At 41.8% G+C, this 72,089-nt stretch overlaps 2 protein-coding genes and 1 pseudogene across 6 annotated transcripts; 2 read left to right on the top strand and 1 right to left on the bottom strand.

Annotated features, from left to right (window-relative positions):
• Window positions 1-16,488: 16,488 nt before the first annotated feature.
• On the bottom strand, window positions 16,489-34,432 carry LOC147425284 (TatD related DNase). 4 transcript variants are annotated; one of them, XM_086500853.1, is made up of 12 exons: window positions 34,297-34,432; window positions 34,181-34,201; window positions 34,005-34,105; window positions 33,553-33,610; window positions 33,419-33,474; window positions 33,265-33,345; window positions 30,578-30,648; window positions 18,152-18,262; window positions 17,993-18,075; window positions 17,224-17,440; window positions 17,065-17,148; window positions 16,489-16,921 (listed from the first exon to the last, which is right to left on the bottom strand). In XM_086500853.1, exons 1-12 carry the CDS (start codon window positions 34,316-34,318, stop codon window positions 16,846-16,848), a joined length of 981 nt encoding a protein of 326 aa, XP_086356979.1. In that variant the 5' UTR covers window positions 34,319-34,432; the 3' UTR covers window positions 16,489-16,845. The 4 variants fall into 4 exon arrangements, with proteins under 4 accessions (XP_086356979.1, XP_086356980.1, XP_086356981.1 ...); XM_086500854.1 differs by having other exon boundaries at window positions 33,419-33,462; XM_086500855.1 differs by having other exon boundaries at window positions 33,419-33,444.
• A 193-nt stretch (window positions 34,433-34,625) lies between these two features.
• LOC147425283 (uncharacterized) lies at window positions 34,626-59,790 on the top strand. The gene is made up of 7 exons (XM_086500040.1): window positions 34,626-34,770; window positions 58,678-58,744; window positions 58,820-58,847; window positions 58,975-59,013; window positions 59,111-59,160; window positions 59,447-59,562; window positions 59,648-59,790. The coding sequence occupies exons 1-7, from the start codon at window positions 34,626-34,628 to the stop codon at window positions 59,788-59,790; spliced, it is 588 nt and encodes a 195-aa protein (XP_086356166.1).
• Window positions 59,791-60,165: 375 nt separating this feature from the next.
• On the top strand, window positions 60,166-61,747 carry LOC147425282 (uncharacterized; annotated as a pseudogene). The gene is made up of 4 exons (XR_015186447.1): window positions 60,166-60,754; window positions 60,843-60,887; window positions 60,989-61,070; window positions 61,496-61,747. The product of XR_015186447.1 is annotated as an uncharacterized LOC147425282 (transcript).
• Window positions 61,748-72,089: the final 10,342 nt, after the last annotated feature.

Raw genomic sequence — 72,089 nt, 5'->3', positions numbered from 1 at the left:
AATCTATTTTTGATAGTGATATGGTTTAGTGCTCGATAGTCCACACACATACAGTATATACCATCTTTCTTTTGCACTAAAAGGACTGGAGAAAAAAAGGGAGAGGAACTAGACCTCGCCATCCCTTTGTCTACCAATTCATGTACTTGCCTCATGATCTCCTCTAGTTGAGCTTGAGAGACTCGATAAGGAGGCTTGTTAGGCGGTGAGCTTCCTGGAACGAGCTAAATAGGATGGTCATCATCCCCTCATTTTGGAGGTAAGTCCATAGGGATATCATCGATGAACAAATCTTAGAATCCTTTTAGAAAATTAGACAAGTCTAACTCTTCTTGATCCCGACCATTCACATTTGATGAAACATTAGGATTTTTTTGAGACTCTTTGACAAAAATCATGTACGCAAAAACTGAGCTCTTCAATGATTTATCAAAAGCAGGAGAATTTACAAGTGGAATGGTGCAACCACGCTCACTAGCATCTTATATACACATATTATTTCCCCTGTAGGTGAAGTAGATTCTCCTTTTAGGGAACTTCATATTGGCAGTCATGCGATCAAACCATGGCGCCCCTAGGATAGCATCCTCATGCTGGAGAAGAGAGATGAAAAAGTCTTCTTTGTCGACATAGTTTTGGACATGAAGCCTCAACTTCCCAATCAAGGGAGTAATACAGTCTTGATGTACCTTGAAATCTGTGTCAGCCATTACCATATCTCCCATCTCGAAAGCTTGAATTCTAAACTTGGTGGACAACTCCATTGATATGAAGTTGTGAGTAGAGCCAGGGTCAAACAAGATGAATACATCATGCTCTCTTACCTTTCCCCAAGCATAGGAAAGTGATGTTCCTTGCAATGAGCATCCTCTTTTGGAGATTCAATGGTGGAAGCCCTAGGAGTCTCATTGCGAGCATTCTTTTTGGGGCAAGAATGATAGCTATGTCCTTGCTCCCCACACTTGAAACACTTATGGTCCTTGCAAAAAGCTTCAAGCTCTTCAGGAGAGATTTTGTTTTTACCTTTGTAAACTCCCTTCTCCTTGGACCGATTGTTGTTGTTGTTGTTGTTGTTGTTGTTGTTGTTGTTGTTGTTGTTGTTGTTGTTGTTGTTGTTGTTGTTGTTGTTGTTGTTGTTGGAAATACCTTGGAAAGAATTTTGAGCATTGGTCTTCCCCTTTGCATCATTTTTTTCTTTGTTTTCCATGGGCTTGCCATTCCGTCGAGCCACTTGATGAAAATTGATGCGTGAAACAACCATGGTGTGATGGATTACTTTGCTAATAGAATCAGGCCATTGAGAGTTGATGTATTCGGCCATCTCTTCAGATAATCCCGCACAAAATTACTATCTTTGCTCGGCAAAGTCTATCTTTTGAAAGACATTGGCATTGAGATGTAAATCCCAAAACTTGTCTACATACTTGTGGATAGACTCATGAGAGAGAAGCTTCAAGATGCGCCATTCGGTAAGCACTTTGTCCTTTGCATCGCTTGCAAGGAATTGCTTCATGATGGAAACTTGTAGAGTTCTCCATGTCTTTGGGGCTTCGTCATTGCCATGAAGGCTAGCCCACCATTGACGAGCTGATTTTTGAAAGTGCATAGCTACATGGTGTAGCTTGGAGGACTCTGTGAAGCCCTCATCTCCAAAGGCCGCATCAAATTGTTGGATGAAGGCCAACACTTTGTCAGTAGCACCAAAGATGCCATCATAGGTGAGAAAAGAGATACTCTTTCCTCCCTCCTTGAACTTTAGCTTTTGTGACCTTAGCCATGCAGGGTATGATTTGTGATGTCCTCCCCTCTTGTATTCTCTAGAAGAATAGCCATAGCTTTCGTCGAAAGAGGAGGAAGGTGAAGAAGAAGGAGAAGAGGGTGACCTCTTTCTAGCCCTTTTCTTCTTTTGTTTCCTCTCTTCCTTTTTGGAATGACGAGGAGAAGGACTGTGTGTTGATCTTTTCCTCTGAAGAGGAGTGGGTGATCGTCTAGACCGCCATCTTCGTGGAGCCACATCTTCAGAGGAACTTATAGTTTCACTGCTTTCTTGCTCTTTGGATTCCTCCTCTCGAATGGGAGAGAGTCTTCTTTTGGGGGTCTCTTCAAGAGGCCTCCTAAGCTCTCTCTCCTCTCAGAGAGGAAGGGAAATCCCATAAGCATGAAGTTGTTGTGTAACTTTGGCTTGCAAGGCAAGGTTTTACTACAACCTAGTAACGAGATAATTTACAAACATGCGAACATCATCAGTAGCACCTTCATGTGCAAAATCAAATCTATCAATGTTCTCTTGGTTATTATCAGCCATGTTAACAAAATTTTATGTGTATACTGAGTGTATGATTTGGAAATTCAATTTTAGTTGTCACTCCTCTTAGCCTTTGAAAATTGTCTCTTAAGTATCTACACCCATGGCTCGAAGTGGTTAATTATAGAGAGTAGTGGAGTAAGTCTAACATAGCAGAGTTGTCGAGGGCTAGCTCCTTTTGGACTTCTAATGGCTCAATAATGGTAAAGCCATAGGCAAGTCTAAAAAGACTCCATTATATCCCACATAGTGGGCTCGACAAAACCGATAATAGATCCCAGTTCCACTTACCCTAATATAATTAACAACATCAACCATTTATAGACTACTTGAGGACCTCTCTCCTTAAGCAAGAAAAGAGAAACCAAATGCTCTGATACCAATGTAATGGAATTAGCCTTTTAACTTGAGTTGGAGCGGAAAGTGAATAACATATTGAGCATTTCCTTAAGCATTCCTTTGTGTGTAGATGTAGAGTGAGAAAGAAAGTGATTGGATGGAGAGATCAACACTAACACATTACTTCATTAACATGGCATGAACAATACTTGTGAAAGAGAGTGAGAGTTTAGAGAGATTGACACCAATAGAGGACTGGATTAGTTGGATCCGGTTCCCCCTCCAATAGGCATTTGTATTATAGATTCTTCCATGACGGAAGACTTGTTTACAATACAACTAATTGTGTTCCTTGAGACCTTCTTGATTAGGTGAATATGGCAAGCTTCACTCACCAAGCATTAACATAACAACAATAATAAACATGATTAGCATGAACTTGAAAAATGCCCAGCCTCAATCCCAAGACCTCAGACACCATGAAAGGTGAGGAGAGCTGGCAGGGAGTGAGGAAGAAGAGAGAAGTAGAAGTATCTCTACGAGAAAGCAATACCCCCTTGCAACATAATCACTTTCCCTCTTGTGAGGTTAAGTTAGCACCCCCCTTGCTTAAGCACAACCCTTGCCAGCTTGAGCAATGTGCCTCTACACTTGACATGTGGTCCCTTTCCTCTCATGAGAGTATGGGCCCTTGGTGAGGTGCACACACACTACTCACTTTCCTCCTTTGTAGGGCTCGCCCCCTTCTAATTGGGTAAACTAATTATTTGAGGCTAATATAATTATCACAAGTTTTCTAAGATGTAATTAATCTTTGATAAATAACTCAAAGCATTTAGAGTCAATTTGCTATTTTTTCGCTTTTAATTTATCCTAAAAACAATGTAATTGTGCTGATATAATTAGTTAAACTAATTATTTGAGGATAACATAATTATCATACGTTTCCTAAGATATGATTAACCTCTGATAAATAACTCAAAGCATTTTGAATCAATTTTCTATTTTCCCTCTTTTAATTTGTCTTAAAAACAGTGTAAGTTCTTTGAACTTGGTAAGCAGGCAGGCCCCCAGCTTAAGCACAGCCCTTGCTTAAGCAAGCTGCCCCCTTGCCTGCTTGGACCTTAATTGACTAAAGTTAAAAAATTAAAGACTATGTCTTAAGGCTTTTAACACTTCCCTTTGGAGGCTTTAAGGAAGCCAACCCTAAGGTCTTTTTCTCCATTGATTGGCCTTGCTCTTTGATAAACCATTTCTCATTTGGGCCTCTTTACCATTGGCTGCCTGTTGAAAAAGATCTATAAGCACATCTATATTAACACTTGTTCTTGTTTATTCTCCCACATTAAGTGATCAGTTTAATATGAGAAAATCATTTGGGCTGGTTAGATATTAGATTTTATGACAGCAAAAATACGGGAATCATCCAAGGGACATCGTCAACCAAACCACCAAATAGAAGCAATCAAAGCAATCACAAGCTGCACGAAAGTAAGTTTGGGTCAAGAAACTAGAGGTCGAACAAATTACAAGTACAAAACCTCAAACTACCTTGACACAGCCAAAAGACAAATCCAAAAAACAAACCCAAAGGTATCAACAAGTATGGGTGCCGACACAAAGTAATCAACAACAAATTTGGATTTCCAAGAGGAACAGTGTGCCAATCCATACAAAAAAATTCATCAAACGCAACTGAAATCTCGGCAATATGATTCAAAAACAAGAGGTAAAGAAGATTTGGGTACCGCCTAGAGCAGCATGCGGATCTTTTAGGTTTCATACAACGCACATAGGACATCAGTTAGTGCCAGACATGAGAGGTAGGCTCCTCAGCATAAGCTCTACTTACTCTACGATAATTTTTATCGCAAAAAAAACAACGAAAAGGGTAATGGGGTAATGGGGCATTACTGGGAAGAAGTTGAAATGGTACTGCCATGCAATAACCGCTAACCCGATTGCTACAAAACTTGACGGGGGGCTAACCCTAGGCTAGAGAAACAAGTCTATGACCTCCTATGCTGATTTAGGTCAGCCAAAAAAACCCTAACTCTCGCGAGCTTGTAGAAGGTGGAATGCCGCCAAACTTCATGAATAAGTACTCCTCAAGGTTCTTTATAAGCCTATGAAAATGCCTGCATGAACAAACTACTAGAAGATGGTCCAAACACCAAATTAGTCTTCAGACATGCAAAGCGTCATATTTGGTTGTCACGGCCAATTGGTGCCTCCATTTGCTACCAAGCTTCACGAGCATCATCGACATATCATCTCATCAACAACCAACATGTATGGTCAAACATCAACAAAAATTTTTGTCGACCATCTCCTCACAAAAAGATGCTATTTGAGTGATAAATCACCAAAAAGGTCAGTTGTAACACCAAATGCTACCCCAAAGCCATGGGAAGGTGCTCTGTTGCATCTACAAGCTCAGAAGGTGAATCTCAAGAAGAATTACCGCGGAAAGTCATCTCCAAGTGAAGAGATTCCTTTTGGAGACTGAAATGCCAAACAGGGAGTTTCTATGCTAATCCAATAACTTTTTAATTTGAAAACTAGCAATTAGGGCTTAGAGAACAAGCACAAAGCATTGCAAAGCACCAAAAGATGATTTTGATCAAATAGACATCATACGCGTCTGATGTCTCACAGCCAGAATTTGCACAGAACTCACTCGTATGAATACACAGATACATTATTCATACCCTAAACATGAAGTACACAAAATTTCATGAGATTTGGAGACAAGCCTGGACGGCTAATACCCAAAACTGCAATGTCTAGGCTAAATCTCAAAAATTGGGTTTAGACCTATCAAAAGTGCTCCAAATCAAGTCAAAACAAGCAGTAAGCATGCACTTAGCACATACATTATGCCCCTATGCTCAAATGTCTTATTTACAAGTGTAGACATCATATGCGTATAATGTCTATCTCTCTCATAGAAGAGTTCTGTCAGCATTTTGACCACCCAGAATTGTACTTCATGGTATATACATCAATACACCAAGTTTAAGCACATTTGGGCATGAGTTGACCATCATACAACTCATTTTGCAAATCAAGGATCCAAAAACACATTCTGTGGTCTTGGGCACATGAACCCTTATCCTAATTCCATTTCAGGCACATTGGAGCAATGCACACATCTTGAGCTAACTTCACAATTAGTCTCAACCAAAAAAGATGAAATAGACATCATACATGTATGATGTCTGACCCCTACAAAATGACAAGCTGCAGGGCTTATGAGGCTACCAGCTATTCCATCACAACCTTATGAGCTTGCCAATCAAATTTCACCATGAATGGACATCATTTATCCATGATATATCCACATGGTGGAAATATGAACGCACAAACTTATTTTATGGTCTCCCACCTACAAATCCATTTCCAAATTCAATTCTGAAGCCACATACATCATGCACAGGTTATGGGCATCCTATCCCATGATTTTCAAGCAAAATTGTATCAAGAGACATCATACGCGTTTAAGGTCTTAAGGTATTCAAATGCCATTCTGAGAGGAGTTTTGCCAAGCTAATGTTCATACCACCTGCTATGAGTCTTCCCATCAAGTTTTAACCTATTTGAACATCATTTTCTCAAGCCATGGCCAACCTACACATCCAAGGTCAGAAAAAAGCTAAAGTGGTCACATCTTGCCCAAATGACACCCAAACTCAATTCCAAGCATATATCCCTGATGCATGTGCTATGAGCTATGCACATATGAAAAATCACTTCATTCTAAGCACTTAGACATCATATGTGTATGATGTCTCACAACATGAATCTGCACCCAAAATACACTTTTTGCCACATGCATAGCACCCTTAGTCCCTAATGTTATTGTGTTTCAATTTTGAAGTTATTTGGAAAGCTAAAATCTATAATAACACCAGATTTGGAGAACTACGCTAATTTTTACACTTGGAGAATCCATAAGATCAATGGAAGCCCGCCAATCACCAACAAAGAAGAAGAGGTTCTCCTTGAAGGACATTACTATATCTAGTGAGCCTTACACACTACCAGAAGAGACGCTCAAGCCAGCCAAAGATTGGGTAGGTGAGATAACAATAGAAAGAGAAGGACTGGTGGTGTATCAAGGAATCTTCAGAGACCTTCAAGGAAATACAATGGATATTCCAATGAATCCACAAGATATTTTGGAGTATACAAACAAAGGAGAAACACTCACCCAGCTAGAAAGAGCAAATTTGTACAACTTCTTCACAACACCACCAGCGGGTGTAGATGTGCAAAGAGTCTACGAGCTAGTCAGCTCAACCCGGAAAGATAGCAAGGTAGTGATTACAACTTTGGATGGACGGAAGACAAAGGTGGTGATTACACCTCAAATCATAGCAGATGCAATAGGGCTCCATAATAAGGGTAGCTCTGTTAGAGAAATAAGAGATGAAGTAAAGGTCTACTCTCACAAGAAACACAATCAGACATTTCAAGACCTAGTAGACCCAAGGGCTGCAAAGGTTTGCAAGATTTACAACCAATTTTCCATGTTTGCAGCAAGTGGCCACAAAATTACACAACGTCTCCACATGCAGCGGCCACTACAATCACTTGGGCATTGAGAAGCAGTGTGCTCAAAGAGATGAATTACGCCCAATATCTGCATGATCAAGTGGTAGGCATGGGTACAAAAAATCCCAAGTACATTGGAGGTAGAGAAACATTGACAAAGATAGTATATGAGCTATCGGTGCAAGAGGACAATGGCCTACCCAACCTAGAATGAGTGGTTGAAGTTAAAGCAAGACACAGAAGATGAACCACAAATAGCAGTGGCACCACCAGCCTCCACACGGCTCCGGAGGAGGCTAGAGACTGTACAAGAAGAAGAGTTTGAGGAGCAGGGATTTCAAAATGGCGTGATCACACTATAATTTCAGGTTAATAACAATAGAAATGCAAAATAACAAATATTATGCTAATTGACATTCATCTTTTTTGACCTGCAAGGAGACTTGGAGACCGGCTTGAGGCCCGGGCTAAGCAATTTCCCCGCCGGGCCCGCCGTGGCTATATAAAGGCGACGCAGGTGCTTGTCTTTTTCACAAGAGAGGTACATTGAAAATTCTTCTTCACCAAACTTTCTGGCAGCTTTCCACATTCTCAAAGCAGTGTAGCAGTGATTTTTTAATCTCTTCCTTATTTTATTGATGTTTTTTTGAGTTTTTTGCGTTAAAACTTAAAGGTATAAAATTTCTTTTATCAAATCATCGTACGTGGATGCACTGACATATGGTTGCAATTGCGGCTAGGTGTGTCATTGCAAAAGCGTACGACGATTATGTTTTATATTGCTCCCAGTCATTCATGCTTCGGCACATGGTTGCAATTGCGACTAGGTGTGTTGCTGCTAGAATGACAGGAGCATCTGTTTGAAAGAAGTCACCGTGCGTGGATGCACTGGCACATAGTTGCAATTGCGGCTAGGTGTGTCATTGCAAAAGCGTAGGGTGACTATGTTTTATGTTGCTCCCAGTCATTCATGCTTCGGCACATGGTTGCAAATGCAACTAGGTGTGTTGCTGCTAGAATGACAGGAGCATCTGTTTGAAAGAAGTCACCGTGCGTGGATGCACTGGCACATGGTTGCAATTGCGGCTAGGTGTGTCATTGCAAAAATGCAAGATGACTATGTTTTATGTTGCTTCCCGTCATTCATGCTTCGGCACATGGTTGCAATTGCGACTAGGTGTGTTGCTGCTAGATTGACGGTAGCATCTAATGCATGAATGTGTGCTCAAATAATTTCATAATGTTTCATATGCTTGAATCTTGAAAGACGACATCGTACGTGGATGCACTGGCACATGGTTGCAATTGCGACTAGGTGTGTCATTGCAAAAGCGTAGGATGAGCGAAAGGCAGGTGGAAAAAGTCCAGGACCCGAGTGGAATTTTGCCACAAATTTAAATAAGTATCAAGATTGGAAATGTAACTTTTGTGGCGAAGAGAAATCTGGAGGAGCACCAAGAATAAGGGATCATTTGCTAGGTGGAAATACCAGAATCCAAGGAGGAAAGTGCAAGGGCTTAGGTGCAGAAGAAGCAGTTATGCGCTTAAAAGCTTTAATTGGTAAGCTAATTTCCACGAGCAAAAGATCAAAACTCTCTACTTTCGACCATCACACCCCGGTATCGATAAGATCAAACCAGTATGAGGGGTCATTGGGTGTAACGCCCACCAATGGAAGCACTCAAAGCAGGGAACCAACTTCTCATATCGATGGAACTACACCTCCAAACCATGGATCTCCTGACTTTCAGGTAGGATCGTCAAAAAGTAGACAGGTTAGCTTACAGACGAGCTTCAAAACACTTGCCTTAGAAGAAGCACAACTTGCACTAGCTAAAGCCGTCTATTTCACTGGGGGATCATTGGCCATTGTCACCCGTGATGCATGGAAGTCAGCTTGGAAACGCATTGGGGAGTATGGTGCTGGATTTATCCCTCCAACATATCACCATATGAGAAACCAATTGTTGGATAAATGTTACACAAGCACACAACAGGATATTCAAAGGGTAATATTAAATGCAATAGAACAATCTGGATACACCATAGTTAGTGATGGTTGGTCCAACGTTCAAAGGTGGCCATTGATCAACATCATGCTTGTATGTCCTCGTGGTGAATGTTATATCAAAGCTGTGGATAACTCTGGTTAAATAAAGTCTGGCAGTTTTATAGCTGACATCATTGGCGACACAGTTGAGGAACTCGGAAAAGAAAATGTTGTCCAAATAATCATGGACAATGCCAAAAATTGCAGGGCTGCAGGTAGGATACTTGAAAGTCGCTTCTCTCCCCTATATAGTGTTGGTTGCAGTACACAGCTTGAACTTGGTATTGCAAGATTGGTACAAGAGGGAGGACACAAAGTGGTTCAAATGGATAGTAGACAATGCTCACTTAATAGTCAAGTTTGTTTTGAAGCGTCAGAGAGTTCTTGACATGTACCGTCAGAGGATGTCTACTATGTTAAAACTGCCGTGCGAAATTAGATTTTGCACCAACTACTATACGGTAGAATCGCTAATAAAAAATAAGAATGCTGTGATGGAGACATTTGTTTGTGCCACTTTTTCAGAATGGGAGGCCAGTCAAAGGGAGAAGATAAAAAGAAAAATAGGGGTGATCAGAGATCTACTAGCTGATCGCCACTTCTGGGATGATGTGGTGGATGTGCACAATGTCATGATGCCAATTATGCTCGCATTACGCCAACTGGATTCTGTCTTGCCTAACATAGGTAAGGTGTGGATGGCTTGGTGGACTGTTCAAGAAAGCCTTGCAAATCCAGAGGAGCCCCAGGAGCCAATTGCGAATCCTTGGAAGACACCATTCACTCAAAAGAGGAGAGAAATTTTGAGAAAGTATGTGCATGGTCGATGGGTTGGAGCACATAGTCCACTACACAGCGTAGCTTTCTTATTGGATCCAGAGTATTGGGCAACGGAAATAAACAAACTTAATGAGGAGGTGCTGGAAGACTTTTATGATGTGATAGGCAGATTTTATGATGATCCTGATGAGCATGCATTAGCTGTTACTGATCTTACGAAGTTTAAACTCAAAGAGGGTAAGTTTGGTACAGAATTTGTGCAGAAACTTGCCACGGAGCAACCAGCGTGGAAGTGGTGGATGATGAATGGTGGTAGTGCACCCATCCTTAAACGCCTAGCTGTTAGAATCCTAGCCCAATGTACATCCAATTCAAGTTCTGAGAGAAACTGGAGTACATATAAATATGTATGTTGTTTCTTGTTGTAGGTTCCAATCAAGGACTCTCTCTTTTGTTATTGCGATTCTTCTTGATAAAATACTCTCTTTTGTCAATATAATTTCGCTATAGTTAATGTTATTAGCCCAATACCATCACATTGTTTAACTGCAATGTAATTTTGTGGAAATAATGTCCTTGTTGGGATTCAAGATCTTGTAAGTTCGCAAAGAATCCTCTACTTTGTGGTTAAGCCCAAAGTCCCTTTTCATTGTTCATACCTCTTTTTTTTCAAAATCTCTCTCTCTCTCTCTCTCTCTCTCTCTCTCTCTCTCTCACACACACACACAAATAATGGACAAGAAAGTCGTATCAATAGAGGACAAGAAAGGTGTATCTCTCTCTCTCTCTCTCTCTCTCTCTCTCTCAGAGACACACACACACACACACATAAATAGTGGACAAGAAAGTTGTATCAATAGAGGACAATACCATATTCTATTCTCTTCATAGGACTTCAAGTGAGGCATAAGTAAATGCTTTCATCAAAGACAATGGAGGCATACATGTTGCAGAGTTGAAGATGACCCAAGGGGGATTTTTCAAGAACATGAGTGTCTTCTATGAGAACCATTATTTGAGGATCCATTAAAGAATCAAAGTACTCCCGTGCAAGTCTAAATATTGAAAAGGACTCGAGCCGCACCACAATAGGAGCACATGAACCATTTATAATGTAAGTATAATGCACCTCCAGTTGAGGGGTCCACTTTTCAAAGTACCTATAGCACGTGCATTCAAGAGGTATTTATAAAACCCCTCCTCTTGCACACATTTCACCCTTTCATTTTTGAACCTCTTGTAGATGTAATGTAACTCTTTGAAATATAGAAAGCCCCTGAGCTCACGTGCTTCACTTGCATGTTTTGCAATGGATAATGCATAACCATAGGTTCACCTTCATGCTGCATTCTATGGCCTCTTGAAATTCAATGAGGCCACTCCCATTGAGAGTTGCTTGATATTGTTGAGCTTATTGAGCAACTTTTATGAACAGCAAAAATATTCTCCATAAGTTCTGCACAAAAGATGCTTATGATGAAGACAAGTTGTGTCTCTCAAAGTTCTCTCTTTTAGTCTTCACTACTACATTAATTATAAAAAAAGAGAAATTTCTTTTTGAAAATTTTCTTGGGGCCATGTCTCGGTCACGTCTACTTCTCTTAAACACTTTGACTTGTTCCCCCTTTGCAATGCTTAATACTTGTGGAGTTTAAGCCTTTAAGCATCCTGTATATCCATGAGAGAGAGAGAGAGAGAGAGAGAGAGAACTACATCAAAAGTGAGTAAACAAATATGTACAATGAGGCTAAATCACAAAATGGGAGGAGAATAGAGCCCCACATGTGGCCGGTGGACCATGGTGAAGAAAGGCCTTGGGCGCCAAAGTTGCAGGAAAGCCTCTCTGCATGCGGTCAAAGCTGCCCTGAAGTCTCTCGAGCTAGCCCCTGAGAGTATGAATCGGCTCCAACCAAAAGTCACGAACAGTCTCTGCCGGTGGGACAAGGCGAGCCTCGAAGATGCGGAAGCAATGGGCCCACCAAATGAGCCAGAGTGTCGGGCCACATACCAACTCCCAACACACCTTTCTCTCACGGGGGGGGGGGGTTAAGCTTTGTGGGCACGCTGGAGTGTAGGTCGACCGCCCTGGATCACTATCATCCTGGATGTGGAGGCTAGCTCATAATGGAGTGCAAGGCCTGAGAGGGTGGACCAGATTGCAGCACCCCAGATGTATTGTCGCGTTGTGGAAAGAGTTGGCATCAGTCGAAGTACCCGAAGCCAAACCTATTGTGCCATGAGGCAATCCCACAGACAATGGCGCTGACTCTCCAAAGGATGGTCACAAGCTGCACAGCTGCCGGCAAACCACTATGTATTAGCCAGCTCCGCTCCCCGTCGTTATAGCTCTATGTGCAACTAGCCACTGGAACAAAGTGACTCGTCTCGACTATATCTGGAGTTTCACAACCACTCCCAAAAACCTGACAAGAACTCGGCTGTGAGACCCTCCTCCTGCCAATGAAGTACTGCAGCAAGACGAGCCTCGCTCCGTGCTGCCAATATGTGTCGCCCCAGTCGAACAGTGTACTGAAAAAAGGGGATCCCTAGATGACCGGCTGAAGAGAAGGGGTCTCTCCAAAACCACTCTCCACGGTCCCACTACACTCGTGCCAGAGGGCAGCTCTCCCAAGCCCGAAATGGCATGTCTCAAGATCTAGTGGCATGTCTCCAGATCTACTGGATCAAGATCTATGACAAGTCCTCCACAGATGTCCACTACTCGTATCCTCTGCAAACAACACTCTGCAACCTGTGGAGCCTCTGCTGAGACTTTGTGTAGAAGACCCTCTCTGTGGATCTTTAAGAACATGGGGGTTACGGACTCTGAGCAAGCATGAACTGTGATGATGAGGACCTCCAATCGCATGAAGACCCCCATCCAACTAGGAGTTGTTGTCTCTAGAGGGGTGAGCCACTCAGCTGGTACTGCCTCTGTAATGTCCTCGCATATGCTCTACACCCCTCTCATGCCTCGTAGTTGGATGTTCTGTGCCTCCTCGGGCAAACTTAAAAATTGTAGCCAATCGCCAAGAGTGCGGGCTGGCCAATCTACCATGGGACCCAAAGAAACATGAGGCCTACTACCAACCAAGTGGCCTCTCTAAGTGCAAACCATGTGGTTCCAAACAAGGGGCTGTCTCAAGCGCTCCTCCGTGCAAGTGGGGTAGTGCTGCTCCAAGCCACCCCTCAGCAGCTACTCCCAAGACCGAAGGAGGCTCGCAGCAAACCGGTCCTCCAACCTCCTGCTTAGACCAACTTTGTGCATCTTCGTGAAGACCCACCTGATGGAAGGGCTCCGAGGGCCTCCTGCATGAGGGACTTGAGCACAAAGTCAGGGAAGCAACAACTCCTTCCACGGCTCCTCCCCCAGAAGGAGTCCTCTGACAACAAACTTCCCAAGAAGGGCTTTGCTCGGTTGTGCTGGGTCTATAATCACAAGCCCCCCCTAAGAACATGGTAAGGTGATGACATGCCAGGCTACTTTGGCCTAGCGGGCTAACTGATTGTTGCACCTTGACCAAAGAAAGTTCATGATCAACCTCTCTAGCTAGTTGATACAGGAGCTCGAGAAGATCTAGCAAAACGTGATGTACATATAGTAGCCAACAACACATGGTTGGCCACTACAACTCTGCCTACCAAAGAGATCCCCAATGCAACATTTTCTTCCTAATGGACAGGAGGAGGGGAGCAGTCTGCTGCTCAGGGGACAAGTCCAGGCCAACTTGACAACCCAAGTAACAAATTGCAATCCCTGGGGAATCAATCTAAAACCCTCACCTAGCGACTAGTCTGGCGTAGGAGCATTGACAACCTAGAAAGCAATTCTCTTCCTCCATTTGATCAATGTCCCTGATGCACAACAAAATATAATGCTCAAGGGATAAGTCCAAGCCAACCTGACAACCCAAGTAACAAATTGCAATCCCTGGGAAATCAATCTAAAACCCTCACCTAGCGACTAGTCTGGCGTAGGAGCATTGACAACCTAGAAAGCAATTGTCTTCCTCCATTTGATCAGTGTCCCTGATGCACAACAAAACACCTCAAGAGCTTGCTCACACCTGTGCAGATTGGCCTCCTGGCCCTCCAAGTACAAGGTTGAGACGTCGGCAAACTCAGCGTGAAGGAGTCCATCTATTCTAATAGGGAGCTCGAGGCCACACAAGCCAACCTGCTAAGAAGTCAAAAAACTACTCATCGCCTCGACATAGAGCAAAAAGAGGAAGGGGGCTAGAGGGCAACCCTGTCTGACCGAACGAGTGAGCAAGAAGCGTTCCCCTCTTCCCCCTACAAGAGCACCTGACAGTGCGCACGCCTGTAGAGAGCTGACACACCTTTGATCCAAGCATCTGAGAACCCCATCTACGTAGAGTGCCCTCCAAGAAGTCCCAGTCAACTCTGTCGTAGCCCTTCTCAAAATCGAGAAGTATCACCAAATCCTCTCCTCAGAGACGCGCGAGGACGAACGCCTCCCAAAAAGTGAAGATGTTGTCAAGGATACTACGCTCCTTGACAAAACCTGTCTCGGTCCCATGAATAATGCTCTCTAGTAGTGGCTGAATCTTCAAGCTCATAACCTTTGCCAAAATTTTATAGAATGAATTGAGAATAGTGATGGATCGCCACTTGCGAATCTCATCCAAGGAGCCTCCTTCCTTGGCAGTAAGGTAGATCAAGCCCTCACTCATGTTGTCACGCATCTCACCAATGTGCAAAACGTACTAAAATGACCTGCAAAGATCTGAACCAAGCAAGTCACAGTACTCCAAGAAAAAGTTGGGAGTCAAACGATCCTCCCCTAGACAACTACCTCGGGGGAGTGCTCTGGTGACCTCATGAAGCTCCTCTAGCTAGAGAGGAAGCTCAAGTCCCTGTCGCATCTCCTCAATAATAAGGCAAGGCATCTCTGTCCAAACCTGCTCTCTACATGCATCTATACGCTCTAATTGAGGCTCGGCTAACAACAGATCACGGGGTAAAAGTCAGTAGCAATTGCACGCATATCCTCGGACTTTAAAGCAACTAATTCATCGGGCCTCCTCAACTGGCTGACGTTCGTGTGCGCATGGCGTAGCCCCACCATCTCAAAAAACTCCCCATTAACTCTGTCACCCACATGGGTCCACTAAGATGTCTCCTGATGGAAGGCAAACTCATGACGTCGCTCCTCAATGCTAGCCAAAACTCGTGTCTAGCCTACTCCATCTGGTCCTCCAACCAAGAACTGTCTGGATGCTGCTCCTGCATCCTCTGCAAGGAAACAATGCCCCATCGGAGACGCTTCTCCTTCTCCCTAGTTGCAACCGAGCGAGCTGCAGACTCCTGGAGGAAGAAGGGACTAAGCTCAGCCAATCCAGAGGCCACTCTACCAACAGGGGTATCCTGCATGTCCAAGCTATCTTTCCAAAGTGCCTCCACCCGCTCTCTAAGCTCTGGATCCAACAAGATCCTCTCAGGAATGCGTATCATCGCAACCCCCCTCCTCCGTCTGTCTGTCACAGTGAGAATCATTGGTGCATGGTCGGAGAAACTAGTTCCTGCCAAGATGCAGAGATGTAGTCACCGGCGTAGAAGCGATCTATCCGAGATAGATTCGCTCCTACTCTGCGGTCAGAGCGAGAGAAAGACAAACTGTGTGTGGGCCTCACAAAGCCCGAGTGCTGCCAAACATCAGAAAACCTCCTACTCTACGGTCAGAACGAGAAAAAGACAAACTGTGTGTGGGCCTCACAAAGCCCGAGTGCTGCCAAACATCAGAAAACCTCAAAGTCATACATAGACGCTCTTAAGCTGTCAACTCAGCCCCGTGCACAGTAGCATGGCCAGTGAGCTCTGACCGCTCGGATGGCTAGCGGGCTCATCGACATGACGCGAGGCTCGCTTGCTCTTCTGGCGACAGAGCGAGTCGGATGGTAGGCTTGGCCGGGTCGGGGAGGGGGCTTCAATTGAGTCCCTCTGTGGCAGAGCACGAGCGTCCATCTGTGTCTGCTAGTGGTGGCGGGCGGGGTGTTGGCGTGACCTTTGCTGCTGCAAACCCTTACTCTGAAGGAAATCCAAACCCGGACAACACAGGTCGGCACTGTGAAGAAGGGTGGGGGGCTGCACGTGACAATGTGTGCAAGAAGGGCTGGGCGGGCAGCCCGCTGGAGTGAAAGGGGGAGAGGGAGTGGGCGGGGCACAAGGAGGGCTGGGCGGGTGGGCCGCCGAGCAAGGGGGGCGAGGACGGCGTGGGGGAGGGCAGGGTGGTGCGAGCAGGAGGGAGGGGGGGTGCGTCAGGCGGGGAGAGCAGAGCAGCAGGCCGAGTTCCGAACTCACACTGAATATGCTCGTCATACTGCATTTAATCAATAGTAGTCACTAATTGTAAGAAAGGAACAAGAAACTAGACAAAAGGCTACATGAAATTGTAGGTGGACATTTGCAGTGCCACAATGCACACCTCATGACAGCATGTCAAAATTATCTGACATTTGCATTAACCAATCTGACCTCTTTGGTCAAATCACAAATAAAACTGTTGTTAGTCTCTTCATGTAAAATACAAAACAACTTGTCCCAACTTTCATATAAATTTAGAATTTGAGAGCAAGCAAATTCCTCTTGCTTCACACGTGTAAACTGTAATGTCTTCAACATAGCTGAAGAGAAAATGCGCCTGCAACAACGTTGCAAAGACCAGTCTTTTGTTGTGCTTAAAAACCTCTCTTTGACATGGCTATCTGTAACCTAATGAGCAGCTTCAAAACTCTTTTCCAATTGATATGGTTCTAGATCTTCCATGCGCAACACGAAACCAGCAAACACAAAATCATGATTCTTTGTTCAAGTAATGGTCTGAGATGACAGCCCCTGCTAAAGAATCTAAATCATTGGGAAAAAAAACCCTGTTGAAAAACACAAAAAAAAGGGTTAATCTCAAACTCATCAATCTTACCATAAGTTATGACTTTCATAAATCATAATATGATTCATCTTATGCCTTGGCCTACTGCAACACTAAACAAGTCCACTCAAGCAGAAGAAAAACCTGCATGTATTTTCGTAGAGAGTTCTAGCAAAAGAAGTTAAATCCGTGATGCCCCGGTGAGCCGCAACGACCTCGACCACTTGCCTGAGTGACAAGCTCGAAATCAGAAACAGATGAGCGGGACTTTGCACATTAAAAAACTGTTCTTTTCCTGCTTACCTTGTGCAACACGGCTCATTGCGACCTTTGACAAGGGACTGCTCTTCATGCTTCTCTTTCTTCTTGGAAGGCCAGGAAGTTTTAATATTCTTAAACCCAGCATGCGTTGATTTAATCTCACAATATGGTGAGTCTGTCTCCACCATCATCCTCTCAGCCGGTATCTCAGACACAACTTCAAGATTTTCGTTGGTCTTCAACGAGCAACCATTAATACCTATCATCAAGGAAAAAGGATAATTCCTTCAACCCAACCAGATATATAACTAGGTGAATCCTAGAAACCCCCAAATTCTCCTTGCAAGGAAAGTCCGTGTTATAGCCAATTATTTGCAAAACAATATAACCATCAATGCCCAATAAATACTGGATGTAGACCTAGGTACATATATGCTCCATCGAGCATAGCACTGACTGCATACCTAGGAAATCCCCACTCAGGCATCAATGCCCAATACTGGATGTAGACCTACGTATAACATAGAGGTCTGTGTGCTAAATTCATTCATGGCTAGGTTAAGTCATCATAATCATTCACAAAACTATATAACCATCAGCTTCATCATGTGTAGCAGAGGCCAAATACAAGGGCGTTCCCCAGAGACATCAGCCCCTAACAAAGGGGGTAGACCTAGGTATCGTATATGCTCCAACGTACAGGAACCCACACACACACACATACAAAAGAGCATACATTGATATTAAGGTCTGAATATTGGAGCTCTAGATGGCTAGAGAAAACGACTTAAATAGAGAACAGTGAACTAACCAATGTATAATTTCTTTATAGCCAGAATCTGCTCTCTGTCTTCAGCACTACCAGTAAAAGAATGAACGACTCCTGCAACAAATCTGAAAATTTCAAATGCTTTAAGACTTTGCGATTTGCTACAAGCTTTTGACAAGGAAAACCTAGCTAGGAGCTGACCTGTGCTTGTTACGCTCCACTATGCTAAGAAAATCATTGGCAGCAGCACGCATGTGTAGAAACATTGGTAGATTTAGGGTCTCGGAGAGAGAAAACTGCTTTTCAAAATATCTGCAAGGACAAATCATTTTGGCTATGCCTCTTGAAAATCATAGGTACTATCCACTAACACATGAAATTCTCAAGCCTCATGAACACCACCTGTCACCAGATAATCCAGAAAAGGCCCAATTAACATATAAGCACCATACATCTAGCTAGATACCCCTGCAAACGGCCATATTCATCTATAAAGGAAAGTGCCAGCTATTAACTCAAGGGAGCGCTGTATTGTCCCACTATAACCCTATCCAAGAGATCACACAAGCCGAACGTGGACAAAATACTACAGAAGAGATGGACACTTGCCTTCGTAGAGCCTAGCTGGCTCACACTCAAGCCTGGGAGCTTGCAGCTACTCCAGCGTAGTCCCACACCTTAAGGATTGGCATCCATTCCACAAACTGGCTGTCACAAAGTGATGACGTGGCGGACAGCAGAAACCCTAATTTCTGCCGGAAACCCTAAAATTCCTGCAAACCCTAATTTCTGCCAGAAACCCTAATTACCGGAAATCGCGGAGGCGGCATTTTTTTATTTATTTATTTTTTTAAAAGACGCAAATCTCAGCTTTTCGCTTTGATTTGGGAGAAAGAAAGAGAAAAAGAGAACTTGCTTTTCACTGACTCTCATTGAGAGAGAGAGAGAATCTGCTTTTGCTTTCAAGCTTTTGGGGCTCTGCTTTTGGGCATCCCTTGTAACCTTTAAATTAGTGGTGAGGGCCTCACTTCTCAGAGCATCTGGACGCAGAGTCTGAGAGTGAAACCCTAACCGCTCTCTTGTACTTTGATGATTGATTAATACAAAAAGAAATACCGAAAGGGGCGCCAGTCTTTGGGGCCAATATCTCTAGGCACGGAACTCCGCCGGGCCAGTGCAAATCTATTGTGATCTGTGAATTGTTTTGAAGTGGTTATTTGGTGCTGTCGCCGTTGATTCTTGACTTGGAGTGTCCAAGTCTGTTACAGTGGTATCAGAGCACGGCCGATTTCTCTTCTACCGGAAATCCGATCCCCGAAATTTTTTTTCCGCGGCACCTATGGCTTCAAGCAATGATCAGTCGACTCCCTCTGCATCTGGAGATACGGGCTGGGATCACAACGAAGATTCAGACAAAGAGTATGGCCCGCCTCGGCCTACTCAGGCAGAGCAAAGAGAGATGGAGCGTCGTCAATTGATTGGCGATGCAACAAAGATGATGCTCAATTTGCCCAGAATCCGAAGATGGCGAAATATATGAACCAGACCTCTTTGGAAGAGGTACAGATGGAGTGGCAGAGAACCACAACACCACTCCCGAAACCCGCTCTCAAGAAACCTTTTTGCCTCCAAGGAATATACGGAGAAGGAATTGGAGAACGTGGTTGATGCACAGATTGCTCAGCTTTTCGACGTGCAAAAGAAAGGCAAAAAGCACGGCAAAAAGCAGAAGAAAGGCACTGACTTCCCGGGATATTTGGGTCGTCGGTCGATATTTGACAAGGCAAAGAAACAGAAGAAGCATGTTCGATTTGAAGGAGTACCCAGTTCTTCTTCTTCTTCTTCTTCTTCTTCTTCTTCTTCTTCTGACAGTTCTTCTAGCTCTTCAGATTCGAGCGAAGAAGACAGAAAAGGTAAAAGCGAAGCAAGAAACAAAGCTTCGGACAGGGCAAGAAGAAGGCTACATCTCGCCCAAAGACTGACAGTTCTACTGAGGACTCGTCTACAGACAGCTCAGATTCCGATGACGGAAACTTTTATGCGAACAAGAAGAATTTTTTTTTACAAAGCCAACCAGTATGACTTTCTCGAAGATGAAAGCAAGAAAGTCCGAGAGTTTAAGGAAGGTGGCCACTCGATCAAGTTTGATACTTTTCAGGATACTCAGATGCTTCGAAGGCTTTGTCTTTTATACAGCAGTTTGACATCGCTTTCGCGGGAGGATGCTATTCAGAGCACTCCAAGATTCGAAGAGCTACCTCTTACCTTAAGGGGAATGCTCGTACTTGGTGGTCCACGCTTCTTTTAACAAGAGTGCGCCAGTTAAATGGCTGAAATTTAAGAAGCTTTTTATTTCTTCTTGGTTGACTCAAGAGTTTGGGCGAGATGTACGAGCTGCTTGGAACCATCTCCGGATGACCAAGAGCGATACAGTGAATTCTTATTGTGAAAGATTCTGGAGCTCTTTTCTACCCGCCTCTTCATTCAAGAAGATCTCGTTCAGAGAACAGATTGAGCGGTTTACCTTGGGTCTACCTACAGAGATCCGAGATCACTGCTTGGAACAGAAGTCAGCTTCTATTCAGGAGTTGATGAGTCATGCGAAGCGGGGCTTTGCCATTCACTCTGGCAGTCTGACCTACCCCACAGATGAGGCCATGACACAACGAGCCGAACAGACTTCTGGGAATGAAAGTAGAAAGAAAAAAGAGCAACCAAGAGAAAAATGATGCACGACCCAAGCTTACTCCTGAGGAGAGAGCTCGCTTCATCAGAGAGGGGAAGTGCTTTGGATGCGGGGAACATGGACATATCTCCACGAAGTGCCTTAATAAGGCACAGATAGAACAGAATGATAAAGACGACGACAGGTCTGAGAGTTCGAGAGCAGCTAAGGAATGTGGCAGAAAAGGCAGATAGAAAAGCAGAACTGGTACCACATGGCGTGGGACCTGCACCGAATCTAATGATGAAAGTACAAACTTTGCCGCTTTTGGGGCAAAGTGCAGGATCAAAGAAGCTCTTCTGAAGGAGCCAAGGCCAACTTCTTTTCACTTGGAATTGGCGGCTCGATTTGGAATTACGAACAACAGACTGACGCCATAGGCGGAGGTAGTTCGACTGGCACCCAAATGGGATGTTGCCATTACACCGAGCATTGGCAAACTTCGTTTGCAATGACAGGGGTGTTCAGGGCACGCGAGTGACGTTCTACTCAGGAATCTCTTGGTACCACAAGAACTACGCTGTGGTTGACTACCGGGCCGAGAAAGCGACTTTGATAAATGAAGGCCTTAGAGATTGTACTTGATGAACTTCAGTTTCTTACTCATTCTTTTGGGAGAGAACTGAACGCTGGATAAAGGTTGAATATGTTTTGACCTGATCAAAAGAACGCCAAGATTTTTCTCCACACTCATGCCGATTGCTTTTCAGAGGGCCTGAAGATCAAACCATTGATCTAATACTTGGAAGCACGCAGCCGAATCGGCCACCTTACCGTGTGAGCCGAGTACAGAATGAAAAGATGATGAACCCAGTGAAAGACCTCTTGGAAAAGGGTCTTGTCCAGCCTAGTACTTCACCGTATTGCTCTCCAATGTTGTTGGTTTTGAAGAAAGACGGATCTTGGAGAATGTGTATCGATTATAGCACTCTCAACAAAATCACCATCAAGAACAGATTTCCGATTCCTAGGATCGATGATATACTCGACAGGTTACAGGGATCCTCGTGCTTTAGCAGGATTGACTTGAAGAGTGGATATCATCAGATCAGGATAACGCCAGGAGACGTCTACAAGTCAGCTTTTCGGACGACTTTTGGGTTATTTGAGTTTTTGGTGATGCCTTTTGGCTTAACCAATGCTCCTACGACATTTAACCGGATGATAGACAGGATTTTTCGAGAGTACAGGCTATTTGTTGGCACTTTCTTTGATGACATCATTGTTTTCTCCAAAAATGAGGCAGAACACAGAGATCATCTGCTTCAAATCTTTCAGGCATTACGAGATCACACATTAGTGATTAATGCAAAGAAAAGTGAATTTTTCTGGGATACATTTTTTTGGGACACATTGTGTCAACAGCAGGAGTGCAAATGGACCCGGCCAAGATAGAGACTATCCGTGATTGGCCCGATTTGAGGAATGTCCATGATGTTAGAAGCTTCTTGGGACTATGTTCATACTACAGGCGGTTCATACGAAAGTTTGCAGAGGTTGCTTCCCCTTTGCACCTTGACACAGAAAGGAGTACCTTTTTTGTGGGGACCCACAGAGGTGACTGCCTTTCGGACATTGAAAGAGACTACAGGACCAGATTTGACTTTGCCGGACTTGCAGAAGTCATTTGAAGTATTTTGTGATGCTTGTGGTCGTAGTCTGGGTGCGGTCTTGATGCAAGAAGGCCATGTCATAGCTTACGAGAGCCGTTTGTTCTCTAGGCCGGAGATGACAGCACAGATCTATGGGAAAGAGCTTTTGGCGGTTATCCACGCTCTTACTCAGTGGCGGCATTACCTACTCAGAGCGGATTTTACTGTCTTTACAGACCATCAGAGTTTGCGCTACATCTTGTCACAGAAGCAGCTTTCGGAAAAGCAGATGCGGTGGGCGAACATCTTGTCACAGTTCCACTTCCAGATTGTCCATGTGCAGGGACAGAAGAATGTGGTGGCAAATGCTTTGTCTCGGAAACCGTTGGTTCTGGCTATTTCCGCGATACATCATAGGAGCTTCGAGGATATGATCGATCAGTATGCCAAAGATACAGATTTTGCAGATATTTTCACATGGATACAGAATGGGGAGACAGTAGCTGGATACTCCCTTCGGGAAGGCTACTTGATGAAAAAGACTATGTTGTGCTTCAAGTGCGGACAAGTTGGTCATATGAAGGGTGACTGTCCAACCAAACCTCCACAACCACCCTCTTCCAATGCAGTCCCAGATGTACAGGGAAATACAACCAAGGATGGAAAAGAAAGAGCTCTTCTCAAAGCATGGGGTAGTATCAACAACCAGCGGGCTCTTATTTTGTTTGACCCTGGTAGTACAGACAACTTCATCTCTACCCAGCTAGCTGACGACCTGAACTTGCAGCCCAATCGTTTTGGAGTCTCTGTTCAAGCGCAATCAGCTTTCAAAGGGCAGAACTCAAACTCTACTCCAATCATAGGGAAGTTGAATCTAAAGGTCGACGACTACAAGGATCAAGAGTCTTTCTTACTAGCTTCACTTGAAGGATGCGATGTTATCTTGGGAATGCCTTGGCACTACAAGATGCATCCCATTCCTGACTATGTTCAGAAAACCTTATCTTTTGCTCATAAAGGAAAGGAGTATCTTGTACTTGCAGATGCAGGTGATTGGCATATTCCTATCGCCAACCACATTGCCATCAAGAAAGAAATAAAAAAGTGTGTTTCAGCGTACTTGATTTTTGCAAGAGAGAGAGATGTGTCTGTTTCACAACTTTCTTCCTCTTTAGAGCAAAAAAGACTTAAGTTAATAGAAAGATATAAAGATTGTTTTGCAGATGAACTTCCAAATGAACTCCCACCTTCGCGACCTGAGGATCATACAATTGATTTGATCCCAGGAAGTTCTCCTCCAAATCAGCCCCCTTATCGAGTTAGTCTCATGCAGCAAGAGGAAATTCTCAAGCAGGTTAACGAACTTTTGGAGAAGGGCTTAATAAGGCCTAGTACTTCTCCATATTGTTCACCTGTCTTGCTAGTACAAAAAAAGGATGGCACATTCCGCATGTGCATAGACTATAGATCTCTAAACAAGATCACAATCAAGAATCGATTTCCAATCCCTCGGATTGACGACATTCTTGATAAGTTACAAGGAGCCAGTGTCTTTAGTCGTATAGACTTGAAGAGCGGTTATCATCAAATCCGCATAGCTCCTCAGGATGTGCATAAGACTTCATTTAGAACAACCTTCGGGTTGTATGAATTCTTAGTGATGCCTTTTGGACTCACTAATGCACCAGCTACATTCAACAGAATGATGGATAGAATCTTCCACTCATACAGAAGCTTTACAGGCATTTTCTTTGATGACGTCTTAATCTTCTTAGAGACGGAAGACGAACACTATAAGCATCTCGCCTTAGTGTTTGAAGAATTACGCAAATACAGTGAATGCTAAGAAGAGTGAGTTCTTTCTAAAAGAAATCCACTATTTGGGCCATATAGTATCTCACAACCAGGTGAGAATGGACCCTGATAAGATTCAAGCAGTTGTAGAATGGCCTACGCCAACTACAGTACATGATGTACGAAGTTTCCTTGGCCTCTGTTCTTATTATCGGTGTTTCATTCGAGCTTTTGCCGCGATAGCAGGTCCCCTCCATGGCCTGACAAAGAAGCGGATTCCATTCTATTGGGGGTCTGGACAAAAACAAGCTTTCGAAAAGCTTAAGTATCTACTCAGTCACGGACCCGTTCTTACCGTCCCTGATCTTCGCAAACCTTTCGAGGTATACTGCGATGCATCTGGAGATTGTGTAGGAGCAGTTTTGAACCAAGAGGGTCACGCGATAGCCTATGAAAGTCGGCGCCTTAAAGATGCAGAGTTGCATGCCTCCATATACGAAAAAGAGCTAATGGCAGTAATTCATGCTCTTTCCATTTGGAAACACTATCTATTAGGAGCTGATTTTATTATCAAGACAGATCATCAAAGTCTTCGCTACTTTCTCACACAGAGAAAGTTATCAGAAAAGCAGATGAGATGGGCCAACTTTCTTTCAATGTTTCATTTTCAGATTTTACACACTTCTGGAACAAAGAATGCAGTTGCAGATGCTCTCTCCAGGCGTCCAAAGATCAATGCACTAACAACAATTTATCATGAGGAACTAGAATCTCTCAGCGAGATGTATCCTCAAGATCCAGACTTCGCCACAATTTGGGCAGATCTTCAAGCTGGTCACTCAAAGCCACCTTATTCTATCAGGGATAATACACTCTATCGTCAACAAGCAATATGCATAGCTCAGCCTTTACGACCAAAGGTGATGGATGAAGCACATAATTCTCCTTATGCCGGGCATAGGGGAATTGCTTCCACCACTAATGCCCTCGAAAAGTATTTCTTTTGGCCAACACTCCATGCGGACATTGAAAAACATGTACGTGAGTGTTTAGTATGCCAAAAAGTGAAATATGACAGACATAAAGTTTATGGGAAGCTTCACCCGCTCCCTATGTCTAACACGCCATGGGAAAGTATTGCCATGGATTTTATTACGGATCTCCCTCGATCCAAGAATGGAAATGATGCAATCTGGACTATAGTAGACAGATTCAGTAAGCAAGCCCATTTTCTTCCAGTAAAGAAGACGATCAAAGCTGATCACATGGCTAGAATATTTCTAGCTCAGATTTTTAAACACCATGGATTGCCAAAGACTATTGTCAGTGATAGAGATCCCCGCATGACTAGTCTATTTTGGCAGGCATTGTTTGAAAACTTGGGAACTAAGCTTGATTTTTCATCAGCTTATCACCCTCAAACAGATGGTCAAAGCGAAATCGCTAATGCCACTGTTTTAGATCTCCTCAAGTGCTATGTTTCGGAACGACAATCTGAATGGGAACAGTACTTACCAATAGTTGAGTTTGCGTATAATAATACCATACATTCCTCAGCTGGTAAAGCCCCCTTCGAAATTATTTACGGGAAGCCACTCTTACTTCCTATTATGGTGACCAAAGAAAACATCTTCGCCGCAGATGAATTTGTGCGCAATATTGATATTGCCCATCAACAAGTAAAGCAAGCGATTCTTCGCACTCAAGAGCAACAGAAGAGAAAAGCAGACAAGCAAAGAAGGAATCTCAATCTTGAAAAAGGACAATATGTCCTGCTTCGGTTTGAGAAAGCTAGATTGAAAAAGCGGGTCGGCAAAGGGAAAGTTGTCAAACTTTCCCATAGATTCTACGGCCCTTTCAAAATTACAGATAAAGTCAATGATGTGACTTTCAGATTGGATTTGCCTTCTCACTGGCGCATCCACAATGCTTTTGATGTCAGTCTCCTCCGACCATATGTTGGACCTCCTCCAGTGGCGCCAGTACAAGAAGATCCTCCAGAAGTCGAAGAGACTGAGGAAATCCTTCAACCTGAACAGATAATACACCACTCGGAGAGACAACTCAAGTCGGGGAGTCTACATCGAAAGTATTAAGTCAAGTTCAAGAATTACACTCCTTTAGATGCAAAGTGGATGACTGAGTCCGATCTCAAGGACTACCCTGACATCTTGCACAGTTATGTTGACGCTCTACAGTTGAGGTCAACTGTTTAGAACCAAGAGGGATGTAACTAAGTCAGACTTTGTAAATAATTAATTTATTTACGAGAAAAGAATTATCTAATTAGTTGTGTGCACACCAGAATAGACCTAGCAGTTCTAAGGCCTCAGGTGAGCCTAAATGCGGGCTAGAACACCTCAGAGGGACCTTAGCAGAAATTACCCTGAAGCCCTAGTGATTGGGAAATCGGGTCTTCAGAAAGGGGTAAGCAGTAGCCTCAGATTTTAGGCTCGGGAAAAATACGCGCGTCAGTACAAGCACATGAATGAGATGGGGTCCTTAGAACAGTGACCCTAAGGCTAATAAAGCTAATAAAGCTAATAAAGCCTTAGGGTAAGTTTCGTGAAATTAAATTTAACGGTCCGTGCCCGGGCGGGCGGCCGGACAAGTGTGAACAGGTAAAGGCGGTGCAGTGCCCGTGCGGCATTGCGTCGGCAGACTTTTGGTGTTCTCATAAAAGAATCATTGGTAGCAGTTGTTAGTCAGTTGCACATTTTTAATTAATGAGCTAGAAGTTTTTAAAGTCAAAAGTTGAATGGTTTTTAAGTTTTTAAAGTAAGTGTGCCAAGTGACACACTTACCAATGCAAACTAATTCTCTCTCTCTCTCACCCTCTCTCTCTTCCTAGCGCCCCCTCTCCCTGATGGCTATTTAGGAGCCCCCCTCCCCCATTTTCAGGGCTGGCAGTGCACCTACCCCCCCTAATGTGAGCGTGCTCTACGCGGTGGAGCCCTCCATTGAAGCTTGAGAGCAGCCCCTTGCGACATATGTGGTAGCCTTGTGCTCCCATTGTCAAGAACAAGGGATCTCACAGTCATAGACACCTTCTGGTGAAGTTTCATCGCGAGAAGCTGCCGTAGACGCTCTCTTAGCAGAGTGCGGCTGCTGTAATTCTCTGTTTTCAGCCCTTAATCACCTCGATTAGGGCTGTTTTCAGCAAATCAGCCATAGAAATTCTCTTCTCTTTCCTTATCCTAAGTCTACACCAAGTTTGGCGCGATTCCATCGCGAAGAAGACCTCTGTTTCGGCGTAGGGGTGTGCACAGGTAAGAATTTCAGGTTATGTACAGAAAATTACAGCAAGCATGTGCGTGTGCATTTTGCCTGTTTTCTCTTTTGTGTTCGATGCATGAATGAATGAGCATGAAGGCAATACATAACAGAAGATGGACTCTCCTCTGTGAGAGCTTCCGATGAGCTGTTTTGGAAGATAGACTCTCTTTTCGAGAGCTTCCAACGAGTCTCGCAGAAGATGGGAAATCCCCTAAGCAGAAAGAAAGTGGAAACACTTTCTCAGTCAGTAGTCAGAACAGAACAGAAGAAAGAATAGAGGACGGGCGTATGCCCCGTTCCTGTGCTTGTAAAGATTCTCCCTTAGTAATAAAGATATTCTCTTTATGGGGGGGGACCAGCCCATCTTCTGGTCCCCAATGAAGTGTCAAGTTTTCTCGCTCCCTCTAATTCTCTTGAGTATTTAAAGTGCAATTAAACGTCAGTTTACGCTTCCGTATTTTTGTGACAAAAAGGCAGCGGATCGCGATCATCGCGACTTGAAATTGAAGGAGGATGATTGGGTGCTCTTACTTTTGAAAAGGCACTCCTAAGAAAGAAAAAGGGAAAGGAGAGGCTTTTTCCAAAGCTTAGTATGCGATACTACGGACCTTTCCAAATAACTGAAAAGATAAATGATGTCTCCTTCCGATTGAAACTGCCAGATACTTGGAGGATTCATAATGCATTGCATGTGAGTCTCTTGAACCCTGTTAAGGATGATGTGCCTGATGATGGGGAGCCTGATGAGCAACCCGCAGTGGAAGAAAACGAGGAGATCCTTGTTCCTGAACAGATTTTGGCACATAATGATACGAAGAAAGGTAAAGTCTGAAGGCGGTTCTTGGTTTAGTTCAAGAACTTTCCTGCATTTGATGCGAAGTGGATGGAGGAGGAGGACCTAGCAGATACTCCTCGGATTGTGAAACTTTACCTCGATGTTTTGGTTTAGCATAGTCTACTCCAAACGGAACCCAGAACTCAGCTTGGCCGGAGATCTGGTGCAGTGGGATGCACAAGAGGGGAGTTACTCCACTCCTTTGTCAACAGATGCCTCGATTTTGATACTAAAGTCACTGATGTCTCTTTGAGCTTCAGGGATACTGAGAACTGACAGTATTCTGCTGGATGACTTTATGAAATGGAATTCCTGATTATGATACTGATTTGTTCTTGACTTCTTGTGAGTGCAGGAACTGATAGACGAAATGACTGCAGCATTTTGGTCTACTTGATCTCGAATAGACATGGTTGCAATAGGGGTTAGTCAATCGGACATCGATGAGATCCCGATTGGACCTAGATGTGATTGCTAGCTACATTGCCGATAAATCATGGTCTAAGATCCGAATGAATGTTGAATGTCATGTGATGTCCTGTGATGTCTGGTGATGTCCTGTGATGTCGTGTGATGTGACTGTCGATTTTGTACATGTGCTAGATGTGTGTTCCTAGTACGTAGGTACTAACAGTCAGTGTCTGCTAAGACAGTTTATGGCTTTTGTCGGTTTTGCAGGCGTAATCGCGGTCGATTACAATGCTTTCAAGAGGGGGGTATGTCACAAAGTGATGACGTGGCATACAACAAAAACCCTAATTTCTGCCAAAAACCCTAAAATTCCTGCAAACCCTAATTTCTGCCAGAAACCCTAATTACCGGAAATCGCGGAGGCGGAATATTATTTTATTTTATTTTTTTAAAAGACGCAAATCTCAGCTTTTCGCTTTGATTTGGGAGAAAGAAAGAGCAAAAGAGAACTTGCTTTTCACTGACTCTCATTGAGAGAGAGAGAGAATCTGCTTTTGCTTTCAAGCTTTTGGGGCTCTGCTTTTGGGCATCCCTTGTAACCTTTAAATTAGTGGTGAGGGCCTCACTTCTCAGAGCATCTGGACGCAGAGTCTGAGAGTGAAACCCTAACCGCTCTCTTATACTTTGATGATTGATTAATACAAAAAGAAATACCGAAAGGGGTGCCAGTCTTTGGGGCCAATATCTCTAGGCACGGAACTCCGCCGGGCCAGCGCAAATCTATTGTGATTTGTGAATTGTTTTGAAGTGGTTATTTGGTGTTGTCGCGGTTGATTCTTGACTTGGAGTGTCCAAGTCTATTACACTGGCACCCTAGCCTGGGCATCTAGGCAAGCACTACCAAGGGTCTAAAGTCCAATCACAAACGATAGCTTATGAGTGAGCCTAGGGTCCTATAAACAGGACTTCATAGCCACTCTAACCTAAGGGTCTGAATCCTGATTCACACTAACTGCACCATCTTGGTGTCTAGAAATGCAACCTTCAAACCTTGTAGAAGGCAGGCTTTTGAGGAGGCCCAAGAGTTAAACTTGTAATACTACTAACTCGGAGCAGGGGTACAGCCACAGTGTGCACCTTTTTAGAGAGCTCACTCCCATTAAGAATCCCCAGAGGGCGTGATTTTGCAAAGATGCTCTGGGATATTACACCACCGATACCACAACCCCTAGTTACATCCAACCACACCTCCTACTTTCACCTCATCCATAGCCATACAACGCCTACAGCACGAGCGATTCAGTCGATCACAGAAGTATGCAGAGTGAGCATCTCAACGGCAATGGATACCACCCCCCCCCCCCACACACACACACCCCTTATGGCACATATCTTTAATAAAGCACTCGCAGAGGGCCTACCAAAGTATCTGTCCCCCCTTATTGCAATTATCTTTAAGAGAGCACTTGCAGAGGGCCTACCAAAGGCATGGACCATGTGCACCATTTGTGACTATCAACAAGTGCGTGGACAAGATTTCAGAAACTAAACCTGAGTTTATTGTTTTCTCTCTTAAGAACAAAGTAAAGTTCTCCTTATAGAATCTAAGGACTGTTTTTTCTTTCTTCCGTGATTTTCTTCTCTCTTAAGAAACCCTGTGTGAGACCACTGTCGTTCGATTCTAAAACTTCTTACAATGCCAATGTCTTTATGAACAATGTCCTAAGTGAAGACTTGTGACTATTGTTGTTCAATTCTGAAAGAGACAGGCAACAGCAGTTGATTTCAATCATTTATGTGTATAAGATCTCACATTTGTTGGTCAAATCTTGACTCTCCAGTCAAGACGTGAAAAATTCAATGTCTAGAGCAAACCAGACTTCAGATTGTTTAAAAGCTTGAAGTTAAGAAACCAACATTTTAGTTTTAAAAATCGGGTCCAAACGGAATCCGAGCATTTGTGACATGCAATGTTCCAGGAACAGAAAACATACCTTTGTTGAATAGCCGCTGGACAAAACTGAAGGCGATCATAATCTAGCCCACATTCTCCTATAGCAACTACCTAAAAAAAGTAAAATTATAAATGATACATTTCAATACAAGACAATGAAATTTTAAAAGCAATAATCAGAATCAGTTTTCTCCACTACTAAAAGCATCTACATACACACAAAAACGTTGGAAATCAAACTTTTGCATGTGTGTCTATCTATGTAGCTCAGAATGTATGTGAGCATGGACACATGTATGTTCAAGTGTCCATATTTTGTAGGCTGTCAGAGGACAACTCAAGATGACAAGCTCTTATCAGCACAACAGAGAAAGAGAGAGATGAGACAAACGCAGGACGACAAGAGAGGGTGTGAGAGAGAAAGGAAGAATGAAAGAAAGCAAGCATATTTGAGGACTTGCAAAAGGGGGGGGCAGGGGCTCAGCAAACAAGAAGCTTTATTACGTTCTGTAGGGACTGAAATCGACCTATGTGGCATCCATTTTGGCACATTTCCACTTTGAGGAGCCAAATGCACAAAACTTAAAAAAAGAGAGAACTTGGTCCCTATTGGATATTATAAACCTTGATTAAGCTCAAGTATGTATGGTGTCCACTTTTGTTGACATCCAAAAATCCTCGAATATGGCTCTACCTCACCTATAGACAGCCCACTTACCTTGTTTTCGTGCTTCATATGCTTTTGCAAGTGCTTGTTTTCTGCTCTTCAAGTGTGTTGGAACTTGGGGCAAGCTCATCAGCCATCCAAATCTTTGTTACCATATACATGTGGTAGTGATGTGTGTGAACACACTTAGGACCGCCAGGGCATTTTTTCCCTCACTAGAAGGTTTTTTTCCCCGTGCATTGTAAATATGCCCATCACTCTAGGGCTATCTTATCTTCCATTGCATACTAAGTAATACTTCTGTTTGTTGTGTGCCTTGAGCTTCCTTCGTCTTCTCCAAGTTGTGTCATTTCCCTGCAACCCTATCACAAATCCGTGACGTGGCATGACCCGATACACCCCTAGAATGTGCAGCAGAATGGCCAGCACTACACACACACCTGTAGAATCCCGTAACACGTGCTGAAAAGTTGACGTCGCAGACCCGTAAATTACGGCGGAAAGTCCGGCGGAAAAAGCAGGTGCTGACGTGGTAGAGCGTACGAAAATTTGGGCTGCTTTTTCCTACGCAAAGTTTATTGGCAGCTTTTGGAACTTGCTTTAATTATCAAGCAAGGCTGGAGAGTCAAAATTGCTTTATTTTTTAATGCTTTGGTTTTCAACTTTTGGGGCTCTACTTTTGGCATCCCTTGTAAACCTTTATAAGTGTGGCATGGGCTCTCACTTCTAAGAGCATCTGGACGCAAGAGTCTGAAAGTGGACCCACCCACTCCCTTGTACTTTGTGCAACAGATTTAATACAAAAAGAAATACCGGAAGGGGCGCCAATCTTTGGGGCCAATATCTCTTGGCACAGAACTCCACCGGGCCGGTGTCGAATCAAATTGTGAAGTGTTTTAAAGTGAATTCCTGTCATGTCGCGGTAGAATCTTGACTTGGAGTGGGGATCCTTTGAATACTCAAGCATCTACTTTGCATAAGCATCAACTTGATGTTGACGTTGCATCTCCATTTGTTCGTACTCCATAGGCCGGGGTGTTGGGTTAAAGGCCTAAATAACCCCTTTTTGTACATTTTTATACTTTGTCCAGGCTCATATTGAACCTGTACACATTTTTTAAAGGTCACTTATAATAAAAGTGGGAAAACCCAAAACTCACTTATTGAGTTTTATAAGTGAGTTTTCCCCAAAAACGTGAGCCCTCTCTCTCTCCCTCATCGTTCTGCTAGCGCTTCCTCTCCTGCTGGCTTTTGCCACCCCTCTCTGCACACACACTGCACTTCCTCGCGGCCAAATCGTAGTTGTTTCATTTGACAATGGCTCTACTCATAATTTTATCTCTCGTGTGGCCCGCTATCTTAAGCCCATAACTGTTTCCATAGACCGACCCTACTCAATCTGCTACACAAAATCAATGGACTCAGGTCATGCCACAAGTCGACCTTCGCATTCAACACTACCATGAAGTCTTGGACTTCTGTGTTATGAGTTTGCAGCATGTAGACATGATTGCACATGCTGTGGTTCTATAGCAAGACAACTTCTCTGATAGTAGATTATGCATCTCATACTATATTGGTGTGTATCATGTGGTCAAGGATTCTTCATCCTCCGGAACTACCGATCCCGATGTAAACCTTCTTTCAACAAAAGAGTTTGATACACGGTGTCATGATCCTGATGTTGAAGTCTCAAATCCTCAATCTGTTTTGTTAAAGACTCCAATGTTGATTTTTCTTTTCATTGTCATTTAAAAAGTTCAATGTTAAGCTATGACTGAACACACACTCTCTCTCCCTCTATGTGCCAAAAAGTAAAGTTGTCTATCTTCTACTGCCCGGCTAGTAGTACTATCCGGTTACCGTTTGCAACACCAGAGAGTTTCTTCACATCCAAATAGTCTAAAGAGGCAACAATTTTCAACTGCATACGACTTAAAAGTAAATTTATACCCAAAAAGAATTACTATGACAATTTGTGTTACCTTCATCATTCCTTGGACATTTGATTAACAATTATCAATCTAGTATGGAAAAACTTATCCTGGACAAAAGCACACCTTGCCCTTGGCAACCCCTTCCTTTGCTAGTTCTAAAAGATCCTCTAGATGCTTCTCTGAGTTCCCACTAGCTTCAAATTCCTGTACAAAAGGACATTTCAATCACCATGGCACTATACAAGCTAATAAAGAAAAAAGGTGGGATGAGTTTGACCGAGCATCGGGTTGGGTGAACTCCCACTGTACAAAACAAGCGGCCTGCATCACAATCTTACTCTCTGCTTCGATCAGATCCCGACATCAAGCATAGAAGAAGAAACACAAGACTTACAAGAAATTCCTGCTTACCGTCTGTTTCAGCAAGACACAAGGCCTCTCTCGACTCTTCCAGTGAACCCCCAGTGACCTGCAAGTTAAAAGTGTAAATATGAACATATCGAAAGATGAAGGATCCCTTTGCAATTCACATGATAGACCATGACCAAAATTGTCCTACTGCAGTCACCATTAACTATGTAAACCTTCACATTCTGTAACTCCAGTCTGGCTTAAACTCATTTGGTAATGTGCCCATACGGGAAGCTCATCAATGTTTTGATCTTGTACCAATAAGGAGACACAACTATGGCAATGGCATTCCCAAACACAATGCAATGTGTGTGTTTTTCGGCATTAACAGGTCAGAGCTTATGAATGTAAGCATCCCTCTAAAACCCTTGACCTTAATCAGTAAAGGCAACTTGTGATCAACTACGAGAAGACACGAACATACATACATGTGTTCAAAGCAGGTTACTTACAATGATGCGATCGATGCCTGAGTTCCAAGCCCTCTCGAGGACAGCACGCAAGTCCGAAGCATGGTAGCGCTTGCCATTGTAAATCCCTTTGAACATTCCATCTACAAGCAGACGACAGAGATGGCATTGCGGTCCTTTAAGAGTACTCGAAGCTCGTGTTGAAGGTTGAGGTTTACCTGTGAGATTGGCTCCGACGTCTGCCCACAGTCAGTCGAGGAAGAAAAAACTATTAGGAGACTGCCTGCAAAGAAGGCTAAGCAAGGAAGACACTTGGGTAGACACGAAAACGAACCGATCAGCCTGAGAGTTGTCATGATGGAGGCCTACACAAGTCCCAACAATTACAGTTCTGATTTCAATTGCATGACATTTCTTCATTCTTTTCCTTGTTAGATACTAGTAAGGTCGGTCGCCTTTGGCGGCCCCTCTCTCTTATGGTGCGCACATGCAGGCGGTCGTTGAAGCATTCGGCAAAAAAGAGCAGCCACCTCAGCTTGGCCCCCCCACGCCCCTGCACATAGGGAACGGTTGCGACGTTGGTAGTACCGCAATGAAAGGCCCCCCCTTCATCACGTTCACTACGATGGGCGACGTTCGCAACGCAAGAAGAGCACTGAACTCATGGCTGCCCTACAAAAGCTGCGAACTGCTTGCGTGGAGATGACTGAGCTCTTCCCTCTTTGCACCAAGCCTGTCAGTGCCAGCTGGAGTGAACGGTCGTTGACCAACGCCTATCGTGTGCGCAAACTCGAGATCGGTGGCGACGGTGTCTGCTCTCACCGGACGTCGCCCTGAACGCGTCATGTGCGCTTCACATCTCTCTCTTCCCCTCTGTATCGTGTGCACAGGGGCTTCTCTTAGTTTTGGAGTTTAGCTTTCATATAGCAGATTTTGACACGTGTAAAGGGCTCCTCCTTCCGCCATATTATGTTAGTTTAGATAGACACAAAAACGAACCGATCAGCTTGAGTTGTGTCATGATGGAGGCCTACACAAGTCCAACAATTACAGTTCTGATTTCAATTGCATGACATTTCTTCATCCTTTTCCTTATTAGATACTAGTACGGTCGGCCACCTTTGGCGGCCTCTTTCTCTCTCTCTCTCTCTCTCTCTCTCTCTCTCTCTCTCTCTCTCTCTCTCTCTCTATCGTGTGCACAGCGGCTTCTCTTAGTTTTGGAGTTTAGCTTTCATACTGCAGATTTTGACAGGTGTAAAGGGCTCCCCCTTCCTCCATATTATGTTAGTTTAGATGTAATCAAATATTGGAAGCATAAATATGCCTAAGAATCGGAGGGTGTTTAATGAAGCCCATGAGATGGGATCCACTATGGGGAAACTCCCTCACAAATTAAGATATATGAGCCGGTTCACGTGAGCACCAGGTTTGCAACAGGTTGGCAATCAGTAACCAACCCTGTTTGAGTTCCCGTGGGCAATGCCCGGCTAGTCTTTTTTAGCAGCATTTAACTGCGCAACACTTCTTTTGAATGCCGGTGACAATAAGCGCCAAGAATCGTGTTGCGTTGCGCTTGTCCTTTTTGGCAGTTGTCGTGTCGCTCCTCCCCCATAGCATGGAGTGGGCTCGCAACCAGTTTGCAACCAGCGCGTAGAAATTTTGTGGAACCTTTTCATGTGAACTTGAAGAAATCTCAACTGGTTGCGAACATGTTTGCAACTAGACGTCCATGTGAACTAGCTATATGCACAATTGCTTGATATAGGCAAAAGGAAGCTCGGACCACGCAAAGTAAACTTGGATAAGGGAGGCGATGTGACAGTTTATGGCATGGAATACTCTCATGTTAGAGATATGTGTGCAAGCATTGTGGATAGCTCATACACCTTGGACGAGGTTGGTCTAAATTAGAATCAAGTTGCAAGCACCAAACGCCCATCCGTTTCAACTCTTTGCCATCCTTTTGCATCACGAGGTCATGGGATTGTGCTTACCACCAAAATACATATGGTAAAACAGAATTAGACTCATAAAATAGACCATTCCACATCTGAATGGCTTGATTTTTTTAGTAGCACAAATGTGATCAAGTGTTTAGCCTTAGCTTGTTCTTCATGATTGTATCCTTTAAAGTAATGTGCGTGGAATAGTAATGTTTAGATCATCGCAATTTTGTTTTGATGTAGATGCACCTTTGTAGAAGCAAATGAGCTATATTAGAGGATGTTTGTGTACATTATTACTAAAGCGTGTGTTTAGAGAAGTCATAATTCTTGAGAAGGGTGTTGAACATACACTTCCTATTGTCAATATATAGTTTGGGGAAATTTAAATGTCACTAATATGATCACCATATATACATTGTTATTGCTTTGTGCGAATTTAGGTGTGTCATCCTTGTCTAACATAGAGAGATACATGCTTTCCTACTAGAGTGGATTTGGTTGACACTATGTAGATGCATGTTTTGCATGAATTTAGTTTCATTTCTTGAAGGCATAATTGATGCCATTAATCTCTTCTTGTGTATTATATATTCGAAATAGCAGTTGCATAAACCTTTTGCGACCCCTTTTTTATTATGGCAAAAGGTCTTATAAACTCTTGAACCTTATAGTGTGTGCACAACTCTCTCTCTCTCTCTCTCTCTCTCTCTCTCTCTCTCTCTCTCTCACACACACACACACACACACACACACACACACACTCTCACACACACACACACGCGCGCGCACACACACACGCACAATGGTAGCTACAGGTGGAAGAGGCATTAGTGTAGTGCAATAGTGTGGTATCAAAGGACCTATTTCATTCAAGCAAGTTACAAACTTCTCTTTTATTTGTGTTTTGAAGTATTATTCACTCCCTCGACCATATTTTTTAGGGTTGTATATATATGGTCTCACTCCGACTTCATACTCACTCTGTCTTTCTGCACCCAAGCATGTAATGTCTAGAAATTAGAACTTCACAACAACTCTTATGGCCATTTACTCAGTTTAACATTGAATAACAATGAGTAATAAAATAAATTTTTCAACAAGGTTATTCAAGATAAATCCTTTGCTATATGGTTGTAATAGATTTAAACCTTCCTGATTCAATAGATCTACTACTCAAAAGGCATTTGGCGGGGATTGATTTTGGGTCCTACTCTCATGGAATCAAAGTTGTAAGAGCCATGAGTACATACACAAAGAAAAAGATAGGTCTAGATGGAAGGCTGAAGCTAAATACAAATTCATCCCAATTTAGCTATGATGGAAGCTTCTTCTTTGCTTATTATAAGCCTTAATTCTTCATGCTTTTTTTTCAAGAGAGAGGGGGAAGTTGCATAAATTGTATAATCCCCTCTTCTTACCTATTGGCTCTCCTCCACCTCAGCTTCCTAGATTTTAGGATCAACCACTTGGTTTTGGGGACTTGATGTGTTTTGGAGTCATTTCTTGATTGTTTTGTATCCACAAAATGAAGTTAAGATCCTTAGAAATTTTTGTGGTGGCTTTGGCTTAGATAGTACTTTGAAAGCTAGTTATTAACCAATTTGAGTTGTTTCTATGCCATGTCAGTTCTAAAAAAGCGAGTTGGAAGTGTTGGGTAAACTTCACCAACATTTAAGAGGACACAAATTGGATAGACCAGGCCCACATCACCTTAAATTTTTGGGGTCTAGATGACTAGTAAAATTTGGGAAATCTTACAATGAAGCACATTGGTGACCTCCCAAAAAATTTGTCATTTTGGATTTCCTACATGATATCAGAGCCAGGTGTTGTGTCTTGCAATTTAAACGGTGACGTGGCTAGCATGCATGAGTTCTAAGACTTGATGGGTAGCAAAGTGGACTCATGCATGTATCCTTTCTAAGAGTCTTGAGCAAATTATCACTTGCTATATCCTTGAATCTGACATTGCAATACTCAACATCTTTGACAGGTTGTCTATGCATCTTTGACTCATTGAAGATAACTTGTGAGTTGCAAATGACTTTTCTAGATTTTGGGTGCCAGAGATGATAGCCCATCTCTCCATCTACATCATATCAAATGAAGATGCATTTATAAATTTGCGATCTAGCTTCTTGCCTAGCTCTTTAGACATGTGAGAATGCCTCACACCAAAAAACACGTAATTTGTCATAGTTTGGCTTCTTTACAGTTCACATCTCCTGCAAAAGCTTGTAATTCAATGGTATACTAGGTGAACAATCTATTATGTAAACTGTTGTCATAACATCCGCTCCACTCCCCAAGTCTCTGGAGGTAAATTTGCCATAGACAACATGGTTATTATGACTTTGTCTTGAATTGTCCTATTCATACGCTCAACAATACCATTCTGTTGGAATTAGGATTGCAGGGAAACGCACATAGCTTGGAGAAGACGAAGCAAGCTCGAGGCACACAATAGAGAGTGTATTAGTTAGTGTGAAATGGAAAGATAGATAGCCCTAGAATGATGGGCGTATATACAATGCACGGGGAAAAAGACCTCCTAGTGGGGAAAAAATACCCCTGCAGTCCTTAGTGTGTTCACACACATCACTACCACATGTATATGGTAACAAATCCGCCCTAGAGTGATGCGATGAACGAGAGCTGACACATGAGTAAAGGGAAGTGCCATGCCCTGAGGACATGATCAAACCACAAAGGGGAATAAGCCCAAAGCTTTGCGGAAAGCTTCGAACTTCTCACAAGACAATGCCTTTGTGAAAAGATCTGCAAGGTTGTCGTGTGTTGACACATAAGCCAAGCTGATCTCTCCTACTGAGAGCCTCTCCCTGACATAGTGGTAATGCACCTCAATGTGCTTTTGTGCGAGCATGAAAAATTGGGTTCCTCACAACTGCCAATGCGCTCTGATTGTCAGTGTAGATAGTGTTGGCGGTGTCCTGTCCAACACCCAAATCAGCCATAAGGCGTTTGAGCCATACACACTCAACCGTAGCTGTGAAGATTGTCTTGTACTTATCCTCACAAAATCTAGAAGTGGCCACAGTAGGCTGCTTCTTGCTCAACCATGATATACATGAACTCCCAAGCATGAAACAAAAACCACTTGTGGACACTCGCATGTCAAAACAACCAGCCCAATTTGAGTCCAAAAAAGCATGTAAGTCTGGCGGCAATGATCCCCCCTTGGGATAAAACAAGCCAAGATGTAAAGTGCCACTCAAGTAGCGGAAAATCCTCTTGACAGCATGCCAATGCTTAGACCCTGGGCTATGCATAAATTTGTTGACCTATGAGACTGCAAACTGAATATCCTGCCTCGTGTTGCATACATAAATAAGGTAGCCAATAGCAGTTTGGTAAAGAGTGACATCTGCAGGATCACCAACATCATGAAGACTCAATTTCAAACCTGTTTCCATGGGAGTGACAATAGGTTTGCAATCCTCAAGTCCAAACTTACATAGCAATGTCTCTATGTAACTTTTCTAACACAAGGCAATACCACCATCACATTGCTTAAACTCTATACCCAAGTAATGATGCAACAGCCCCAAATATTTCATCTTGAAAGTAGAATTCAAATCAGCCTTAAATTCAACAATATGTCTCTCATTTGGTCCAGTGATCAGCTAATCATCGACATAAAGAACCGCAATAAGAAGTACATCACCCTCACGCTTTACATACAATGCACTTTCTGTTGGACTGTTACGAAAGCCTTGTTTGACCAAATGAATGTCAGTCTTCTCATACCAAGCACGAGGAGATTGCTTCAACCCATACAAAGCTTTCTTACGTTTTGCACACATTATCCTCTTGTCCTTTCTTGGCAAAACCACGAGGTTGCATTACATAAACTTCCTCATATATGTCACCATTCAACAAAGCAGTAACAATGTGTGATTGATGTACATCCCAACCAAAATGAGTTGCCAATGCACATAGAAAATGCATAGTAATCATACGACAAGTGGGAGCAAAAGTCTCTTCATAATCTATGCCTTTTGTTGTGCATAACCCTTTGCAACAAGTCAAGCCTTATAGTGATTGATCTCACCATCCGGCTTGCTTTTCCATCCGGATTGCTTTTCAACTTGTAAACCCACTTTGTACCAATGGCCTTTTTGCCAGGAGGCAAATCACATAAAGTCCATGTGTCATTTTTCTATAAGTGTATTCTCATTGCATGGCAGCTATCCAATTTTTTGAATTTTGTGCTTCATCAAAAGACATAGGTTCCTCAACTCATGTAAGCTAGACACAACCAAAGCATAACAATCTCATGCATAAGATGCATGGCAAGAACCTGAACCAGTACGACTAGACAAAGGTGCATCCAATTTACTGTCATGCAAACTATGCACCTGCCATTTAGGCATACCTCTAGCCTACTCATTCTCATGCCTTTCCTCATCAAGTACATCATGTACATATGCATCAGTAATAGGCTGATCTGTAACATTTTTAGAAACCCCCATAGTCTATACATTTGCCTCATTGGAATTTACATTCGTACTTCCACCACTGAAAAGAGGCAACAAAGTGTCATAAATGTCTTGTGAGCTTACATTATTGTCTCTAGTACATGACAACAAAGACTGAACAAAATCTTCCACAAACACAACATCCCGTGAAACCAGAATACGCTTTGTTTGTGGATAATACAACCTGTAACCTTTTCTTTCAACACTATAACCAACAAAAATACATTTGACAGCCTTATCATCCAAAATTTGTTGCGTTGTGTTTGTGGCACCAAAGTATATGCCAAACATCCAAAAACACGCATGTGCTCAATAGAAGGCTTTTTATCATGCCATGCTTCATATGGAGTAATAGAGTGCAAAGCTTTCGTAGGACACCATTTTAGTGCATAAGTGGCACTCATGATGGCCTCAAGCCAAAAAGAATGTAGCAAAGCTTGACTTTTGACCATACATCGTGCCATTAACACCATTTTGTTGAGGTGTATAAGGTACTAGACCTTGGTGTTTTATTCAACACTAGCCAAAAATGCATTAAATTCATGAGACATACTCCCCCCCTCGATTGGAACGGAGGGTGCCCATAGTACATTTTGAGACATTTTTTGGCTATAGCTGAAAATGTTTGAAGCACATAAAAACTTCGGACTTTGCTTTAAGTGGAAATACCCATGCATGCCTGGAGTAATCATCAATGAAAGTCACGAATTAAAGGTAATTGCCCAAGGACGGAGTTTGCATGGGCCCACAAACATCACTATGCACAAGCTGCAACCTGCATGTGGCCCTAACTGAACTATCCTTTGGAAACTTGGAACGCTGCATCTTACCCAAAATACAGCCTTCACAAACAGGTTTAACAGGTGCTTCAAGAGGCGGCAAAGAAGGAACCATATTAGATTTTTGCAAACGCAACAAACTCGCAAAATTCAGAATGTGCATGCCAAAGTTTTGCATCTGAAATAGCTTTTGAATCCACAACTGTATTTGCAAAATTCTGCCCACACTTGTCATACAAAGTGAGCTTATACAACCCACGTCATAAAATGCCAGATGCAACAATTTCATCACCGAAATTGAGATCATGTACAGTATATCTGTCATCCACAAATTTGACTACAAGACCAAGTCTAGCAAGTGTAGATACAAACAAAAGATTCTTCTTGATCCTAGTTACATAAAGTGCATCAACAAGTGTGAAAGAACTGCCATTTGCAGCAGTAAGCACAATCTTTCCAACTCCTTGGACCGCATAAGAGGAATTGTTGGCACAAGTGACTGAATTCCCATGAGGGATAGACTCAAGAGAGGTGAACAAACCACGATGTGAGGTAATGTGCTTTGTAGCACCACTGTCAAAATACCACACATGTGAATCTGCAGCAAACGACATGCATGCATCATGGACAACAGGATTATAGGTACACTCTACACTAAAAGCCCATTCTACATCAACATTAAAATCATAGTCTCCTTTCAAAGAAGACTCAACAACAACTGCATTTGTAGTGGAACCAGCATTTACATTGGAACCACCCTCTTTCTTCTTAGCCTCTTTGGCCTTCAACTTAGGGCACTGCTTGATCATGATCATTAGCTTTACAATAATGGCAAACACGTCTTCTTTTTGCCCTTATCACCATAATTTCCAGACAAATTGCTGCCATTAGAAGCATTAGGAATAGGTGATTTTCCACTCTCAAAAGAACCATAAGAAGTGGTTGCATTGCTATTTTCCACCTTTTCTTTGAGCAACAATAATGGCACGCTATCTAGTCCTGTTTTTTTTGGAAAGTGACTCTTGCAACAGCAATGTGCATAATGCATCAAACTTGACAACTTCAGGATTCCCTTGGGTCATAAGTCTCCAAGTACTAGCAAAAGTCTGGTAAGAATTTGGCAAGGCATCAAGAAAAGTCCGCACAAGGGAACTGTCAGAAATGACTTCACCTGCAGAAATAAGTTGCTCATTGATATCCTTGACACCAGCAAGGAAAGTGTCCATATCATCTTCCTCATGCATAATCTTCGACTCCAACTCTTTACGCAGCAATGCAATTTTAGCCTCATTGCGACTTGCATAAAGACCAGTTGAATATCCCAAGCCTGTTTTGCAGATTTCGTTGAACGAATGTGAGGAGTAATGGTGCGCTTCACAAACAATGCAATCAACGCATCAGCCTGCGCATCCTTTATATCCCAATGAGCTTGTTTTGAAATAGGCAAAATAACTCTAACAACATCAATTCTTGCAGTAAGACCTGCAACATCCTCAACATCGCCTACAGCTTCAAAACCAGGACGTACATCAATGCCCTGCACTATATTCTAGACATTCTTTGACACAAGAACATGTTGCATCATGTAAGCCCACATAGGGTAATTGTCCCCATTCAATCTGTTCTCAACAACAAACATCTTGAACACATCTGTGTTGTTGTCGGCCATGATGAATGCCTGCACTTGATGTGAAAATTGCCCTAAAAGAGGAGAAACAAAGTGGGAACAACAAGTGCTATATAGCACAAACCATAGAATAATGTAAAGGGACTTGTTATGCAAAAAATGGCACTGACAGAATTTATGCACAAAATGACGAAATAGCTTATGCAGTACTGCTTGTGGTGGAAACGGAGGTCGACCTGCGAACACTCACCAAAGCTCACATAAATTGAAGAAAGTGAGCAGGCATGTGCTGGAGCTGGTAGCTCGTGAGGATGTAACCTGCTCTGATACCAATTATTGGAATTAGGGTTGCAGGGAAACACACACAGCTTGGAGAAGATGAAGGAAGCTCAAGGCACACAATAGAGAGTGTATTACTGACAGAATTTATGCACAAAATGACGAAATAGCTTATGCAGTACTGCTTGTAGTGGAAACGGACGTCGACCTGCGAACACTCACCAAAGCTCACATAAATTGAAGAAAGTGAGCAGGCGTGTGCTGGAGCTGGTAGCTCGTGAGGATGTAACCTGCTCTGATACCAATTATTGGAATTAGGGTTGCAGGGAAACACACACAGCTTGGAGAAGATGAAGGAAGCTCAAGGCACACAATAGAGAGTGTATTACTTAGTGTGCAATGGAAAGATAGATAGCCCTAGAATGATGGGCGTATACATTCTGAGCAAGTGTGTAAGACTAAGTAAATTATCATCGAATGCCTCTTTTGCTAAGAAATTCTTGAATTCGCTGGAGACGTACTCTTCCCCATTGTTAGTGTGCAAAGCCTTCAGCTTCTTGCATGGCTGGATCTCTACCATTGTAAGGAATTTTTGAAACGTAGCAAAAAATTTGTCTTTCCTCTTCAAGAGGTAGACCAACAACATTCGACTAGAGTCATCTATGAACGTTAGGACCCCCTAGAGATATATGTGGCATAGGCTCACATAGAACACTATGTACCAAGTCTAGAGGATTCCCTAACTCAACCCTAGCCTATTTTCCATTAATGCAATGCTCACACAAACTAAAATTAGAATAGTTTAAGAGAGGTAAGTAGCCCAAATGCTGAAGTTGTTTAATTCCTTTCTCACTCATACGACTAAGCCAGCTATGCCATGACTTAGTAGAAGACAGTTTGGCAACCTAAATGGAATTCTCTTTCACACTAGAGACATAAAAATCGTATAATGAACCAGACTTTTGGCCTTTCAAGATGACCAAATTTCTCTTTCACATTAGAGGCATACAAATATTATAATGAATAGTTTTAAGACATATAAGTAGCCCAAATGCTGAAGTTGTTTCATTCCTTTTTCACTCATACGACTAGCTAGCTATGTCAATGACTTGGTAGAAGACAGCTTTTGGCAACCTAACTGGAATTCTCTTTCACACTAGAGACATACAAAGTTAATGAACCAGACTTTTGGCCTTTCAGGATGACCAAATTTCCCTTGAAAATCATTCAAGAACCATTGCCAAAAACTATAGTATATCCCAAATCATCAAGTTGACCGATTAAAATTAAGCTCTTAGTCAACTATAGCACATGTTTTACACCTCGAAGCATAAATTTAGTGTCGTTATGCATGCATAACTTTACATCTCTAATGCCACAAATGTGAAGCTGATACGAGTCAATGATCTATAAAGAGTAATGTGGAAATTGGCACTTGAGTCAATGATCTAGTTTTGCGCATAAAATTTATCAAGAGCCAATAAGGAATTTGGACTCAAATCAGCAATGAATATCAAGACATCTGATGGATGTGGCATGTCAAGAATAACCTCAGGTGATGGAGACTCAACTACACCGGGCTCCTTGATCTTCACATTGCTCTTAGGAGGGTCAGACTTGACAATGAATTTACCCTTTTCAAGTTGCAAAATGTGACAATCTTTCTTCAAATGGCCTTTCTTATGGCAATGATAGCATTCCACATTGCGCAACGTCCATGACTCTTTCTATGAGCAATCTTGTGATCACGTGACCAACCACCACTACAATTGTGACCTCTCTACCTTTGACGATCATCACCAACCATATATGCATTACCATGTCCACTAGTGTCAAGAGACTGACTTCTAATCTCTTCTATGAGCAAAGCACTAGTAACATTACTGAAAACAAGCTTGTCCTTAGGGATAGAGTCACTAATGGCCGTGTTAAATGTGTCCCACGATGAAGGCAAAGAACATAGCAAGAAAATGGCTTTCATTTCATCACCAAAATTGAGTCCATTAGATGTAAGCTATGAAAACAAGCAACTGAACTCATTCAAGTGTGAATTTGACAGTACTGCCCCCTTTCATGTTCAAACGCATGAGCTTTTTTATTAGAAAAACTTTATTTAGTGCACCCTTACCATCCCAAGCTAAGCATAAGGAGTCTCATAATCCCTTTGCAATGGTCTTGTTCATAATCGTGAAGAAAATAGACTCACCAAGGTGTAGGCGAATGGTCGAGCACAAGCATCAAGCTCTTCACATTGATCATCAATGTAAACACCCTTTGTACGCTCTTACAATGGCACTACAAGGCTTTTATTGACAAATACATCAAGCATACGCTGATTCCATATTGTTAATGTTGTGCCATCAAACTTCTTAACATATTATTCTTCTTTCTTAGAAGGTCCAACCATAAATGACAAGAGCGAAAAGCAAGAGAGTGAGACTAAGAATTTATGTTGAAATTTTTGTCAAAATTTTGGCAAAGTGTCCTCAATACAGAGATCAAAATCTCTAGCAAAACTAAAAAAAAACAATGTATAAACTATAAAAGAGTGCTGATAGGACAACAACTATCATATAGTGCTCAAAAGAACCAACTTGGCATCACAACACCTATACCTTTTCTATACATATTCTATGGCAAGGCCACAAGTAGGGATATCCAACAACCTAATCTATCTCACACTAGGTAACGCAACTTCCAGTGCTCGGCTTCAAAAATTCCTTACACAATGACCCTCACAAAACGTTATGCAAACATGACTAGTAGAGTCTTAAAAACGGACGCGATTGCCAAATCAAGCCAAAATAGGCTCCACGACGGTGTGCAGAGGTAGTATCTGGAACACAACATACATGGTTTGTATAAAACATTGCAAGATGGAGGATACACACATGAACAAGCACCAACATGTATGCAAGCAAAATAGATCCCTGCAGAGATAACACTTTCAAAAGAGCTCACACACAAAATCCATGCCAATAAATGCATAATCCATATGCATAGAGCTCCCACAGGAACCAAAATGATGCAAAACCTATGTCAATCTACTATAGACTCTATGAATGTATGAAAACTTTAGATTTGGAGATGTAGAGATTGAAATCTCAAAAGTAAGCCACAAGTGTATACATAATGCCCGTGACATAACCAAATCTGCTCTCAAAATGTATAGAGGTGAGACGTTCATAAAAGTTGTTGATAGTTTCGGTGCTATCAAAAGTGGCAAATACATTGCTGAGGTCCTGATTAATGTATTTAAAAAGATCGGTGTTGAAAGTGTTGTTCAAGTAGTCATGGACAATGCAAAGAATTGTAAAAATGCTAGCACGATAATAAAAAAGTTCTTTCCACACATTTACGCCAATGGTTGCAATATGCACAATGTAAACTTGGTGCTAAAAGATTGGTATACTAGTGAAGAGACTACATGGTTTGTCAAAATAATTGGCATAGCGCATGACAAGTTGTGAAGTTCATCTTGAAACGACAAAGTGCTCGATTTGTACATGACGCGCATGTCAATTATGTTGAAATTGCATGCTGATACTTGGTTTTGTACGCACTTTTATACATTGGAATCACTCCTACATAATCAATGTACTGTGATTGACATTTTGAACTGCACGGCTTTTGACGAATGGTAGCATTGACCAATCTGAAAAAGTGAAAGATAAAATTACTTGTCTATGTGGATCCATAAACAAGGCTGCTTGGTGGAAGATTGTGATGGATGCAAACCACATACTGATGCTCGTTATGTTTGCGATTTGCAACCTTGATCAGAAGGCATCAAATATGGACAAAGTGTGGATGAATTGGTGGTCATTCCAACAAAGTACATAAAATCTTGAGGAGTTAAAAGAGTCTGTAGTAGAGAAGGAGTGGCGAATGCCATTCTCTACAAAACAACAAAGAGTCTTGTCTAAGTACTTTCATGCAAGGTGGAAGAGCGCTCATAGTGCACTACTTAGTGTGGCTTACATGCTCAATCCACAGTTTTGGAATTTAGACCTGATGTCAAATATAGAGGTGATAATAAAAAGATATGTTTTGTAATGAAAAGATATTGCATCACATTGAAAGTGATGGTTACAAGGAAGAAATGCCTAGCTGGGTGTATGATTGTCAAAATGAAGAAGAAGGTGAGTTCAATGTTGGTGTATCTCAATATACTATAGATGAAATCGAAGAGAACCTTACAATAGATTTGTAAGATCAGATAGAGGAAAACCAACAATACTCAAACTCAGAACAAAACAATGACTACACAGATTGAGTGAGGAATCAAGATTACAATTAGGAAATTCAAGAGATTATATTCAATGTGTTTTGATTGTATACAATGTCTCTTAGCAACAATGTCTGTTGTTATCAACTGTTGTGTTCTGACTGTGCTTCTTCGTTACTATATAGATTTCTAATAGCTCTAGGGGTATCTTGCCGAGCTTACTTGAATTTATACTCATTTTCCATTAATAACATATAATATATCCCTTGGTGAAATCTCTTAAAAAAAGATCCCACATCAGCTATTTTTTTTGCATTGATCGAATCAAGCACACCAGGTGATAATACATGCTGATGTGTAGTATCCACTCTATCCGTCAAAGTTCTGGATGCAAAACAAGGTGACTGATGTGTGTCCCTTGTACAGGTGGGGGATTCACTTGTTGTGTCAAATTTTGAACATCTTAGCTTATGCGATGAATACTTTTTTCATTTTGGCCTGGGACGCTTGAGATGTTTGGTTTACTTCAAGCAATTGTGTTATAACCTTTCTATCACCCAAGTGTGGTAGATTGGTTATGCCATTTCCCTCTTGAATAACAAGTCTTGAGTTCAACTCCCGTCGTCGAGGTCTCTTGGGATAGTTTCCTACGACGTTAAAATCCTTTTCTTCTTCATCTTCTTCTTTCCCTCCTCCATATCTTCCCTCTGTGTGTGTGTGTGTGTGTGTGTGTGTGTGTGTGTGTGTGTGTGTGTGTGTGTGTGTGTGTGTGTGTGTGTGTGTGTGTGTGTGTGTGTGTGTGACATGGATAGATTACCCCCTTTCCATGTGTTCACTAGACACACCCTCCTTGTCTCTCAGATGGACCGAGATCACTTAGCTCATCAGAGAGGACTTGATTCAATTAGACACTAGGAGGACATGGAGCATCTCCTTGAGCTTACAGAGGATGGTTTTGTGACCAGATCCTCCTAAATGAACACTCATCTATCCCATGGATTATGATGTGTTATTGGACAGATGTACACATCATCACATCAGTATGGATTACGATGTGTTATTGGACAGATGTACACATCATCACATCAGTTAGAGATTGAGGCTAGCAGGTTTAGAAGAGTACCAACAGAGGCTAGGGTTGAGAGAGAGAGAGAGAGAGAGAGAGAGAGAGAGAGAGAGAGAGAGAGAGAGAGAGAGAGAGAGAGGGGAGGGAAGACAAGAGGAGAGAGGGGTGACATGGGGTGGACACACACACACACACACATAGGGTGAGGGGAGGTGGGGGCAGAGAGAGAGAGAGAGAGAGAGAGAGAGAGAGAGAGAGAGGGGGGGGGGACAAGGGTATAGAGTGATAGGAAAAGAGAGAGGAGAGAGAGGGCGGGGCGGGGCGGGGGGGGGAGACAGGGGTATAGAGTGATAGGAAAAGAGAGTGGAATAAGGGAGTGGAGGACCTTGAGGAAAGGAGGGGGTTGCTGGAGGACAAGATGGAGGAAGGGAAGGTTGTTATAGGAGTAGATGGAGAGAGAAGGTGGAGGAAAGGGAGGATGTTGGAGGAGGAGGCTGAGGAGGAGGAGGAAGCACATGGACTGTGAGAGGAGGAAGGGGAGGTAGGAACGACGGTCCTAAAAATAAAACAAAACTCACTCCGGCAAAGCTCGCTCGAAGACCTAACTCTGTTGAGCTTGCTCAAAGACCTAACTCCATTGGAACGGCCGCCATGGAGATGGTGGCTCATGAGTGGTGCTTCAACGCCCCCTTTCATCTATGTGGACTTGAGTTGGACCCAATCATTTTCTTTGAAAGTTAAGGCCCTTCTGTGCTTGTTAGCATCAGCTTTTTGCCTTTGTTGTGAGGTGGATATAGCCTCCTTAATCTTTTGAAGATATTCTTGTAGGTCTCAGTTATACTCATCAGCAACGAAGATCTTTCCATGTACCTAGTCTCATTGAATGATGCCCTGCTTGTTAGGCTAGTTTGGTGTTTCTTTCAGCATCAGCTATACCATTGGGTTGGAGGTGTCGTTAATTGCATTGAATGATGCCCTGCTTTTTTAGGCTAGTTCAGTGGTGGTCTCGGTACCAACTCTACTACTGGGCTAGAGGTGTTGCTACTCGCATCAAATGATGCTCTACTCTTTAAGCTAGTGTTGTTGTTAGGTTCAAAGAATGAAGTTTATATTTGCTTTAAAATTGCAAGTTATGTAGTCTTTAAAAATCACAAAATATGTTATCATTATAGCATAGATGGATCATGTGGAAATGAAGGAATTAAAAACAAAGATTAGAACTCTCGTGGTCATGTATATATGTGCCCTAGCCACGGAGGAGATCACCTCTATGTTGGAGAGTGAGACACCTCGAGGGGTTCACTATAAGTAAAACTACCATATCACGTGCGTTCAAGATGTGTTTGTAAAACCACTTATCTGTGAATTCTTTTAGGATTATGATGTACCCTTTTTTAAAAAAATCTTTATTTTTTTTGCAAGTTTGAAAAGAAAGTATCCTTTTGTATAGATATATCTATCAGTTTCAAGAACTTTAAATACCCTTTTGCTGAACTCAAGTGATAGGTTACATTTTTTCTAGGTGACCTCCCCGACTGAGACACACAGAAAGCGCTTCTTTGATGTCATAATTGAAGCAGTTTGGATACACTTCTCAGCTTATGATGCAAAGGCTATCCGTAGGCTAATGAATACTATTGTCATAAAATCTAATATCTACCTATCCCAAATGATTTTCTCATATTGAACTGATCATTTAATGTAGGAAATAAATGGAAACAAGAGTTAGAATATAGATATGTGCTTTTAGATCTATCTCAACACGGGATCAAAGGGAGAGAAGGCTACATCTCATTGAGGGTCCAAAAAGGAGATGGTCTACCAAAGAACAATGAGCAAATAATGGAGCTTAAAAGAATTTAGGGTTAGCTTCATTAAAGACCTCCAAAGGTTAGTGTTAAAAGTCCTTAGACCTAAGACCTTTAGGTACTTTAAACCTTAGGCAAGCTAGGCATGTGCCTAAGGTGCTTGTCGTGCTTGAGTTGACTAAGGTGCTTGAGGTGCTTGTAGTGCTTAAGTTGACGAAGGTGCTTGTTGTGCTTAATGACTAAGATGCTTGAGGTTCTTCATGACTAAGGTGATTGAGGTGCTTGATGACAAAGGTGCTTGTGGTGTTCAAGTCAAACATGACTCCTACATAGATGGGGGCGAGCCCTGAGACTAGGGGATGAGAGAGAAGTGTTGGACTTAAAGTGTTAATTGATTCATTTATTTTTCTCTTCTTTGCTTTGCCTCTAGTGTTTTCTTTCCTTTAGAGCTTCTTTGCACTATTCACTATGTAGGTAGTGAATTTATTTCTTTTGAAGCCCTTAGCTATATCTTGCCTCTATCCTTGTTGCCCTCATCGTGTGCCTGAATCCTATTGGATGTCCTTTAGGGAGGTCTAATGAAACTTTAGATGCATTTAATTTAGTAGGGCTCCCCAATCTCAAAAAAAAAAAATTTATTTCAAAACATCTCAAATGCAAGTGAAAGGTGAGTGTAGGAAATAAAAAGCCTCATGGAATTGGAAAGTCAAAGGACTTTTCATCTCTATTCACTATGTAGGTAGTGAATTTATTTCTTTTGAAGTAAAAAACATCTCAAATGCATAAGTGAAAGGTGAGTCTAGCGAAAGAAATGCCTCATGGAATTGGAAAGTCAAAGGACTTTTCATCTCTATATAAAGAAGTGTTAAACTTAAAGCGTGAATTGATTCATTTATTTTTTTCTTCTTTGCCTTGCCTCTAGCGTTTTCTTTCCTTTAGAGCTTCTTTGCACTATTCACTATGTAGGTAGTGAATTTATTTCTTTCGAATTATTCATTAAGTAAGCTCTCTCTCTCAAAGGGGGAAAGAAGGATACTTGTCCAAATGCTACTTCTATTGCTTAATAGGACCATAGCTTGTGATTGGCCAGGCTTGGCATGGACCAATGGGGTGCAAGCTAGTGCTAGGAGAGAGAGGGGTTGATCGATCAAGGCAAGCAAGGGCTCTCATTTTTGGCATTCTCTCTCTCACACACACACACACTCACACATTCTCTCAAGTGTTGAGCAAGAACTTCATCTCCTTTTCCAAGCTTGAGAAGTAGAGAGCCTACACCAACTCCTCTTGGCTATGAAATGAAAATCTAGCCAAGAGCCATGCTTCAAAGCAATGCTTACCATCTTCTTCATCTCCATTACTTTGATATGCTATGCTCTAAGAGTAATGATATGTGAGGAGACTATTTCTTTCTCATAAGATACATCTTCTTCTTCTTCTTCCCTTCCCTCGCTCCCTGCTAGCTCTCTCCACATTTGAAGGTGTTTTAGTTCTTGGGATTGAGGTCGAGGACAAGTTAATGTTTTTGCAAGCTAGTTACATGCATAAAATTGGTGCATGAAGCTTACCATCTTTATGGCATCAACAAGTTCTTAAGCAACACAAAGCACATATTGTACTAAATCTCTCTTCAAGGGAGAATCTATAATACAAAAGCCTTTTGGAGGGGGGACATGCTCCAAGTAAATCCAGTCCTCAAATGTTATCAATTTCTCTAATTCTCTCTCTCTCTCTCTCTCTCTCTCTCTCTCTCTCTCTCTCGCAAGTATTGCTCATGCTAAGCTAACTAGTTATAACGTTTATTTTGCTATCTTCAATCAAGTACTCTCCTTATGTCCATTAAGAATCCTCAAGGAAATGCTCACTATTGTTACTTTAGTTCCGCTACAATCAATGTTATTAGCCATATTCCGTTACATTGGTATCATTGCTATTGTTTTCTCTTTCCTTGCTTAAGAAGAGAGGTCCTTAAGTTGTCCATGAAAGGTTGGAGCTGCTCATTGCAAGAGGGTAAGTGGGATAGGGATTTATTATCCCGGTTGGAATGAACTAAGTTCAAGGTACACCATTGGGAGACTTAATAATGGAGTCTTTTGGGACTTGCCTTTAGCTTAACCATTATTGAGCTACTAGCAATCTCAATAGAAACCATAATCAATCGATCACCGTTAGACCCTCTCCACTACTCTTTGCAATCAACAATCTTTAAACCATGGGTGTGGGTGCTTGAGAGCTAATTTTAAAAAGCAACCCCAACCCAATAGTAGAGTTGATGCCAAAAGCAACATTGAACTAGCCTAAAAGTTAGGGCATCATTCAATGAAACTAGCGACACCTCCAGCCCAGTAGTAGAGTTGATGCCAAAAGCAACACCAAACTAGCCTAAAATTTAGGGCCTCATTCAATGAAACTAACAACCCCTCCAACCCAATAGTAGATTTGATGTCAAAAGAAACACCAAACTAGCCTTAAAGCACGTATATTACACACAAAATATAGAAATCAGCCTAATAGATTGCACAATGACACTCCCAGTCCAATAAAAGAAATGATATTGATGATATGACTAATATGACTACCTATAAATTGAACATAACCAACCATGTCCAACAACGACACTTCCAATACAAAATATAAATGATGCCAAAATTGAACACGATTGGCATGTTGCAACAGTGCCTGTTGGTCTAGCGTTTCACAACAATACTTTCGATCCAATAATAGGACCGATGCGCACGAGAAAACCAAGACCAACATACTATTAAATTAATAGAGCTACCTATAAATCAAACGTAACCAACCATGTCCAACAACAAAACTTTCAGTTCGTCGAAACAGAACCGATGCCAAAGTGAACACGATCGGCACGTTGTAAAACAGTGCCTGCTGGTCTAGCATTTCAAAATGACACTTTTGGTCCAATAATAGGATGGATGCCGATGTGAAAAGCAAGACCAACATACTAATTAAATCTACAAAAGACATTTATAAAATAAATAGTATACCAACTTCAATATAAAGAAAATAAAGACAAGATATTAAGCTAGGATTTATACCAAAAATTTTGTCTTTGCTTTGGAGGGATTTTTAAAGTTGTGTCTTGCTTGTGAGGATATTTGGGAAGCTAAGAGGTGGAGGGCAAGGAAATGGTGAAGGAAATGGGGGCCCCTAGGGGCCCTATATATAGATACCTCAGGGGCTGTCGGGCTACACATCGGGCACGTAGTGCACGCAGCCCATCGGACTGGTTATGTCGCCCGGCAAGGCCCGAGGGCTAGAGCCCTATACTGGCGGGCAAATCTCACCGGACCTCTAGGTCCCCTACAAGTCACCATGCCATTTTCTGTGAATGTGAAGACTTGAAAATTTTGTTAATTAATAGTACAAAAAAAACACGCGATCACATGAATATGAAATCCTTTTTTGAATTCAAATAAAATACCTAGATGGAAAATCAATAGAAATTTACAAAATGTTCAATCCGGATAAAAAGACAGTGTAAGCTCAATGAACATGATTAGGGTATGTCTTCAGATGCTCCTTAAAGAATAACAAAATATCACAAGTATTTCCTCTAGCATCGCACTCTCTTAATTTCATCGAAGTGTCCACCTTCTGCAGAATAGATCTGAGAGCATCTTGGTTGGGGTGGAAAAATACTTCTTTTGGGAAGTATATTTTTCTAGCTGCACGCAAAAAATCTATTAAAATATCGTATAGAAAACCTAATGCATAAATATCGCTATGTTTTGTGTATGCATCTAAGCACAGTGGATCATATATCTCTGGAGCAATCCATGGCCTCTTTGCGAGCTCATGTTCGCCTTCTTCCCTTGCTTCCAAAAGTGCAAACAAAGATTGAGTGGCAGGGTGTACAAAATTTCTAGATGCGCACTTGGCTCGGGTTCTAAGCATCATTCCCCAATCAATAATGCCAATACAGGGTTTATTTGCACGAGTAAAATCTAGCATTACATTGTAGGGGTGAAAATTGTAGTGTACTATACTAGCATAGTGAACGGCCTCAATGCCATCAAATCAAAGCCTATAAAATGGATGGCATTGAGGCCGTTCACTATGCTAGTATAACGAACGGCCTCAATGCCATCAATCAAAGGCTATAAAATGCACTATACTAGCATAGTGAACGGCCTCAATGCCATCAAATCAAAGCCTATAAAATGGATAGCATTGTGGCCGTTCACTATACTAGCATAGTGAACGGCCTCAATGCCATCAATCAAAGCCTATAAAATGGATGGTATCTGCTCACTCACTACTTTGAGTCATGCAATCTCTATCTTTGCTGCTGATTTGCATGTGGAAAATTATTCTTTCAGCTGTACTTAAGCATGTGCATGCAACATTTGATCATTGTGTATGGGAAGATTGTGATCCAGGGGGCCTCAATGGTAAAGACAATGCATTTAACAATGGAGGGCTTCAGTGTTTGCATGCCCTGCTCTATCTGGAAGCTATCAAACTTTGCTTCTGCCCCTCCCTTTAGCATTTTTCTACATATGTGATATGCTCTACAAATAAGGATATTCTTTTAATAGTGTATAATGTGCAAACACCAAAGGAGCCTGCTCCAATCCTCACACCTTCTACCACGGCTTTGTGAGGGATGCCCATCAGATGTGCACACTTGGCATTCAACATTGTGCGCATGATTGTGATAGTGCTGTTGGCATCTGATTGGCCACCCATGGCCCTTGGCACATCTTGCGCCATCTTGATTCACTTGGGTAAAGTGGAGTAGTCTTGGAATTTAACCCGTTTCATCTTTATCTTTTGCTCCTCCCATTGTTTATCCCACATTACTATTTTTTCCATATCGCAAGTGGGAGGGAGATCTTCTTTCAAATCCCTACATCATACTTTCATATTTCCAAAGCACCATCAAGATCCTGTGGGGGGATCAAATTCTCTCATTAGGGAAAATGTGGACTCTCAAAAAGGCCCTATAAGGAGGTTTGACTTTGCCTCTCTTGTCCAAAGTGGGCAACCCGATGAAGTACATAAACACTTTGTCAAAACCCTATCAACCTGAGACCATTTTGGATAGCCCGGTTACAAGCAATGAAATGGGTGTGGGATATAGGGGATGTTGGGACCATGGGATGCATACCGTATTGAAGTGAAGAGAATCTTATTTTGGCTACAAAATCGCATGCAAAAAAACACATGTTGGTGCATCTAAATAGACTTTCTGACACTCCATCTGAGCAAAGCTTTCTAGGATTGCCTCATTATGCCCCTACTTTGCAAACCCTAGGAGTAATGCATTCCATGATGTTGTATCATGTATAGGGTATAGGAAGGCCTACCCTTTGTATACAATCAAAGGGAATCACAGCATTGGGCGTTCCCTTCACATATGATATTGGGCATATCTTGCGAGGCTGTGTTTAGATTCCCAATTAACCCTCAGGCTGGGTCTATACCTGTTCCAAGCCTTCCAGAGCGTTTTGAGGAGATCCGATCCTTTAGTTGATAGCTCGATAGGGCCAAAGAAAAGAGTAAACCATGGGATATTGGAAACTAGGTGTCGGAACAGCCATAGACAGACTACAAATTAAGCATTGCCAAAGCGTACAGAGAACTGAGATTTTTACACCATTGTAAAGCGGCATGCGTACAAGAGTTTGCATCATCTCACCCTCTTTATCGTTGCTATCATGCTGTTGACATGGATGGGATGGCTGAAGTTGGTTAGTAGTATTGCCTTGAATGATGTTTTCTTCTATGTTTTCAATGATGGGATGCATGTCAAAGAACGCATCTAACATTTGCTCCACTCTACTTCTTGAAATTCCACATCAGGTATTGGTTGGGAGGACTCTGTCGATGGCTGGTTGTTTGAAAATCGTCTTTTGTGGGATGAAGTTTGAGCAATATCTACTTGTGGAGTTTGATCTATTGTCTCTGGACCATGAGATCGATAATGTAGGTTTTGTAGTTGCTCTATTGGAAAGAGACCGTGATTGCGTATGTGCTGGTCACAAATTGTTTGTTTTCGAAAGGTCTCATGCTTACAATGTGCAGAAGGACACGCCATCCTATTGTCCATACTTTATCTACCAATGATGCAACAAATAATTAAAACGCTCTTGTTATAACTAGCACTACTAAATACATGATAACACTACAATACGTCGCGCATATATCGATGTAGATATCGACAAGACAAAGTTAGTTTTAAAACTAAAAAGCATTGAAATAGGCATCGAAAAAGATGCCGATCTCGCGTCTTTGGTATATTTGATGTCGGAGTAACCTATAAAATACACATAAAAGCAAGCGCCCATATATGCACCAGTAATTCTATAGGATATTCCGATGCTTCTTTCGAAGTGTGTATCGACACCTGTACCGTATTCTATACCGACGACCTATGACGGAGGTGTTATCAAGGGTAAAAGATTTTCAAAGTTCCAACTCTTGCGTCATTTTTTCAAACCACCATCTTCATCATCGCTCCACCTACACTCTTGAACTATGGGATGCATACCGTACTGAAGTGAAGAGAATCTTATTTTGGCTACAAAATCGCATGGAAAAAAACACATGTTGGTGCATCTAAATAGATTTCCTAACACTCCATCTGAGCAAAGCTTTCTAGGATTGCCTTTTTATGTCCCTACTTTGAAAACCCTACGAGTAATACATTCCATGATGTTGTATCATGTATAGGGTATAGGAAGGCCTACCCTTTGTATACAATTAAAGGGAATCACAGCATTGGGCGTTCCCTTCACATATGATATTGCGCATATCTTGCGAGGCTGTGTTTAGATTCCCAATTAACCCTCAGGCTGGGCCTATAACTGTTCCAAGCCTTCCAGAGCGTTTTGAGGAGATCCGATCCTTTTGTTGATAGCTCAATAGGGCCAAAGAAAAGAGTAAACCATGGGATATTGGAAACTCCTTGGACTCCTATCAATTGGAACTTGTCCAGGTGTCGAAACAGCAGAGAGGCGTTATTGTGCACAAGTGAGTGGTGAGGAAGCTTAAACATGATAAAAGTAGTTCTGATGATGCTTAAAAGTAGTTGTGACAATGAGACGGCAGAGGGAGCGGCGGCACTGCTATTCTCTTCACGCTAGTGTTCGAAAAAAATGTGTCTCAACTTAATATCGTGCCGTTTTCAATTTTAAAGATGTCGGTTGAGGGTAAGGGGAAAATAGAGAAAATTAGTGTAAAAACTTGAAAAAATAACCTAATTTCCTTAAATTTCCTCTTGACAAAATTAAGAAAAGGAATTTTGTATGTTTGGAAAAATGATTTTTCTCGAGCACTGCTTCACGCCATCGCTAGAGCTAGGGCTTCCTAGGAGAAAAGTTTAGAGCTTAAGTCACATGTCATTGTCTCACACACAGCAGGATGAAACCTTTTACTCTTCCTAAATGAAACTCTTAGGGTAAAGGGGCCCTGATCACTGATCTTCCCTGACTCACCATGGGCCAAGGGGTAAGATTGCGATGCAAGCATTAATCTTCCCCGGCATGCCAATTGGTGGTGCTTTGCAAAATTGGTCTTTGATGACCTAGGCCGTAATAGCAAACTCTGAGCAGAGCAAGGAGAAGCAGCAAGGTAAACAATGCCCTGCAGGTGTGATGACTGTTATGCCCGCAATAGCAAACTTGAGGAGTGCAAGGAGAAGCAGAAGGGCAAATGATTCCCTGCATGTGTCCACACTTTGACCATTATGGCCAACGGGATTCTCACTTCAGTAGGTTATGGCAGACTCAGTTAAATGGCGGCCATGTTGCCCTTGCAACTCATGGCAGATTCAGATAGAATGGGGGCCATGGTGCCCTTGTAGCTCCAAAAGAGGGGGCAAACTGTGGCGGGTGTCAAACCTGCTCGACAGATTAGTGCAACCAGTAGGCGTAGGGGGCTATTGGATCTCCTCTCACTCCCTTTTTTTTACAAAGAAATTATTGATTGCAAAAATTACCCCATCTATCCTCACCACAACCTTATCATCTCACCTGGCATGTGCAATGACACATGAAAGTGCTAGCGAATACCTTGAATTTTTAAAAAACGCTGGTTTTGACCCTTAAATCTCCCGCTCTTAGTGTTCGGGAAAAATGTGTCTTAGCTTAATATTGTGCCGTTTTCAATTTCAAAAAAGCCGGTTGAAGGCAAGGGGAAAAGGAGAAATTCCGCCCCAAAAACGTGAGAAATAGTATAAAAACCTAAAAAAATTACCTAATTTTCTAAAATTTCCTCTTGGCAAATTCAAGGAGAGGACTTTTGTATGTTTGAAAAAAAGAATTTTCCCGAACAATGCGGGCCACTCTGCTTAGGTGGCCCACTTTTGGCCCCTTTACCCTAACAAATTGAAACCTGCATCCCTCTACGTGCCTGCGTCTCCACTTCTGAAACCCAAGCGAGCAGTGTGTGCAGGAGGTCGACTTGCAACCTGTAGCCCGTGTCAGCTCCAATTCACTGTCGCGCGTCTCCTGTATCCCTAGCAAGTAGTACGCGCCCACTATCGACTTGTGCCCACTATATATCGCCCACCTATCTAAATCCGCATAGGTATGTTTGCAAATTTGCTCCACTATTCACGAATTAGGATCGCCCTCGCCCTAGTTGATCGACAGTCTTTTGTAGGCAACTACTAGCCCATCGCCTACAATGCGTCTAACCAGAGGAGACCAAGTACAGACAAGAGCAGTTTGCCATTGATCTAGCCTGAGAGGAGGAGATTTTATGCGAATTCAGGAGGGCTTCGATTTCAGGAGGGCTTCGATTTTGTGTGAATTCAGGAGGGCTTCGATTTCTTGAGCCACTACTTGCAAGCTGAGGTCAGAATTCATTTCCTCAAGCCTTTTTTCATAATTGTATATTGAGATGTTTTAGGGACAATTATTTAACTTGTTTACTTTTTGCAAGTGATTTTAGGTTTCACACTTCTGGATGCCGTTGATGCACCTCTATACAAGCACTGATGTGTAAATATATAGTGGTGATGCAAACTAGACCTATGGCTGTGAAAGAGGAAATTGATATGGCTATGAAAGAGGTGGAGAGGGCAATACCCAAGACTATTTTGAATAGTGGACGATGGCCACAACATCCTTCTCGACACTACAAAATTTTCAAAGCGAAGGATTGCCAAAAGTTTATTCAGTGGTGTTTGCCCCATATTCTAAATGTGGTCAATGGAATCTCCCAAGAAGATGTGGTCCTTGGAAAGATTCTTATTGATATCTCACACATGTTTTTTGAGTGTACAAGGCAAAAGGGATGGACCCAAGATGACATAAGTGTTTGTCGATCTCTTTTGCTTTCGTGGCGCATCTTATCGGAGGAGTGGGAGGGTCCAAATAGCTCTCCTTTGGAACATGTAGCAGGTATTAGTCCTTTTTTTAGTTATGACAAAATTCATATAATCTCAGATTCATGCATGCATATTTATGTTATTTGTTGTTTTTTCAGGTAATGGTGAAATGCTTAATGACATCTTGAGACATGGGTCGCACGATTGTTTTTGGTGCTTTTCTTTTGAGAGATGTGTTTTGGTCTACTTGAGTATACCCACCAATAACAACGCGAATGAGATTTCTTCTACTAAGTTCTAATGTCGTCATTTGTTTACAAGGATCTAGAAACAAATCCATGTCGAGAAAGATGGGTCACGATGCTTTGACAGAGATAAGTATTTTGTAAATTCTTTCTTCGTTTTTCGAGAGGGGCACGGAGATCAGGAAGTACCAAGAGATTGTGCTGATTAGCATGAGAAATGTATTCTTTTGGTATCGTCAGAGGACAAAGCCAAAGATGGATGGAATGCATGTTCTAGACTCCTTCCAAGTAGTTGCAAAGGCTTGGTAAATAACAAGGGTCTTATTGTTGGTAAGAAGGTTTTTACGCTTAGTGCATTTGAAAGGGAGTCATTGTTTTCTATCTACAATTGGAATGGCTCAACTTTGCTTACTTTAGAAAATATATATGATATGGGTGTGTTCTACTTCAAGGCCTTTTTGCATGGATGTAAGTATACACAAGGTGACTATGTAGTTTTTGAAGATAAGCTATTTCAAACATGCCAACAAGGAGGATTATGTAGAGGCCGTCTGAAGAAAATATTTCTTCATGAACAAGAAGGAGAACTTCAGCTATTTATGGTCGTGGAATCTATGGTTCAAAGCATTTACATCATGATGAGGTGACAGGGATGCCTCTCGTGCGCACAAGTGAGAAGAGTAATCTAAAGGACATGGTGCGACCATTTGCTTGGCTCAAGCATATTTTTCTTTGCTTAAGATCTCCTATTAATGGCCTGGAGATAATGTATGAGGTGAGTGGGCATAAGGTTCAAGGGAGATTGGTGCAAAGAGGACAGCCAGGTTATGTTCCACCATGGCATGAGCCTTGGGATCATGTCATTGCATTCTCCGATAACTTTCAAATGAAGGGTGCTTTTATTGTGTAAGTTGACGAGCCAAGGATAAAGGACCTTCTTTTTTGGTTGGATGATGCAGAATTTGATTTTTTTTGGCTGGTTGGAAATCTATAGTTACTGGAATTCCAAGCTCCAAAGAGGTTATTCTCCACCTTGACAATACATTCACCTTTTTCTTATTTATTACTCTTATGTCAAGCTTCTAACCTTACTCGTTTCTTCTTTCAGGGTAGAGCGGATGAGGGCACGTCTTTGCAGCGTACTTGTCATGAGGTAGTTGTTCGTAAAGCCTTTGTTGAAAGTTTCAATATGATTTTGATATGTCCAAGCTTTAAAATTTGTGAGGGGTGAATCCTAATCTCTGCTATGAAAAGGGATTGCTAGCTAAGGTTTTTGACAGCGAGCTAAATATGAAGCTGGATGCGGAGAGCTCATGATGGACGGACCAGTTCACTAGTAAAGCTCCTTGTCTTTATGTGTTTTTTGCTTAAGATGTTTGAAACTTGCATCGGTCTCTCTCTCTCTCTCTCTCTCTCAAAGACACATAGATATATCTATATATACCCATCTATATGATACAAATGCATGTATGTATGTACAAACATGGATACATACGACACATACATGTATGTATTATATACAAATGTATTATGCATGTATGGATATACATACAGATATAAATGTATATATGCATGCATGCATATATGTATGTACACGTCCACAAACACACATATAGGTACATATTGTGTGCAAACACACACACACACATGTATGTGATGTATCTATGATGGATATTATGTCTGTTACCATGGAAAATACTTGACGTGCGTTATTTCTTGCAATCTTAAATGGCATTTGATTGTGATTTTGTTGTTTGGCAGGGGTCCGTTGGTGTGTGGTAGAGCTGTTTTTTTCAGGTGGTTGTGCAATGCCTTGTGTTCTGTTCTTATTTTGGCAGCAATTGTTGTATGGTCAAGTGCAACGTCCTTGTTGGAGCATACTCTTTGCTTCTTTCTTGCAAGCTGCTAGGGTATGGAAACTACGAGCTATGCTTCATCTTTATTAACTTTCAAATTGAAACCGTAACAACTCCTTTGTTTGTGAGGACTTGAAGAATCGTTCTTTGGATAGTCTATGTTGAGTTGATTGTTGTAATGGTTCTGATAGATATACCGTGACAACTCCTCTTCAATAAAGACAAACTTGTTGTAGACACTTTTGTTTGGAACAACACATCTTGCTGGTATTTTAAATCTGATTATAGTAGTGGCTTGTTGGTAACAGTTTTTATATGAAAAGCACCTCTTGTAGGTTGTAAATTTTTTAATCACAGTTGCAATGTTGGTTTACGTTCAATAATAAGTGCAAGCATGGGTTTGTGTTGTTGCAGTTGTTTGTTTTTGGGTGAGGTTTTGTTGCAACCAAAGTGCAGCCAATGTAAGGCTTCTGCTTGTTGATGGTTCAATTATTCGATAATTGTTGGTTACATTCGATGTTGAAGTTGGTGCCAGCAAGGGTGTGTTCTGTTCGTTGCAGTTGTTTGTTTTTTGTCAGTCTTTCTTGCAGCCAAAGTGTAGTTTGTGCTTGCTGATCGCTTCAGTCGGTCTTCTTTTGGTAGTCTCTCTTGCAACCAAGATGTAGCCAATTTAAAGCTATTGGTTATTGATTGCTTCAGTTATTTGATGTCATCACTAGGAGTGCTTGGACAGGAACTTTAGTATGGATGTGGCAAAGGTACTGTGAGCAGTTTGAAAGGAGGTGCCAAGGGAAGGCCTTGTTGCGCCTGTTGCCTCTTGTTTGCTACCTTTGAAGGCTTGTTGGCTCTTGTCTTACAATCAGCTTTAAAAGCACGTTTCCTTGTTTTATTTACTTAATTTCCTCGTTGTTTCTTGGAGCCCATTGTTTGCTAGACAAGGATATGACAAGGAAGTTTGGAATATTTCGAGGTATATGCAATGGAGAGTTTCTTCTAGGCTAAGTCTGTTGGAATGCATATATGGTATGTAGAAGTTTTGAATAGGTTTTATTGGGTGTGGCAGAGCTCTAATTTCTTGTATATATTGACAACGGTGATGTTTGTGGATGGTTGGAAGGGACTTGACAATTGCATGTGTTAACTATTCTTGCCATTTGCGGAGTGTGCTATGCAAGTGAAGCACTAGTATTGATGGATATAGGTAGGATAAAAGTGGTGTAGTTTACGATACGAATACCATTGTGTAAGGTTTCAAACATGGCACCTCTTCATGTACATCTCTATAGGACGATTCTTTGTTGTATCAATTGATATATCTAGGGTTCTAGTTGAGGTAGTGTTTATGAATACATGAAACAAATCGCATTGTGCTCAAAAAATAGTGCGCTTGCCAGAGAACAGATTGTTTTCTCAAGTATTTCAAATATATGGATAGTTTTGTGGGCCTTCAATTGTGGTATGTTGTAAAGTTATTCCACGGATGCAAAAAATATTTTAGGCAAGGTGTGTTCAATGTGTTGATGATGCTCAAGTTCAACACCTATTTTTTTTATTAAGTGTTGTAAATTGAGAATGCGAAAGAACAATGAATTCCCTCATGGAAAAAATATTCCCACCAGGGATATATTGAGTAGCATGATTCTCCCACTTGAGAACGTGGGAAACTTTATCACAGCTCCACTTTCCCAGGTGCAGGTAATTTCCCACTTGAGCCAAAAAATCCCATGGGGGAAAAATGTCATTCCCTCCCGGGAGTTTGTAATTTTCAAAAAATCCAATGGAGGGAATTGCTCACTAATTCAAGGTATATGAAGACATCATAGCCACTTTCTTGGATCTCCTTGCAAAGGACCAAGTCAACCTTGACCTGCAGATCAGGAAAAGAAGAATCTTGTTTGGGACCCATGAAGCTATAGAAGATCTCGTAGAAGTCGCTAAAGGAAAACATGCAGACAATGTACTATCTCCTGCACTGTCCAGCAATGGATATTGTTACACACAAGACTATGGACTTTATGGTAACCGTCTCCCAAGATCTATTGATGATGGCCTCCATGAAAATGTGGCAATACAAATCTCTAAGCTGGATATTTTCGAATGCTATGACAGTGTCCCCTTCTGTAAATATTGTTGTCGAGCTCCTCGCAATCAAAAACCAACCTTGTGCCGCAATTTTGAAACTCAAAATCATTGGCGTAAAGATCCGTTCAATGATGGTGTTGCTCTTTCACTGGGATACAATTTCAACCTGATGACAATCAACAATGCTTGTGATGATGATGAAATGGTCATTGCCGGTTTTTGCTATGCTCTTCTATTCTTACTTTTCCATAGTCTTGCCGATGAGTATGCACGCTCATGTCAAGTTTGAAAGGGGGGGAGTAATTTTAATGAAGTGGTTCGACCTCAACACTCGCAAGTTATCAAGTCATGCCCATTTGAATTGAAGCCACGATGGAGGATGAAACCTCCTCATCAAATTTTCATCTCCAACAATTTCTTGATTGATTGTGGATGGCATCAAGTCCATTCAAACCCAAAATTTGTCTTTCCTTCTTGCATTGATTGCTTTTGCAATCACAAAAAACAGAAAGCACAACCATCTCATATAGGCACTCCTACATGTACTTGTATTAGAAATGAGATGTAATCAGCACCTCTCCCTCGGCATTCAGCTAAGGGGGGATGTTGGAATAAATTAAATAAATGCCAGCTATCACACCTCCAGAACGCAAAGGGTATGAGCACTCATTCGTATCCCTGATCATCAGCCTACATAATAACCTTGTATCCAAACTTTCATAATCCCAATCCAATACATCACCTAACCACCTATCTGCGTGTATTGTCTCTCTCTCTCTCTCTCTACCTTCTCTCTCTTCTCCTTCTCTGTGTAGTACACACACACTAATGTAATCTTTCACATAATGCACAACCTCTGTGCCTCTGATAGTGGGAGGTCTCCTAGCCTTTCACTCTCACAATGGGGATTGAGATAACAGAGGTGAATGTGGCGATGGAATTTGCAGACCCAACTCTAACCTGTAATCGCTATAGCAGTGGTGGCCCCTCAAGAAGTGATGGCGGTGGGTAGAGAGGTGGCTCAGGGCCTTGACGCAAATCAGGGGGTGCATTATCATATATATAGATGACAACACACAAACAAAGAGAATCCATCCTGGTGGAAAATGAAGAAAAATTGAAGACATCCATATCTTCTTCTTGGTCGGCTCCCTTCTCTTCAGCTGCTCCTCCCTCCTCTTCCTTGTTGATCTCTATACTCGAAGGGTGCACTAAATAGCTAGGATGTTGTCATTATTAAAGTTTTCTAAGGTAGTTGGAATCTTATACATTTTTTCATTACAAACTTTTTGCATTTAGCCAAAGTGGCATGAATTATTCCAAATTCTCATGATGGAAATATTGACAATTTCTGGTTCCTATGTGTGTGTGTGTGTGTGTGTGTGTGTGTGTGTGAGAGAGAGAGAGAGAGAGAGAGAGAGAGAGAGAGAGAGAGAGAGAGAAGGCGATGCGGTTCCCCTAAGTGCTTGCCTTCTTGCATACTATTGCAGTGAATTCAAATTTAGTGACAGAGAGTACTCACATTGGTGAGCTTATTTTGATGGGATAGCTTAGTTTGGATTGGAAGTCCACACGATAGGAAGGGTACATGCCTTTGAAAAGGTCCTTCTTTTCATTCTTGAGCAGTTATCAAGTGTCACTAATGTCAGCAACAAAGATTTCTAAGGGTCATGATACTCAAGAAAATGAAAGTCATTCTACGGAGTTAGGGCAAGGGTCTGTTCATGAGGTTTATGACATGCTTGCTCCTGAACAGAATAATTATTCCATGGAAAATGATGTCAAAGTTGACAATGGGAAGCGAAGAGACAAAGAGCAAAGAGAGAGAGAGAGAGAGAGGGAGATGTACAATGGGGGCAATGGGTTGCATATATACCCACCTAAGTGAATTTCCCTACTCAAACTTTGACAAATAAGTAACATAAATACATAGAACCCAAAATAAATATTTGGATCACATTGCGTAGCTCACTTGAGAGGCCATAACTTTAACAAGTGAAAGATGAGAGAACTGCAGTTGTAGAGATTAGTGAGGAGAAGGATATTTACATGCACAAAGGAGTCGATGTATTGGAAAGCACATGTATGAACACCATATTAGTGAATTTGAGAATTTCCTTATTCCAACTTTCAACAAGAGCTTAAGAGATTTTACCTTGTGAAATGCATTTGTCTTAAAAAATAGCTTGAGATTTGTCCATATGGCCAAATCTTTAAGACATTGGTGATCTACGTTGCATTTATACGCCTGTACAAAACAAAAAATCGTATAAAACGTCATTATACCCCAAATCTTGAATAATCATCGTATAGCCGTACTTTTCTTTTCGATCGAAAGATATTTTGACCAAAAAAACCGCTTAAATAAAGACCGTCACCAATTTTGATTGAAACCAGCGACAACAGTTTAAAGTGCACAGACAGCTATAGCTTATTGAGGTATACTTTTAAAGTTGTCTACATTTGTTCTAACTTGTTTTTGTGTGTTGTGTCAGACTCATGTGGTGTAGTAGTTTTTCTCTCACTATAGAGTTGGCTTGCAGATTATAGGCCACTTTGGGGTGTGTAGCCATCCGGCTCACTCTTGAAGTGAGTAGAAGGAAGTCACTTTTCTCATGCTGTGCATCCATTTGGCTCATTGCAGAGAAGGGTTTTAGGACAGACTTAGATTCTCACTCGTGTGGTGCAATAGTATATCCCTCACCACAGAGAAGAGTTAGAATTTAGTGGTCGACTCGTGGAGTGCAGTAGGCATGATATCACTTCTGAGTGACCTATAGGTTTCTCAATTTTAGATCAGCTCAAATCATCGTTTGTACCACATAGAAATGCAAGACTTCTACTCATCAAACAGAGAGTGGAGAGATGCATAGTGTATGCCCTCTTCATCTCTGTGTGAGACACTGTTTATTCTTGTGCTTCGAACTCCAAAGACACGTCATTGTTCATCACTAGATGACTTGGTGTTATCTTGTACTTAGGTACATACAATATTTTGCCTGCATCTAAGATTGTTAAGTTGTCTATTGATGTTTTTAACAGATGTTGAATGGTTAGATGGAATGGAGCTTCGCATCAAAGTACAACTGAACAATCATAGCACAAATGCATTGGTCGATACGAGATCTTGAATAAATATAGTCAGTTATTCCACATACAAGAAAGCCACAAGTCAGTCTTTGACAACAAGAATAACAACTATTAAGGGATACAACAAGAACCCAACACCGACATTGGGCGTAGTCAACCTAAATGTGATAGTACATGGATGTTCATGCCCTCATCAATTTGTATGCTTACCAGATGAACACATGAATGAAACAAGGATTCTTGGGCTCTCATGGATGCGGACATACAAGGCAGTACTAGATTGGGATACCAATTAGCTCAAGCTATCACCTAAAGGCGGCCAACTCATTGTTCCAATTGCACCCAGCAAAGAGGAATGGGAAGGGGGTTACGAGCAGAGCAAACCACACAACAATCAATCTTCTCCATCCTATAGAGAAGCAAATGCTACAAGTAGCATGCAAGGAGTCATGCAAATTGGGTACCAAAAGCACAACTTAAGGACAAGCTGATTCAAATCTGGGTGCCCAAAACATCATCTACTATACCAAAGATGGTTCCAAGTTTAAAGAAACAAAGAGGAGCATCTTTAAATTGGGAACCTATTGCAAAATGGATTTGGAAGAAAAAGGAGCACTTATCTTCTCCGCAAACTATAAAATCGATCAAGCAATGGAAAGTTAAGTCTCATAAGACTCAACCACACCATTCTGACCAAAGCAAACCAAGATACCAATGGCGGGTAAAATCTTGACAACCATCATTATTGATACCAACAGCTCATGAAATCAACGTGCCGAAGCATCCTGATGGTACAGTAAAAAAAGAGCACACAAGCTACAAGATTTGCTCTTTGGAAGACAGCAAAAAAAAACCTCGACATCAGAAACCCTTAAGTTAATTACTCAAGACCCAACTCTAACATAATGGTTTTAATTGCATTGATTTTCAAAGCATGGTAGAGCCAACCAAGGCTAAGCATAGACACAATTGTTCAACCCTCAACCCATGCACACAGTCATCCTGGAGTACGCCATCTAGGAGGGGTGGAAGGGAACTAAGTAATTAAGGGCAATGTTTGAAGAGGGAGGAAAAAGTTTGATGTTAACGTGTAATTTTTTTACAAAATTACCTAATAATGTCCTTACAAGTCATCAACAAGGAAAATATAACTGATAGCCTCTCCGATGAGTGTAAATAGTGTATATACTATGAGAAAATCATCAAAAAATGGTATGTTTTGGTTATTTTTCAATCATTTTTCTTGATATTTGGACTTAAAAATGGAGAAATCAAACAAAAAACAATAAAGCTGTGTTTTTCAATGGATTTTCATAATTATTGGATTTCCACCCTATGGCACCAGGGCCATAGAGTGCCCTTTAGTATGATGTGAGATCCTGTGGACTTAGGGCCATAGGGTGCCGATGTATAAGATCAAGAGACATAGGTTATTTCCCTCTATTGCAATGAGAGACCCTATGGACCTAGGGCTACAGTGTGTCAATGCATAAGCTCAAGGGCCAAAGGTTGCTCCCTATTGCAAATAGAGATTCTATGGCCATAGGGCTACCATATTGCATATGTTGGTGCCCTTGAATGGCTCAAATGATTATTGAGAGATACCATAGTGTATATATTGGTGCCCTTGAATGGCCCAAATGCTCTTTGAGAGCTTCTACATTGACCCCTAGACCATCCTCTAGCCTTAAGGCCAAAGTTTCCTCTCTAGTATGATGTGAGATCCTATGGCCTTAGGGCCATATGGTACTAATATATAGGATCAAGGGCCCACAGGCTCTTTGAGAGTTTCTACATTGACACCTAGTCCACCCTATGGCCCTAGGGCCATAAAGTGCCCTTTAGTATGATGTGAGATCCTATGGATTTAGGGCCATAGGGTACCAATGTATAAGGTCAAGAGGCATAGATTGTTTTTGTGTATTCCAAGGAGAGATCCTATGAACCTAGGGCCACAGTGTGCCAATGCATAAGCTCAAGGTCCATAGGTTTCTCCCTATTGCAAATAGAGATACTATGGTCCTAGAGCCATAGGGCTACCATAGTGCATATGTTGGTTCTGTTGAATGGACCAAATGATTATTGAAAGCTACCATAGTGCATACGTTGGCACCTTTGAATGGCCCAAATTCTCTTTGAGAGCTTCTACATTGACCCCTAGGTCATCCTCTAGCCTTAAAGCCATATGTTCCTCTCTAGTATGATGTGAGACGAGTGTGAGACCCTATGCCCTTAGAGCCATAGGGTACCAATGTATAATCTCAAGGTCCCAATGGCTCTCTAAGAGCTTTCTACATAGACATACAATCCACCCTATGCCCCTAAGGCCATAGAGTGCCGTTTAGTATGATGTGAGATCCTATCGACTTAGGGTCATAATGTGCCAGTGTATAAGGTCAAGGGTCATAAGTTCTCTCCCTCTATTCCAATGAGCAATCCTATTGACCTAGAGCCACACGGTGCCAGTGCATATGCTCAAGGGCCATAGGTCGCTCACTATTGCAAATAGAGATCCTATAGTCCTAGGGCCAGAGGACTTGAATATTGCATATGTTGCTACCCATGAATGGCTCAAATTCTCTTTGAGAGCTTCTACATTGACCCCTAGGGAATCCTCTAACCTCAAGGCCATGGGTTCCTCTCTAGTATTATGTGCGATCCTATGCCTTAGGGTCGTAAGGTAGCAATGTATAAGCTCAAGGGCTCAAAGGATCTCCGAGATCATTTATATTGACATATAGTCCACCCTATGGCGCTAGGGCCATAGAGTTCCCTTTAGTGTGATTCCATAAGGTGCAAAAGTATAAGGTCACGGGCCATATGTTGTTTCCATCTATTCCCTTGAGAGATCCTACGGACCTAGGGCCACAAGGTGCAAATGCATAAGTTCAAGGGCCATAGGTTGATCTCTTTTTCAAATTGAGATCCTATGGTCCTAGGTCCATAGGGATATGGTAGTGCATATGTTGGTGCCCTTGAATGCCCAAAATGCTCTTTTAGAGCTTCTACATTGACCCCTAGTCCATCCTATATCCTTAAGGCCATAGGTTCTTCTCTAGTATGATGTGATACCCTATGGCATTAGGGCATGTTAACTGAGTAAAAGTCAGTTAACAGAAGCTGCTAAAAGACCGAAGACGTACGGATGCACATCGAGGATGAATACAAAGAAGCAGTAAAGATTGGAGCTACACATTTTTCACATTTTTCCAAAATGGTCACGTATTGTAAATTTTCGATTTATTTCAAGCCATTGTAATATTTTAATGCATTACAGGCTCAATGGGAGTTCCAAGTTGTAAAGGATAGGATAGTTAGTGTGCTTAGGTTGCAGATTCAGTAAGTGGTGGAGCCTAAAGGCCTTGGGCACCCAGACATTGCATATTTTTACCCTAGGTATATAAGGCAATGTGTAAAAAAAATTAGGGTTCTCAAGCTCATTTGTTGAGAGCACTCTTTGATGAGATCTCTTGAGGTGTGTGGCTATGGAGTCCTTGAGCTTCTCCTTGCTCATGTGACTTGATTAACAATAATCAATGCTTAATTCTCTTTTACTATGCCTATCTCATGCTTCTTATGATTAGCTAGATCATAACTAATTAGTGGTTAATCCCTCTCTAATCTTGTGTGATTGTCCTCTCTTGCTTGTGTGTGCATGTAGGTTTGATTGGAGTGTGGTGCTTGATAGATCTATGTGTGTGTGCTTGCGATTAGTGTGTTGCATGATAGGATTAGTGTTGTGTGCGTCTTGCAATCGTTAGTGGGTGTGATTGGGTTGATTAGAGGTGAAGAGAAGTGGATGTGGAGATTGCCCATCATGTGGTTTAGCTCCTCCATAGGCCGAGAAGCTCACCTCGTAGAGTCACCATTCGTGTTGCTATGATTAGCTCACTAATCATATGAGTGTTTCCATGCCCTAGCCGGGTAGCTCATCCCTCCGGATTGATAATTTTTTGGTCATCGGAGTTATGTAATGATGGGAACCCCCAACATTTGGCACCATTGCGGGGGACGATGGCTTACGTTAGTGTAATTGTGGCATAATCGGATGTGTTTCCTCACTAATTTCACTTGTGTTTATGGTTTTGTGGATTTTGGATGTGTGTCCATGAAGCAATGTGTTCATTATTCCCTAATTTGTCACCGTATCTTGCCAATTGTGTGTTTACACACTCTAATTTCACACTAAACCCTTGCTAATTTCACTAATTTTTGCATCAATCGATCTTCATTAAAAAGGTAATCAAGGTGGTATTCTCAACCTCCCTAGAATCTAAACATGTGTAGAATTGTGTAGAGATTCCATGATGATGCTATGTTAATTACAATGCCATGTTAATTGAAATGCAATGTTGATGCTATGTTATGGTTTGAAATTTTTTGAATTGTTCGTTTTCATGCCGTCGTAATGCCAAAATTTTCCAGATTTGGTGGCGCATGAAATTGATAAGTTTCAATTGCTAATTGGTGAATGTGCATTGGTAATTGTGTGCCTAATTGATCTAATTGCATGCTTGAATGGTCAATTGTAAGTGTGTGTGCATTCTAATTGAGTGTGCGTATGCCTAATTTTAGGTGTGTGCACTATTTGCCCTTGTTTGTACACCTAAAAATCAATGTGTGCTTAATGATTTTTCAATTGTGATAATTGATTTGTGTTGTGTTCATGCCCAACTAGAGATTTGTGAAATCACATTGCAATTTTGACAAGATTAACCCTTTTGTGTACCACATAAATTAGTAAAAATTGCCAATTATTAGTGTGTGTGTGTGCCTACAAGTTGCTTAATGTGCATGATTAACTCAATGTTTTGATTGCATATTAAATGTGTGTAATGGTTAATTGCTGCATTTTTTAGCTTAAGACAGGGATTTACGTACTCTAAATGCGTCTAATTTTGCCGCTGAATTTTCCGATTTAATTTCCTAGTTTGGATTTTATTGATCAAATTATTTGGTAATTGAATTTATGTGCTTTTTGTGATTTTATTTAGCTGCACTAATCCCCTATATGTGGAGAAATTTTAGAATTTTTTTGGCTATTTTTCGGATAAGTTTTACAATTTTTGACAAATTTTTCCTAGTTCTTGCATTAATTTTTGCTTAATTTCGTACAAATTTGATATCGTGTGAGCTGTTTTGAATGTGTGTTTAGGCTTGATTTCAAGCGCATTCGAGCCAAATTTTGAGCGTTTCTCTATTTCTAGGGGCCGGGTTAATGATTTTATTGAATTTGGCATTTTTGGTAAAAACGACTAATTTTGATGTGCTTATGCATGTCGAAAGTGTTTGATTGTGATTTCTGATGATTTTTAGGGATCTCTAGA

This window comes from Adiantum capillus-veneris, chromosome 25 (assembly GCF_014529385.1).
Source record: "Adiantum capillus-veneris isolate H3 chromosome 25, ASM1452938v2, whole genome shotgun sequence".
NCBI classification, from domain to species: domain Eukaryota; kingdom Viridiplantae; phylum Streptophyta; class Polypodiopsida; order Polypodiales; family Pteridaceae; genus Adiantum; species Adiantum capillus-veneris.
The sequence above is the reverse complement of the archived record's forward strand: the minus strand, read 5'-3'. Positions and strand labels throughout refer to the sequence as shown.

Bases quoted from the DNA above. Each gene is read 5' to 3' on its own strand.
- LOC147425284 (XM_086500852.1), bottom strand. From the start codon at position 34,318: ATGACAACTCTCAGGCTGATCGGTTCGTTTTCGTGTCTACCCAAGTGT. The intron at 33,611-34,004 runs GTAAGTAACCTG...TTTAACTTGCAG, and splicing joins CAGGCATCGATCGCATCATT to GTCACTGGGGGTTCACTGGA. The intron at 17,149-17,223 runs GTAAGCAGGAAA...CTTGTCACTCAG, and splicing joins AATGAGCCGTGTTGCACAAG to GCAAGTGGTCGAGGTCGTTG.
- LOC147425283 (XM_086500040.1), top strand. From the start codon at position 34,626: ATGGCTGCCCTACAAAAGCTGCGAACTGCTTGCGTGGAGATGACTGAG. The intron at 34,771-58,677 runs GTGTCTGCTCTC...CTGTATCCCTAG, and splicing joins ACTCGAGATCGGTGGCGACG to CAAGTAGTACGCGCCCACTA. The intron at 58,745-58,819 runs GTATGTTTGCAA...AGTCTTTTGTAG, and splicing joins ACCTATCTAAATCCGCATAG to GCAACTACTAGCCCATCGCC.